The sequence below is a fragment of the Battus philenor genome, unplaced genomic scaffold, assembly GCF_028537555.1.
Source record: "Battus philenor isolate CCGP_79_NKW_IND1 unplaced genomic scaffold, ilBatPhil1.0.hap1 SCAF_3, whole genome shotgun sequence".
NCBI lineage: Eukaryota > Metazoa > Arthropoda > Insecta > Lepidoptera > Papilionidae > Battus > Battus philenor.
This window is the reverse complement of record NW_027181693.1, coordinates 2,225,484-2,297,572: the sequence shown is the minus strand read 5'-3', so window position 1 is coordinate 2,297,572 and position 72,089 is coordinate 2,225,484. Positions and strand designations below refer to the sequence as shown.

The window sequence follows — 72,089 nt, the reverse complement described above, 5'->3', positions numbered from 1 at the left end:
AAGTCGAACTAAACGGTTTAACAGCTCGTTTTTGGTGTGAGATGTGTGTGTAGAAATTGGAAAAACCTGTCTGGGTCTATTTTTCCTGATGAGTTGAACTCTGAGGCCTTTAAGAGTAGAGTGAACAGGTTTCTTTTGGATGGGCGTGTACCACCTTCGTCTTCATCTACACTTTCCATCAGGTAAGATGGAAGACAAACGTCTATTCCTTTATATAATGTTAAAAAATTTTCTTTAAATAAATCATTGAAAAAAACTTCTTTTTCGTAATTTTAGAACTACCTACGTTAATCACCATAAATATTACTAGGGCATGTTTTAATAATAGAATTGTAAAATAATCTCATACACCTACGATGATGTATCTATAGTCTAGACCTTTGATTATAATAAGCTCAAACTTCGTTGACCTCTTAATTGATGATAAGAATAGATAGAGGAACTGTTGACGCTTACGTCATGACGCCATTTTCTTGTTATTACAAAATACGACCGCATATAATATATACAGGCTGATTAGTTGCATAAATAAAAACTTTAAAAGATTTAATGTATAGCCCATTTGCTGATAATTAATTTATGGTACATTCTATATAAATATCAATGATTCCAGAAATAATAGATAAGGTTATGATGATTTGGTACGAAAAAGTGTTTTTAAAATTCAGATTATAATTAGTTATAGTTTAATATCCATCTCTGCTCTTTTTACAGGATGATCAGAAGTATTTATATAAGCTGTAAAGCTTTTTACTGTCAGATAAATAGCATTCACATCTTCATAGTTTTTACACCTATAATCAATTTCCTGTATGTATGTTGGAACGCTGTAAATTCAGACAGCGCGCATAGATGGCGCTAGTAGTCGACTGACTAGCTCTATAGTTTGACAGGTAGTATTATAAGGCACCGCTCGGTTGAGTCGGAAATTAATTATCTTTAAGTGTTTTTTATTTCACCCTCGATAGATATAGAACATAGAAATATATAAAACCTCAACAATATCTCTTAGTATACTGATATTTAAAAAAAAGAAACACAGAGCTAAAATTTAATCTGTGACAAAACAAAGTAATCATAGTTAAACGAGAAAGTTTTATTGAACGGCGCCGCTGGAGTTTCGTTCGAAATTATCTTAACAAGAACAGTTAATCATAAAGTAATTGAAAATGTTTGCTAAGAATATTCCTCTTACCAGAAGCTATCTCTATAAACTGTTTAACTTTGAAAACAATGTCGTGACAGTGATTTAAATTTAGCGCGCGACTAATGAACTCGCGCGTAGTCATATAAACAACTGTCAATTCGGAATTCAAATTAATTGGGATTTATTGATTGTTATAATAAAGTAGGTTTCATTATCGTATGCTACAATAATATACAAAAAATACATATTACCACGGTCTTTCACTTTGGGTCTCATTGACCAGCTAAAAGACGCGTATGCTCGGTATTTTTATATGAAATCGAATTAGGAATGAGAAGTTACGTAGTCGAACGGAAGTTACTGGAATAGCCCGGCCGATTGGTAAATTAAAGTGGCAGTTGGCAAGCCGCCAAAGCCACAAGTTTCGATAAAGACCATAGACTGGAAATCACAGCGTTATACCTTCACTAATAAGGCAGTCACACGAAGTCGAAAGTTGCTGGGTACAAATCACTTCCTACCAGTCCATTTGTAAATGTTCGATAAAAGTCTATGACCACTGTACACACTAATCATTTGATTTTAATCTCAAAATGTTTATTTAGTTCGTACAGAGCAAAGTAAATATGCATTTAAAACAAATTAATATCCGCTTCTCTGTACGTTAGAAAATGTAGTTTAAAATAAACAAACGTTGAAAACATAATTGAAATAGATGCACAGTGGTATCAGAGAAATGAGGTTATATATAAAATAGATTATAATATCAAGTTTTATTAGAGAACGATATATGAATATTATCAGTTCAATGTATTGTCATAAAAGACCACAGATCTATAAAAAAATGAATGAATGTAGTCTTCCAATACCGCTGGTCTCCGTGGAAGAGGACGTCCATAACCCGCGACAGCGATAAAAAATAAAAAATAATTAAAAAAGGAGTCTGCAGTCCTGCACGAATTATCAGTAACGATACAATAACAAATAACAATCTAAATTATAATAATATACATAAATATAAAACGATTAAATATAATAAAGTTAAATAAAGAGAATTTATTAACAAAAATAAAACTTGAGACAACTTCACAGCATTTCCTTTTTTCATTGCTTCCGTCTAATTGATCTAATAGCTTTGCGGTCCCTTGATCTGATGTGTTGTGTATCATTTAGTGACCCAAAAAAGGCCCCCCAGGGAGTCATCCAGCTTAGCTACCTAAACAGAAATTTACGGCTCAGCGACTTCTGCGCTCTGCCTCCTTGAGCTCGCAGAACCTGCAAATGCCACTTGTGCATCACTGTAAGCAGGGTCAAAAAGCCGGAAGCCTATGCAGATCCAGAAAAACGAACATATAACAAACATAGAAGGAATAAGTCATTAAGTAAAAGCTGAGATAATAGTAAGCGTTGAAATATAGAATCACTTAGTAAATAAGATGTAAACCTTATTGGACAAATAAAGGCTTTGTTATCTCCCTCGTAAATTATTGTACACATTCGATAATCAAAAGTATTTCGCGTATATTGTGATCAGTTTTTAAATAATATACAATAATGAGACTGGTCCGTTGACACATTGGTAATATTCGCATTACATGGAACCAAGTCGAACTCGTAAACGAATGCAGATACATGGCTTCCTTTAGAACTCTAACGAAACCCACATCGTACCCTAAAAAGTAGAATCAAACATTTGTTCAATTTTGTAACACCACGTGACCACCAGCTTATTATATTATATTTATTTATTTATTATATTGTATTCCACATCTTTCTTTATTTATTAAATAGGTAGATAACGCATCAAGCGAATATGCATTTTTGAATCGGCAATTATTTTAACATTATAAGTAGTAAGGTTCCACCGGGTCGGAATGCAGATCTGCTATTTTATTATGAAATTTAATAATGATCTATATGTAATTTTATTTAAACACTTTTTGGAGGAACACAACATTTATTACGTTGTTAATTATAAGTTTTAAAATTGTCTCAAACTCGCTGTCGCCATCTTATAAGCGCCGCCTTGCAATAGAGCATCCAAATCTATCCCTCCTATTTGTCTATGCTGCGTTCATACACATACACTACACTATGTATATACATTATGACATCAACTTTCCTAATGAATCAACAGACAAAATTCCATACATTTCAGTCAAGTGAAAACTCTTGAATACTGTAATATGATATATTTAATAATATACTTTTTAGTTTTAGATTTAAAAAATAATAAAAGAAATGGCTTAGAACCATGAAATGAATTTTATGCGACACGAGGTAATTTTTATTTTTTTTATTTATCATGTGTCTGCCCCAATTTTTGATATAAATATTTAAATATGGCGAATAAATATAATACATTATTATAAATATATTGCAAGAATAGTTCATTATAAATGATAATTCATTGTAATACACAGCTACGAAGTCATTATATAAAGCAAGTATTAATTTAAAAATTTTAATTTACCCTGTGATTGCACCGCTCTCTTTGCGTAAACAGTTCGTTGGTTGGAATTCTCTAAGAAATTAATTTTTATCATTGTAGCAAACGAGAGAAAGATTTATTTAAAAAAAAATCTTAAAAACAATTTGTATTTGGAATGTTGAAAATTTTATTGATACCATATTTATTCTCGTTTCCTCCTTCATTTGTTTTCTTATAAGAAAAATAATATTGATTATCATGAAAGATATGGGCTTAATAATATGAATATCCTATAGTAGCCATATCGTAAGTAGTAGCAACTATTTTTATTATTTATGTGTGGGAAACATGCGATATAAAATTGGCCGTGCCGAAGACAAATATTTTTCAAAATTAATGCCGCAAACACTGCATAACTGTTTTGTTATTCATTTATCTCATTTCATTCCACTAATATTTACGAAATCTATAAAGATTGTAAATAAAATCGCTAAAATCGTTGTCAAGTTATGGCGTTATCAAGGAAAATAGGGTTGAATATTATACATATTGTTATAAAGAACGATTTACAGAACGCTCTAAACAATAAACACGAAACCCTATGATCAAAAAGTGCCGCAAACACGCGTGACTTTGAAGTTATTTATAGATTTTTGTGTACGGTTCTCGGAAATTCTAACCGAGAACTATCGCGAACTTACAGGAACCTTCTCCGTGGTATAAACAGGTGTACTCCCCATGTCGTCAGTTCAGTGTTGTTTTTTGAGTTATAAGATTAAGATCTACGATCAGTGATATAAATTGATGATTTGGTAAGTTTTTAGACAATGATTTCTTGAGCGATTTAGTTTGGTAGTTTGGACTAAGCGAAAGTATAATTTGTGTTAAACTAGAGTGATCGTCTGATTTGTGAATAAAGGACTCCATGTGAACCAGAAGTATTTCATTTCGAGTCGGAACCCACAGTACGTAACAATATATATACATGTATAGATTTTCAAGTTTCATCAAAAGTTTTATATTTTTACGTTAACAATGACAGCCCTCATTTACTAAAAAAAACATAATTCATCTATACCTCGCTTCAATATACATCGTTCAAATAGCCGTCTGGATAACAGGGTGACTTTTGGCTTGCCTGATTATTTGTACATTTTATGACAACAGTTAAAGAAATCGACATTTTTAATGTTAAAATATCTCAAATTAAGAAACTAAGTATTATTACTTCTATATATAATATTTTATTATTAATCACAGTGTAACTTAGTCTTGATTTGACTCATTATACATGTAGTGTTCACTTCCAAAAAGTCATACAAATAGTAAACGACTAATTAAAAATAAACAAATATTTCTTACGCAGCTAGTTTATTCGTAAGGGATCAAAGGTAGGTTTTCATTTAATTTAATCTGAAAATGTGTTACCTCCAGACGTTTCGCCTTAAGGCAATTTAACGTTTCATGAGATTAGATAATATATATATGTTACTACAGTAATATTATTTTTTATATTCATTCATTTCAGGCAGATGGCTTTACCATTATATATGTAGAGACATTTGTCGTGTAGTTCAGCCATTGCGCTACATTCGCCTATAAAATCACACTCCAACAGCATCAATGCGATTCCTGTCTGGCCTCTTTAAAGGTCCGCGTGTTAGCATCAAGAAAAATTAAAAAAAACTGGTGCATTTTTCTGTTTTTCCATCTCATAACTATTTTGTTGCTAGAAATTTCTATTTAACAAATTGATCATAGAGCCAGCTGATAGATACGCACTGCAAGTAATATATCTCTACTAACTTTCCGTGACCGTCGTCGGCTCACCTAATGCAGGCCAACTCACATTGCATATACCTGTACGAATTAAAGCAGTTTAAATTAAGTCACTTAAGGTAAAATTGAACCATTCACTAACCGTTAATTAAAATAATTAAAGCGTGTGATGTTGAAAAACGTTTATTGAATAATTAACATAATTTGTGCCTAGAAAATGAATAATGCGCCTACGAGAGGTTGCGCATCGTTCCCTAGTTCAAATCCGACTCCCCGAGAACTGTAACGGCCGCTGGCGCACGTGTTGCGCCTTGGCAGGTAGCCAAGGCGCAAGCAAGAGTGCGTATAGTGCACGCCGTGCGAGTGAGCGAGACGAGTGGACGAGACGAGCAAACGGTTGAGCGTTGTGACGACGTCCGCGGGAACTTTCAAATATGGCGACTTTTTATGTAGCAATATTACATACAAGCGGGAATTTAATTAAAAAATATCATAAGAAAAAAAATTTTTAAACATAAAGCATTGAAAAACTCGACTTAATTAAATTGCGAACCGGTAAATATTCTCCTAAATATAATTTGACTTTCTTTTTTTACTTTAAACTCAACCTAATTGGCAAATTAATTAAGCAAAGAGGACCGTATCGTGACGAGGATAATTTAATTATAAAGAGAGAAACATTTTTACGTGTGTCGACTAGACTGCCTTTTGTACGTTCATCTCACTTCAAGTTATAAAATAACGAGGAAAAGTTTGCAAACGTATTTAGAAAACCGCATTGTACAAAACAATACCGAAATGAGAATTACGTTTATAATTATCTAACAAAAATTCATCACCAACATTATCATCATTATTTAAGCAGTCAGCTCCTGGATATTTCCGACAGTAGACGTCTTCACTAAAATATTTCCAGTAGGATCGGTATGTAACAGCCTGCATTCTACTGCTGCTCCGAGGTCCCAACTCTTTAACCTTAAGGCCCTGTGGCAATTTATTTCCTATGCGGCCTCCTTACTACCAGCTCAATCAGACAATCTACCGAGCTATCTGATCCACCTAATCCGTTCGGTACACAACTTACAAGTTTTATAAGATAAGAACAGGTAGAGTAGCATAATGAAATAAAATTATTTAGTGTCTAGGGGATTCAACCCTCCATAATGAGGAAGTTGATATGGGGATATATTCCTTATGATATAATTACCTAGTATTTACTTTATCGGATCAATAAGGTACTTCCAAAATGCTTATGTATTACTATATAATAATGAGAAAAAAATGTATTATAGTTTGAATAGTTTAGTTTATGTGTCTATTACAAGTATGCAAAATTGATATTAATTACCGATGTATAACATATTATCCAACGTTTCATTTCGCATATGTTATGACCGCTAGCGATCTATCGAATACATGACTTGTTGAAGTATAATGTCAAGGAATTTTTTGAAAGAGATTTTAATTATAAAAAAATAATCGGCTCAGCTTACCGCGGTAATAAGTACATATTTCTTATTGCAATTAACATGCTAATAAGACACACTAACTGTCGAGCTCAATTTATCGTTACATGAAAATATTTCATTTTTCAAAATTCTGGTCTGATTAATATTTTTTAAATATTATATGATCACTTAAAAGTCCAGCTGACTTATATGATATCTTGATGGCTTAGATTTGAATGTCTTTTTGCATACTTACATATGCTTTACTACAGTAAAATGCAATTTGCGCATGAATCGAAGCCCGTGAGTGCTAGTTGCCTTGACTTCCAAATGCAAGCGAGCTTTTTTCAACATATTCCGACAACTAGTTTCGGGAAGGAATTTTATAAAAAGAATATAAATACATAAATGAACAGATGTATCTATATACAGGATGTTTAATATTGATATATATTTCATACGTAAGCAAAAATCTATAAAGTTTTTTACACCTACTTCCAATTATCCTGTATAAATACACATAATAAATAAATAAATAAAATAAAAGTTCGAAAAAATAATCATGAATTTCTACAGAATATTTGGTAATAACGCTTTTACGTTTTCAAGTTTTTACACCTATCTCTAGTCGCCCTATGTAGAGGTCATTCTGAAATAAGATTCATTAATTTATTTTTTCTATTGGAATACGACAAGCCAATATCTCATGACAGTACAGTCTGCAGTGTTAGTAAAAAATAATTAATTTTATTTTGAAATAATTTGAATTTCGAAAAAGTTTATTTTTAGTGTGTTACCATTACGTTAATTATTATTTCCGAAACTTTTAAACAGTAAGTATGCTACATTAATTGACAGAAAGTGAACATTACATTCACATCTTTAATTCACACTTTTACAGCAACAATTAAATAGCCTGTGATAACGCATGTCTCGAAAAAGACTACCGATTTCGTTTACCTTTTTTTAAGAGTCGTAATCATTTCTAGAAGGTTCTAAAAATATTTAAAGCTCCCTTTGATATTCGCGCGATGAACTGTTAATGCGCAGCAAATTTATTGCTATTCAATAGCGGCTTACAATCGACGATTTCTTACAACCTTAACAAAGTCATTTATCCATTTTGTGAATGGACGTTGTAGGCTGTACTAGTCAGGTGGCGGTCTTCACCCCACAGACCTAAGACAAAAGCCGCTATCTGTTTTGAATGACATCTAGTCGATTATTTTCGTTTGTCTATCGATCTGTTCATTTCTTATCTTATTTTAGAGAGAAAACCCAAACACAAAATTTAATAACAACTTCTGTCGACAGCTAGAACGACAGTAATTGCTGTCGTTTACCAATTGTTTTAATTATTTTCAATTTATTACATTAATATAACAGTGCGCTATATATGGTCTATACTAACGTCAAATACTTTAGCTTTATTAGCAGTTATATCGCTCTAAAGAGCAATCTCTAACATAACCGTCGCGTTACGAGTGAAACGCAAATTTCAAAATGGCGATATCGTCTAGACTTGTGGCTGTTAAGTTTTAAAAAATGGTCTCCTGTGACCTTTTTTACATTTGAATATGAAAAATTATAAAACTCATAGGATTTTCTCGTTGATATCGAAGCTCTCTATCAAAGTTTTATTATGATAATGTCGTAATAAAATAATTCAGAATGAATTCGTGCAATTACTTTTAATTTTATTTCACATTTCTTCACGAATTTTAAAATTTTTATTTCTTTCTTTTCTTCATGCATTTAATTACTTTAAAAACCATAACATAATCGTAAATAGTTTTTCATTTCATTTTATATATGGCCTCGTTTTATGACAATACGTGTAGTCGTCGTTTGTGATCATAGACGTTCACTGCAAGGCATAATTCTCTCTCAAAGATACCTAAGGAAGCTTACCGTAATCACTTCGCTTGTCGGGTAGGTTTGCGAACATAGTGTGGTCCTCTGAAAACAAGTTTGTGACCATTGGTAATCCTAAATAACTAATGCATGAAGCGTGTATTACATATAAAAATTGAATCCCGAAAATCGTACCTAAGACCTGCCAGCGCAAGACTACTGCTGGCATACCACTGTATACATATACAAATAATATTATTAAAGTTGATAGCATATAACATGTTTAAAGCCTTTAAAAACAAAGTATCTACGATGTGTAAATTGTTATATTGTGTTTACGTGCTGGATGCGTCAGAATTTAATCATAAATTTATTATAAAAAAAAAAAAACAATAGAGTATTTGATATTAATACTGTTGTGTGTACTTCATATATATGAAAATAGGTTTCAATAGTCAAAACACGACGAGACGAGTCAAGAAAAACTTTGCTCTGGTCCATCGACAGTCACAGAGTTCAACTTTTCACTAATCATCGAGCATATATTGAGATAATAATTAAAAAAAATTATTGCAAAAATATGGTTCTGCTCGTATACATGATAAACACTTCCAACCTATGTTTCTCATCACGACACCTCTGCAACTATAAAACTTAGGAACAATTGTTAGGCTTAAATTGTTCTCCTCCATTAGATATAGATATCTATGGGTAGATATTGCATTATTGTCACACTTAGCTGGCGGGTTGATGACCGTAATGTGGTATTATGGTATGGAAGACACTGCTGTCTATTCTCTGGAAATAGAGTAACATTTTTTGTCAGGAGTGGTTATATAATTAATGCATAAAATGTGAAAGAGCGTACGATCGCAATTTTCAGTCCTCTATCACTGAGCTAGTTAAAATTCTACCAAAAAAACAAACATGAATAATAATAGTAAAATAGATGAAACAAAATGTAAGTATATTTATCCTTTGAAATTTATCCTTTTCTAAGAAAAGTAGATTTTCTAACATAAGGAATATTGAAAGATATCTCGTGAGGTGAATACGTAATGAGACAAATCCGTTTAAAGGAAAAATTGGAGTCGTCCGACCGTTTCGGACCAAACAATTGGGATGCGAAAGCGTTCGCGTGGAAAACGCTTATCCCCTTTTAACAAGGTGCTTCCGAAGGGAACCCTTCATCTCCTCGACTTGCGTGCGTAAGTACTACATAAGATCGTTACACACTCTTATGTCGCTAATAGATCTCACTGGAGAATATTTACATAAACAAATTAACTTGACTGTATTTTAAAACAAAACAACATAATCAATTCAGCCGTAAGACGTCCAATAGTGATCAAAGGGGTTTCTTATATTGTTCCAATAGAAGCGGTTGGAACATGCATACACCATCTTCCGATGACCTAAACAATATCCTCGGGCTACCATGTGGATGAACAGCCTACACTCATTAACAAATCCGTGATTTTTACCCCAGAATTTTAAAATCTTTGTGCTTCCCGCATGGCATGCCTACTCACAGAGATAAATCGATTACTGATTCGATATCAAAGAGAAATCCGCTCAGTGGGTTGTTGAGCGACTTTGAGCTTTGGTAATGAGACCTAGATAAGTTAGAGAGAGAGATCACATGGGAAACATATTTATACAATCTTTACAACGTTTATCGATGATTCACGTATATACCATATATATTAAATAATATACAAGCGATGTACACTAAGCAAAATCAATATTTCAACAATCTTATCTATCAAAAATCATTGTTTTTTTCAATACATTACTGACAATATTTATTTATTTAGGCACATATAAATTAAAATTACAATAAACGTTTCAGTATAAATAATGGTTATGTTATGTGTTCCTTTATAGGTGACACAACATTAAAAATTTACTTTATACGATACTGCAGAAATAGCAGACCACATCAAACCAAAAAAAAAACTTGATTGAAAAAAGAATGAAGAGAAAAGCGATCGCGCGTAAAAGGCAACATCTGGCTCACGACTTTAAACACCAAAAGAGATCTTAATTTGAAAATGTTTCCTCTGCACGTAATTCTGCACATTCTTGAAGTAGTAGAGTGTAACCCAACGTTTATCTGATAATGGGGCACACGCAGGAAGGCTTTCATAGGGCGTCAAAATAGCACGGAACCTGCAGCCCAATAAACTGTAAATTTATAACTATCTTCATAGGTTTAATGTGTCGTTTACGAGAATGCTTTACAACGTGTTTATCTATAACTAAAAACTTTGCTACTGTGTTATGGGAGGATAACTGCACATGTAATTGTTGAAATTTCCGATTGTATAATTTACCCGGAAATTAATATTTAACCTTTACCTATTCCGGAAACAGCCGGCGACGAATGTAAAGAAACCGAATCCTAAGAAGCGATTTGTCAATCGGACAAGAACGGATGGATTAATTACTTTAGGAAAGTCGTCAGCAGTCAGACTTGCAAATGAGTCAAAAACAATTTAAAGTTGAAGCTTATTTAAACATTCCTTTGATTTGAATTATAATTTAGCGCAGAGGTATATCGGAAGAGAATATTTTATAGACATTTTATTATTTATTAACACTTTGTTGTATACTATAGACAATAGAAAGGGAAAAAAAACAATTAATATGGTACAAGAGGCGGTCTTATCGCTCGAGGCGATCTCCACCAGACAAACTTTGGATCGAGATGAGAGACATGAAGGAGAGGGCAGTTTAGGGTGTATGTACAAATACATACATATATACAAACATTCCAATACAACTATATATATGTATATATAAACGTACATACAAATATATACATTACTATATATACATACATATATGCAAGAAAACATGTACATAAATATATGATAAATTGTGCTTAAAGACGAATATCGTCTACAACACAAGTGATGACATAGGGTTATAAAACACGGAAACCGCCTCTTTGGCAAGCTATTAGTTGCCCAACAAGCCACCTCGACTATCCTGAAGATATCTGAGGACATTAGTAGAAAATAACCGTCATAGCTCAGCGGACTGGCATATTAAAGTCACTTAAAAACTCGAGCTTAATGTAGCGTAGTATGATGACCCATAAAGTGGGCAGACTGGCCGAAACCTTTCGGTATTGTTGAAAGCTATGTTCAGCAGGATGTCCCATAGTTTAATGATGATACTATCATCATCATACAAAATCTGACCATTATTTACTAGAAAGTGTTCCCTTTATATGTTCGTTCGTTATATATCTTTGAACGTTACATACCACAGATTTTTCATGTTTATATTTTTTGTTCACGTCTGAAAACAGAGCATACATCTGTTTTGTGTTATTTCATATTTACAGCCGCGTCTCACCAACAAGAGCGCGCATTTGTCAAGCAAAATGAGATAACGTGTGCTATAAATCCAGCCAAATTGTGACGTCACCGATCTCATTTAAATATTTTCCTGTTTATTTTTTACGTGACGTCATTCTACGTGAATTGTTTTGAAAATGTCGACATGTGGAATAAAATATATACTTTCATTTAACTTCGAAGGTTTTTTTACTTTTATCCCTATCTTATTTTTGGGACAAGGGCTTTTATTTTCTTTTAATAAGTTTGTCGTATAATACTTTTATTTCCGCACTCTTCTTTCATTCATCTTATGCTCTTTCGTACATTTCCTTTCTTTCTACATTTCTTCTACCTTTCTCTTTTATTCGATCCTTTCATTCCTCACCTCGTTCCTCAATTTTACATTTCTTTATCTTTTATTATATTTTTTACACATTTTGTTCTTTTTATTTTACCTTATTTGCGTTTTATTTTTAAATTTCAACTTTTGTTTCTGTTTATTACTTTTGCCGTGATTTCTCTTCTCTTCGTCATTTATTAAGGAGTCTATAGAATGCTCAGTGCCCCGTGTTCTACTTTTTATTGTTTAATCATCCTTTCCACCCATAGACAAAATAACTGTCTATGGTATGTGATGTAATGTTACCAAAACCGCAGTACCGCGCCTTAGGTATAGCCGAAGTAAAAACGCTCGAGTGTCGCACTCGCGGAACGGAGCGGCTAAAAGGTATAGCAGTTTCGGTAGCACTGATACAGATTAAACAAGAAGTCTAAATAAATAAACCTAAATTTACCACAACAAAACTAACTTGTACAAAAATGGTTTCGAAGTCTCTAAGAGCTTCTATCTGAAAATAATTTTCATTAAAACAGCTTTAAAGAGCTTATAAAAAATAATTAGTAACGTGATAGTTTAAAATTGCTTTTTTTTTCCTATAAAAAGTTAAAAGTTAGTTTGTAGAATAATTTTAAGAAATTGTTTAAAATTCTCAAACTTTCATCATAAATCCAGACGGGTGAAAGATGTATGGAAGAATAAAACGTGACTCAATCTAGTTTTCCTGTCTAGACTTACGAAAACCAGTTGTTGACAAGTAAACTTTGCGACGAGAAAATTGAATACAAAACCTGCGACAATTTATTTTAAAAAATAACAGATATCTTTGCAAATTTTAAATAAATTATAATAATATATTGAAGAGTATCTTTGAAGAATTATTAATGAGTTCGACGTAATCATTATCGGATTATTTTAATATTCTTATTACGTACTTATATGAAACAATATAACTAACCCGTATCGGAGATTTGAAACCAATTACTAACCAAATTTTTGGAATTAAATAATTGAAAATTATTAAAAAAAGATAATATTAGTGTTGTGTTTAAACATTGTATATAAATTGATTTAAGATACTATCTTAGATTATTATTTATATTTTTTTAAGATTGAAATTTCTGTTAAAAGTAAAACGTTTTTGTAGAATATATATTCAATGGCGTCACGCAAAAATTTAATTTTTGAAAAATGGCCAGGATGAATCGTAGTCACGTATGAATAATAATAGGTTGTCAAATATCTTCCTTCCGCCTTTTTGTCTTTTGAATCTCGCGGCTAAGTACAAAGCGCTACAGAGCTCGTATCTGGCAATACTATACATAATTTGAAAGGTCTTGACATAACCTACAAAACTACGCTATGCATGATTAGTTTGGATATTGCGTTCAACAGTTATAGACGTGTAAACATGGAGTTCACTAACGACGAAATTCGCACTATTTTAAAGTTTTCCTTCGTTAAAGGCAAATCCGCTAGAGAAACGTTCCGTGAGATTAATGGTGTTTTGGGGGAAGGTACTCTATCACTTCGAACCGCGGAGGAATGGTTTCGACGATTCAGAGCCGGCGAAAACGACACCATGGATAAGCCAGCCGGCGGAAGACCTGTGACGACAAATACCGATCAAATCATGGACACACAGCAACACTACAAGGCATAAAACTCTTCTAAAAATATCTATAGGCTGGATATAACAATCGCCATGCTTGGTAGGCAGCTCTGTGCACAAAGTGCGAATTATATAAGGTTGTATCCTGGGAATCCAACTCGCAACCAACGTTCGCAAGTCTCAGTCTTCTACCACTGCGTTACCACTCATTTCCATTTTTGAATTTCTCATATAACTACTTAGAATGACAAACAGAATTATTTCGGCGGTAGAAAATTTAATAAAAATAACCTCGTAAATTAATTAACTGTTGAATGTAAATTTTTATTTTAAAATCTAATAAGGTAAAGTATAGTATATTCTCTCTAAATTCTTAACAGGAATGCTCTTTTGATCTCATAATATACTATATAACTAGGTTTGTATCTATAAACTACATGAACTTGTAATTAAATAACTCATACACATGAGTTTAGATAACAGCTTTGATATCTTGTAATAAGATCTACACTATCTAGTTGCGTCAATTACAAAGACAAGTGCGGACTTGTCCCAATCAAGACGTTAATGGGTATACTGATAGTTTAAAACTAATTATTAAACTTGAAGTGCCTCCCCTAGCCGAGTTTCTAGAAGTTTCCACGAATACATTAATAAGATCAATAATATGTTGTAAGAAATATTTAAAACTTTTTGATTCAACTTATATGTATATTTTCAATACTATATAATGGTTGAATGTTCCAAAATTTTATTGTCACTTCACATACAAAATGAAAACTGACAGGTATAAATGAAAATATAGTGTATTAATGCATTTATACAGTTAGGAATGTAGCATTCATCATTTATTTATAATTAAAAAAAAAACTGTTTGATATGTTTGTGATTTTAGCCTATAGATACCTTCTGCAAGGTATATGCCTCCCCCAAAGATATCTACAATAATTTATATTTATAATTTAATTGCAGTGTGATGTTATGGTCAGAAGCCGTCGCTATCCGTCCTGTAGAAACTTGTTAATGAGTAGTGGCATTTCTATAATAATACACAGAGTGTATTATCTAAGATTTTATCACGAGAATTGAACCCGTGATCTACGTTAGTAAGTCAATCCTCAACCTCTGGGCTACTACTGCCGTAACACAATTAGATATTGTATTTTGGAAAACAATATATAATAAGTATTCAATATTAGCATAAATCTGTAAACAAAATCACAATTATTTATAAAAAGACTAGCTGATCCCGCAAACGATTCTTTGCAAAAAAAATAAAGTTTTTAATTAACAAATAAAAAATAAGGCTTTCATCGTAGAGGGGTGAAAATTTAGGGTTGTATGTATATTTGTATGCTGTATCATAAAAAAATAACAACAAAAAATTTTGTATAAAAAATAGGATAAAAAATTTAGGGGTGGACCACCCTTATCACTTAGGGGTATGAAAAATAGATAGTAGCCGATTTTCAGACCTACTGAATACGCATATAAAATTTGGTAAAAATCGGTCAAGCCGTTTCGAAGGAGTTCAAGTTCGAACACCGTGACACGAGAATTTTATATATTAGATTATTTAAAAAAATATATCCAAAGTGTATATGAACAAAGACAAAACAGTCATAGCATTTCTAACAGCACATTGCAAGCGGCAACACAGCTCGCTAATGTCGTCGTCTAGACTGCAGAATGTGGTTAAAATCTGTAAAGTAATACATAAGATGCTTTTATCTACAGTGAAATTTCGTTCGTTTTACGGCGCACGAGAAATCTACATTTAATTCTCTGGAGATGAAATTTTAACTATGTTTTGATTATTCTCATTTTAAATGCTTTATTATATTAGTAATATATTTGATAATGATTTTTAATAACGGTAATTGGTTCGAGGGTTCGATAGATAACATTCGGTACATCCTAACTTAACACGATACTCCGAAATACTTTGTTTCCTGCATTCCAATTAAGCTGCACTAAACCAAAACATACTTTGTAAGATAATACTAATGCCCCTAGAGCTATGTTGAGCATTTGTAGGCCAGTGGTGTGAGAGCTGAAACCTGCGATCTAAGTTCGCGGGACCGATTCCCGGGATACAATCGCTAGCGTTGTCCGTATCTACCGAATGCCCTCGCTACTGCGTCTACCACAGCTCATAAATTTTTCGACACCCATCGGCTGCACGTCCGTTTACCCTGCCAACTATCACTTTAAACGACCAATCCTTTGATGTTTAATGGAATCAGGCGTTACTTCGCGGAAGTCCATCCTAAGTAAGAAAAGGACCAATATTTAGCCACTTCCGCACATGCAGTGGTAGTTGTGCAATGAAATGCACCGCCCTTACTTTATGTTACACCGATTCTGTGTTTGGCACTAATCGGGGTAACATAACTCCTGAAGATGACCCGTGGAGGGGTGAAATACGTGTTGAGTGATTTGGTGGTGGCGGTTGTGTGATTCGAATTGTTTGCCGCATACGCATTTATCAGCGGGCTGGCGGGCGGTGCATTTCATTGCACGACTACCACTGCATGTGCGGAAGTGGCTAAATATTGGTCCTTTTCTTAATCCTTTGATGTATTCGATGTTAAATGTGCAATAAATATATAAATATAATAAATATAATAAAAACATGGCAATAAAAATTTTTTGTTTTTTTTTTTTCTTTTTATTTCATGTTTACTTAGAAATTGGTTATAGATGTAGATGCTTTAAATAGATGTGTATATAATTTTTCTTTTTTCTTTCGTCATGCAACTGGTTTATAACTTCTAGCAGTTCAAAGTCGGCATGTACGTACGTACATAGTAATCAATAATTAATATTAATAACTAGAAATTCGAATTTTAAAAACACTCTTTCTTACTATATTATCATTATTTGTCGTTATTTATTTTTCCTTAAGGCTTTGATTTTTAAGTGGAGTTACAATACTATAATTGACATCAAATGAGCAATAATTTCACTCCTAAAGCTTTTACATATATTACAATTATCATATACGTAAACCCCTAACTCAAATAAAACATTGAAAAATAAAACTATCACTTTGCGATAAAGTGATCAATTGAGGCTGTTTAAAATAGACGTGTAAATCATTTTAAAACGATGTTGCTTGGAAGCGCACTTAATAAGTTCTTATCAGTTAAATTGGCTGTCTTAATTTAAGAGCTCAAGTTAAAACTTGTGCAGTTGCCAAAGTTAGCCGTCTGTCTGGAGCCACGTGCAACGGAAATAGATTAAAGATTGAAAACACACTGTGTCACATTTGCTCTAATTAATCTCTCGATCCATAGATAGGGCTGTGGTCTTGATTTCGCTATGAGATCGATCAGAATAAGAAAATTTGTAGACGAACAAAAACAACCGCACAGCAGGTTGGCCAATTGAAATTGCAATTGTTTTTTATTTATAGTTGCTATACACCCGTACCCTAAAAATGCAGATACCTTGTACCTCATTAAGTTTTTTTATTTACTATATCATTGAACTTTCACCTCTTTAACAACAATCTATTTTTTGACAGATCTAAAATAATTTTAAATCGTCTTGTTCATTGCACGAATCCGCTTTGATTTATATATGTAACAAATTACTGCGATCACAACTTTCAACACTAGCGAATATTACCTGTAGACGTTTTCTACAGGTTCGTTTACAATGCAAGCAGTTGTTAACCGTGCGAGATCTTGCGCGCGACTTGAAATTGTAATAACCAAAGCAAATAGCGCGCAAAACAGAAGGCCGCTGGGACCTTAAGGTTTTGAAGTAGAGACAAGAACTGGCGAGCGTAATGTAGAACATATACCCCCCAAATTTATATCTACGGGGGAGGCAGACGTCTTGCAGCTGAAAATAGAAGAAGTAGAAATGATGATGACATTGACGAACCTCTTTTTGGTAGTATTTTTAGTATTATTTTTGGTAGTATTTTTTGGTAGTAATTTAATTCTAACTTCTACCTTATAATTTAAACGAGTTGAAGGTAAATTTTTATTTATATCCCTTTTGGGAAATTACCTTCTCGCAAATACTAGTTACTACTGACGCTTTGTAAGTCCTTATTGTTACTAATATCGTTGAAACATGGACGATAAAAGAGAAAGAATCAATGCATTTATGCCTTAGAAATATTGTGTTGGAGATGAATATTGAGGGTATCATGGTGTTAGCATCACACAGGTTCTATTCTCCAGAAGCTCAATGTCGAGTAACGTTTCTTGTCAATCGTTCATTCACCAATAATATATATCATATAAATAAACGAAAGAAAGACGACGCTATATAGCCGCAGTGGCCAAAATCTTCGTTAATGTGAATTTATCGAAATTTGTAATTTTTCGCAAGCCTCAATCAAATACGTATTTAAAAGGTAATAATAATACACGAATTCTATTTATTGAAACCTTAGAAGTATAAAATGTGTATTGAATTTTAAAATAAAAAAGTAAACACATAAATCTCTAATTTTTTTTTTTCAATTTGGCATATAATTGATGATAGTATTTCTCCGTAATTCATTCAGAAGCTGTTTAGTTAATACTAATAGGTGTTTCCATGAATGTTTTTTAAAAATATTCGTATTCCATATATAAATCATGGAAAGAGAACCCGGGTATACTTATCAAGGTCCACTAATAACCTCTTAAAAAGCCGTTTGTAGCGAGATAGTTTGACCTCTGTTACAGAGAGAATTTTTGATCAGTAAACGGGACAGGTGAAAGTCCTCAAGGTTTCGCATCGGAACGGATGCGTGTGAAGTGCCAAGGAAAAGAAAAAGCTACTAAGACGAAGCATAAATCACACAACTTTGAGTTTCGAACCCGCTACATGTGTTCATGACCCACATAGTAACTACTGAGCTATCACTCCTCCTTCCTTTTAGACATTATTCCCTATGACGTATTTGTGACAAAGTTATTTTCTTAATTTCCTTGTGTCGAAATCCCCAGGGAGATCGAAGCCGAAACTGACTTTGAGTTTCGACACCGCATTCTAGACAATTACTCTCGTGTAGAAAATGTAATAAACCTTGTTAATTTTAATTACATGATAATAATTATTTAAATGGAGTTTCAATTTAGGGGTTAATTGCTTTACTTTGAAATTTACCGCGAAGTTAATATAAGGCCCGTACAAGTTTCAGAGAGCTTATTAAGAACTTAAATGGGTTACATAGGCAACCATAAGAAAGATTATGTTGAGCGAAGATAACATACACAGTGTTATAGATTTAAAAGTTTTAATAGGTGAATGAATTACTCTTGTTATAAATTAATGTATGGTACACCTAATGCAAAAATCAATGTTTTAAGATGTAATAAATAACCTTATAATAATAAGTAAGATGGGATAACATATAATGACTGAATTTTCTGAAAAAAAAATCCTTTACAGTTTGATTAGTTATTGGTGTAAAAGTTTTAAATCGATTAATGTATAATTCATTTGCAGTCAATTGATATATGTAACACTGTATCAAAATAAATGGTTTCATAAATAAAAAATAACCAAAGTAACAAACTGAATTTTCAAAATTCGGATTTCTACATATTACAGTTTCTTATTGGTTAAATAACAGTTTCTGCTGACTTTCTTCAATATTTATTAGACGCCGTATTAAACAAAAAATATTAACTTACTTCCCTCTGTATATAGTAATTGAAAATTGGTGTAAAGCCTTTTGCATCAGAAAATTTGTAGTTCATTTGTCAAAATGAACAACACATTCACACCCTTAAAAATTTTACACTTATAACTAACTACCCTTAAGATTTAGGTATCATCACCAATATCTTCATCATGGTTATTATCGTCATCATTATCATGATAACTATCATTATCAACATAATTGTAATCATAATTATCATAATAATTTGCATCAGCATTATCAAAATCATTTGCATTATCATTATCATCACTGTCATAATTATAATCAGCATTAGTATCATTATTGGAATTATCATTATCATCATTATCATTATCATCATTATCGTACTTATCATTACGTTTATCGTTATCCTCATCTTTATCTTAATTAAATTTATTTTTGCCCAGAAAGTGGATATAGGAGGAGATTGTCAAAGTCGTCAGAAAATGATGGATGGCTGTGCTTCTTGTTGTCAGATTACTGCCAAATAAGAAAAGGACCAATATTTAGCCACTTTCGCACATGCAGTGGTAGTCGTGCAACAAAGTGCACCGCCCGCCAGCCCGCCGATAAATGCGTATGCGGCAAACAATGCGAATTACACAACTGCCACCGTCAAATCACTCAACACGTGTTTCACCCCTCCACGGGGCATCTTCAGGAGTTATATTACACCGATTAGTGCCAAACACGGAGTGTCTGTGGGGGTGAAGTGGTTAAATGTTGGTCCTTTTCTTACTTAGGATAGACTTCCGCAAGGTAACGCCTGATTCCATTAAATATTTAAGGTTACTTCCAAACAGTCCTATTGGATACCTATGGGGGTGGCCCATGTTCAGTAGTCGACGTATTACAGATGAAATGATGATGGTGAACTAATGACGTAGGAAGGTAAAAGGACAATTAACAGAAGAATCAAATATCCATTACGTTTTCTTTGTAATTCAATTCGTTAATTATTAAATAAACAGAATTAATAGAACCTTCGTGCCGACGGGTCGTGAACTAATAAATAGCCTCGTTTATTACCAATTACAGTATCATTTAATTATTGCAACTTACGCGCCTTTGTTGAAATTATCTGCATAAATAAAGACAAGTATTTGTATTGTTTTCTTTCGTATAATAGAAAACCGTTGTCTAAATTACATTTTCTTAAAGGTTCTGTAGTCAATAATTATCGATTTTTCTTACAGAATTTATGTGAATAAATTAAATAAATGAATTTTCACGACATTAAATTGTTATTTATTAATTATAATATATTTATTAATTAATAAAACAGCAATCGGCTGCACGTGCGATATGTCTCGCTCACTGCCACTTAAGACGGAGCAATTAAGCAATTCTCTTATATGTTATATACAATATTAAATGTGCAATCATATTCACATGACAACTAACTTTTTTTAAATTCTTCTTTTTCTAGATATAATTACTAGGAAATTTGTGGTAGATGTAGATGCTCTAAAGAGGGAGATATATATATATATATATATATATATATATATATATATATATATCTCCCTCATCATCTTTATCATCTTTAAATATATACATATATATATATATATATATAGATATGTATATATATATAGATATATATATATATGTATAAATAGTTTTAAAAGCACTTATCTTAAGTGAACGCCCTTTTCCTTTTCTCACGTTATGGTATAATAAAAAAAAACGGATTTATGTAAAACATTTTACATCAATTCAAAAAAATTATCTATGCTCTATATCTTTTCATACACAGAGACGTAATTACATATCTGCCAATACAATACGGATTAAAGTACGAACTAATTATTTTCATTCAATAACGTACGAAATGCATAACGTCCGACCTTCTGCCATTGTTGTGTCATTGACGAACGGAAAAATCTCATATGCCAATAAATAACTCCTATATGAATACGATGAACCAGAATTTCTATTGTTCCGACACCTCCATTGTTTGAGAATCGTATCCGAAGTGCCGCCACTCATGCACACTCGATATCTCTCTTCGTGATAGCATTTCATCTCGATATTTTTACATACACACAAAATATCACGTATATACTTTGGATCGATCGATGTACAGGGACCATTTTGAACGTCATAACAAAAATACTACAAGAGCCCATTTTGAAACTAGTATCTAGAACAGAGTTCCCCAAACTTTTTTGTGTCGTAGACCCCTTGCCATGCTTTTCCGTGTTGGGTAGACCCCCTACTTACTTAATATTGATTTCCTGTAAGTTTCTAACTGTAATGAAGTTTAGTGTTAAAAACGTAAAGTAAAAACACAAGTTAATTTATACATTTATTAATAGAATTTAAATTAAAACTACTCAAAATAAAATTTTATATCTGTTATGTAAAATATACGTAACGTAAAATAAACATAGAATAAACTTCATAGGAACTTTTATGAATAATGTAAATGTTTTGATATTATAAGATAGTATGATGTAAGTAAATAGGTACTATCAGTGTATGTGTTGAGATCCACTATCGTGGCCCCATTTTCATTTTATGGACCCCAAAGTTTTCGCTGTCGTAGACCCCTTACAAGTTGTCATAGACCCCTAGGGGTCGATATAGACCACTTTGGGAATCACTGATCTAGAACTTTATCTTAAAATAAAACTATGAATCGTTGTCGTTTCAGCCCATAGACGCCCATTGTAAGTCATAGGGCTCTCTCAAAGATATCTATGGGGTGGATATACCATAATCGCCACGCCGGAACTGAAGATTTGCGATCGCAGTGTGGTATTATGTTACGCAATGAACACTGCTGTCCATCTTCTGTAAATTGTTTGTGAGTAATAGCAATCTCATATAGTTAACGCACAAAGTTTGAATTATATAAGATTTTACATAGGAAATCGAATCCGCGATCAACGATCGTAAGTCTGTCCTCTACATTACTTCTATTCTAGAGTATTCAAAAGTACATCTAAATTTATTATATAATGACTCTTAAGGCATTATAGGACATACTGTAAGCAAATGTTTAACGTAAGCTAAAGCTTAATTACAATTTAGTTTCTATGGAATAATAGATAGTTAAAAGATTACCGAATTATTTGAATATGAAGAACTAAATAAGGTTTTTGTAGCGTCCTCACTATGTTCTAAATGTCAGGATTAAATGTCTCATCTCAAAGCGAAGGTATTGAACACTAGGCCAATGTTTTTTTTATGTTTTATTTACAAGTTTTTCTCTAACATAGTCAGAGCCTCTATTTCTGTTAACAATTTCTCGATGGAGGGGGAAATCCTGCATAGGACGCCTGAGAATGAAAGGCCCAGGCTGTGTCAGACTCTTACTGACTAAAACCCCCCACTAGGCCTAGGTATGTTGATGTGGATGTCACGTTTTTTCAGTTATATGTGCTGATTCTTTTTTCAAGTTGCTTTATTGGCTTTTACAAATGCTCTGGGCTAAAAAGAGCATGCACGGAATAAGCAAGGCCTGCGCCTCGTATATGTTACATATCTCGAGAGCTATCTTGGGAATTTTGGCTCATACAAAACATGTAATATTACCGAATTGGAAGGCCGTTGAACTGTCGGATCGCTACACCGGCTATTAACTTTGCGTAAAGACCCCAAAGTGGAACTCCACCAAGATTTGTCACTTAATACGCGTTTATCAATGCTGAAAGACACCCAAGAGGATCATACATAAACTTGGTCGATTGCTATTTTCAGGTAAAGTCAATACCCCATTGATTACCCACAAGGAGGACTTCTCTTCATCTTGTTAAGGTATATATCATACTGGAAATCTATGGAAGAGACCCACCGGTAAACTTGCTACTGCTAAAATAATAATTATGACGACGATGACGAAAATTTAAAAGTACTGATGCGAAAAAATTACTTTCAAAACGTTATAGTTTTAAAACAAATTACTACCGTGAACTTTTACCATTTGCTACCTGAATTTTAAATACAGTTTCCACCATGACAATGGACACTGATTACTACACGTACAGTCACGCCCACATACATTCAAAATTGTAGAGAAGCTCCATTCAAATACTTTTTTTATAATAATTGAAAACGGTTTTTCGCTCCGCTTATTTTTAAAAATAGACAAAATCACAGTTCATTTATTTTAAAATGCAGTAGTTTATAGATCTAAAAGATTCTTATGTTTGCAATAAGGTGATGTCGTAGATAGTATATACAAGTTTCAATCACTTTCGATTGCAGAAGAGAGACAAGATTAATCCGGCAGTGTTCAAACATTCACTGCAATTGTTTTGAAATCTTGGAAAGCATTATCTTAAATAAAAATAGGTTTATACGTACATGCAAATACATACATTACTAAACAACCTACACACATATCTATTTATAATATATATATATATATATATATATATATATAAATATATATATATATATATATATATAAATATATATATATATATAAAAAAAAGTTAGAAAAGTTCTTTACTGCGCTTCGAGATATTGCGTGAGATGTGGTAAAAAAATTATCATAAGCGCTGCCGCAGCAAGCGTTGGCGACAGTTATTGACTCGTTTCGAGTGTTTTTGAGTGTTTTGTGAAACTGAGACATTTTTGGTAATTTTATTTTCAGTTTAGTTTTTGATTTCTATATTATCCCATAATTTTTTATATTTTCTTTTATTCTTACATTTTTTCATTTCTTCTTCGAAGTTTCTATCATTCTTAAGACTTTTTTGAACAAGCATTTCTCACTTCGCCTCAGTTTATTAAATATTACAGTAACATAACTATTTATATACTCTTTTAATTGGCCTAAACTGTGTTACAACGGTTTCGGCAGAACAGTGACACTATAGAAATCATGGCATACGCAATTTCTAACAGATATGTAAACACAAGGTGAAGTTTGGGACTCTATAATTTTCGAATGAAGCCTGACATTTTGTCTCCTTGTAACCGCATCTTTAACTTGTTGATGAAACTGATGAGATAAGTTTAGCATTTCCTGGTATTAATTATCTTTCGTAAAAATAACGGAGTATTTCTAGGAGGCGGAAAATCATGAGTTGGAAACATAATAGACTTTGAATACAAAATACAGTAATAATTCGCCAGTTAGTCACCAATATTTTACTAGATTCCATTTAAATTCGACTTGTTTTTTCTTGTTCGAATTTCAAATCATATTCAATTTAACATGAGAAGTATTTACCACGCTGCTTTCTAAGTAAAATATATGGAATATATGTAAAACGAACTCGTTATAATTATAGCAATCGTATAGTTTTTGATGGGGCGCATTAAATAAGATTATTAATAATATTATACAGAGTGATTGGTTATAAATATAAAAGATTTAAAAAGTTGTATGACATATTATACAAATATATATACACAAGTAAACAATAATATAGTTTTATATTTAGTAATGCGAATTTTAAAAACCTTTTTTTATTATATAATCGTTACGTCATTTATTATTTCTGAAACGATTGATTTTTGGATACGGTGTACCATATATTAAGTGACCAAAATGAACTATACATTCAACCTGTATAAATTTATTACAGTCTCTATAATTTAATAAGTGTTAGAGTTGTAGTGTACATTCACTGAGAATTTTACGACTACAACACTCATTTTTATTGCAAACGTTTTTCTTCGCACCCGCCAAACACGCAATAAAACATTTCACAGGTTATGAGCTATTTGCAAGACCGATTTAAAGGATCATACCGATCGTCGAACTTTAAGCTCCGAGAGTCATTTGCTACTATCGCATCGGATTAAAAATATGATAGCAAAAAGCTATGAAGCATTTACACCTGTTTCCAATAACTAGTAAATCATCAAAATCATTTCAGCCGTACGTTCACTGCTAGAAACAAGAGAGATATCCAAAAGTTACTCGTTTAGAAATGGACGCTTCCGGCATCTTTCGGCATCAAACTTAACAAAGTCTTCAATGAGAACACTCTGCTTGCTAGTCTGTGGTTACATCTTCAAAACGTTAAGGCAGTAGCTTTTAAAATATGTTACATTAATTTATTATTTCAGTTTCATTTTCAAAATTCGAATTACTATTTATAAAATTAAGTATTGTTTATTATCTGTGCCTGTAGATTTTGTACTGACAGATGTTATTGGCCAGTCGCATTCTAATAAAGTTTCAGAGTGATCACTTTATATAGGGTGATAGGAAATAGAAGTAAAAACTTTAAATTTTTATGCTTAGAAGTGAGCAATGATTTTTGAAGCACCTAACAATTTTAAAAAACATTGACCAGCACAATCGCGGTAGATCAGTGCAATATTTTAAATGTTATTTTAACTGAGAGTCATATAAAAAAAAAACTAATTAATCTTTAGGTACTACTCAATTATTATTAATATTAATAAATTGATACAAAGTAATGCAAAAAAACCTCTCCGACAAATAAAGCGATTCTGAACACGTATAAAAAGTTTACAATGTTTACACAAACGTCACATACAAATTAGAGAAAGGTTTCGCTTCTGCGCGACAGCTAATGAGAACGATTAAAATAATTATCCAAATGAGAACATTTTCGCGCGGTCTATCGCTTACTTCCTTTAACTTGGAGTCTTAAAACCAACTTAATTTCCCGCCGTAATTAGGTTAATTATACTAACTTAGCAATTACTTCTTTACAAGGGGACCGTTAAGGAACGCGGTGCTTTTAATATTTATTTCCTTTCATTTAGAATTATTTTAGTAAAAATAAATATTTAAGTACGAAACAGGTACCATGGTAGCCTTTTCGTTTATTTATCCATTAGTTTTATGTACGTGTTGTGTTGATATTTACATTGATGCTTAATAAATATGCTACTGTTTCATTCAGTATGATATAATGTATAAATACATTCATACATTACATCTTTCTAATAATAGAGAAAAATTTACAAAACTGAAAATAGAAACAAAGGACCGTTAAGTACAATTAAAGGCCATTGTTATCATAAAAAAGTGCACTAAATGAATCAAGTAGTGCACTGTTTATGTGCGATTTATTTTTTACATAATAACGTAGATTTACATGCAATTTTGCAACGTATAATTATACGTAGCACCATCGATAAACAAAGAATATTATCAAAGTCATTTTAAAGCTTACGACCTCCTTAAAACCAGTGATTAAAAGACTATTTGTTATCACTTAGACCGCATTTTAAAAACGAAATCGAAGAGTAGTTAAATACCATTATCATTATTACTTTATCATCACCATTTTAACCATAGGATGTTCACTGTTAACCTTTTGCCTCCGCCATAGACTTCCCATAAGAATAGTTGAAAACAGCCTGCATTCGATGCTTCTAACGACTTTGACAAGGTGGTCTATTCACATTATTAAAACGAATATATAAAATTAGAGTGTCTGTTTGTAATATAATAACCGTTTTTTACTTTATGAATATATATACGGTACATAATATTTGATATATTAATTTCATTTTTTAATTTTTTTTTCTGTTTGTCTGTTTATTCCTGCAAATCTCTGAAATGGCTATACCGATTTTGGTATCACGTATACTGGCAGGTAGCCGATTTAATAAGGAGTAACGTAGATCACATTTATTTCAGAAAATTCTCAAACCAAAAAAAAAATCTAATTTTTTTTTAAATTCCACACGGGTGAAGTTACGGGCACAGGTAGCTAGTAGGCAAATATATATATTTTCCGTCGTGTAATTATAGTCTGTACACATTTTTTTTAACAACTTAGTAGTAAAATTTTAAAAGTAATAACTCTCTTTCTTTTAAGACGTCTTTTAGTCTGACTCACCTTGGCTTCCGCCCAGACTAGAAGCCTTTATCATTTAAGCAATATTTTCTTGTTGTCGGACATTCTTTTATAAATTAACAAAGGAAAATATAAACGGTTAAGAAAATTCCTTTATAAATTTTCTTTTATATCATACTAAAGCTTGCAGTAGCTAAATAAATTTAAAATTAATACTGGGCTAATTTATAAATAGTAAGAGAGAGAAATAAAAATATAACGAGCTGAGCTTTTTATAAACTTACGTAAATGTTTTATAATTATTTGAGAGACTTCTGAACATTCTGATGAGAACTTTTACGAATATATTTTGACATAATTTTAGTCGTAATAGGAGAAAAATTATTATCGATATAAAATGCAAACAGTAATGCATTAAATTTAAAAATTATTTTAATTATGAAATCTAACAATTATAGAGTTTGCTTGGATTTGAATGAAATTAAATATTTAATATGGGATACTTTTGTTAAGAATGCCAGATGTTCGCAAAATTGCGCAGATAATCATAGTTATTGTGTCGAAAAAGGTACTTCATGTCGGATGCAATTGTACGAAGAACAGATGTCAAAGTAACAGAATTTCTAATATGTTCCGCGAACATGTACACGTATCAAAACAATTACGTAATAGTGGAAGGTGCCACATATATACACGGTTTTCTGCAAAAAGGTTTTATATGTTAATTCAACTAAGAGAAGACGATTATCAAATTTCGATCTCTGACTATTAAATGTTTTAAAACACCACACGACATTATTCTTGATAGTGACGAATCTTTTTTAAACTACTTGTTAACACACAGTGTTCATTAGTCGGATCCAGTGGGGCGGGTAGTAGTAGTGCCTACCACTCGGATCCAAGCGTCGCTCTTTTTTGTTGTAGCCAAAATAGATCCGATATTTGTGACGAGTGAGCATTGTTTTGCCTGTCTAATCTGATAATATCCTCAACTTATGAAAAACCAAAACAAGATTTATTCTCACAAGCAATAGAGATTTATATCAATCTTTAAATTCATCAGCATCTTAACGTGTTTTACGTGAGTCAGACCGTCCCTCCTATTATTCAACCTAAACTATTTAAAATCGTGTAGTGATGGACCTACAGGAGCTCATATTCGTGATATACCAGCTCTATCTCCAAAGTAACCATTGATATGTTCCTCGGCGTCGAAGCTCGCCAACCAGAATTTGACAGAAAAGTTAGTTTTGGGTTTAAAAACTCACTCGCGGAACAAATATCAACAATACTAGTGAATAAACCATTACCTTCTCTTGCAATTGTGTGTGTCGACCAATCAGATCCGAATATTATAATTTTACTTAAAATTATAATAATTACGGTACTTATTCAAAATTTAATTTTAAAAATTTTGTGTTCGGGTAATTTTTCAATATATATATATTTATAGCACCGTATATGAGTGAAGCGGTTTTGTTTATATATCACAAAAAAGAGAGACGCGCAAACTACGGTGGAAACTAATCATATATAACATGATCATTAGTTAAACCATAATATCTATCGCACTTGAACCTATATATGTTTTTTTTAACTAATTGCTGGCCAGCGAGCCTCTACCAACGATACACCAGGTAATAGAAATTAATCACTGAATGATCGTGTGATTGAACCTTTTCATGATTTTGTCAAACCAACTGTATAAATAGCCATGGAGCAGAGCGATTCTAGGTGGTGGGTTCGATTCCCGGGATACATTCTTATATAATTAACACTTTGTGCACTTATAACATAGAATTATCACTGCTCGCAAATAAGTTTCCAGAGGATGCAGCAGCGTCCTCTGGGTGCCATAATATCACACTGTGATCTCCAACCCGCCTGCCAGGCGTGGTGATTATGTTATATCCCTTTCATATATATCTTTGGGGAAGACATATGCGTTGCAATGGGTGTCTATGGGCTGAAATGACAACGATAAATAGCTATGTAACTTTGTGAATACAAATATTTAGTATTAGTTTAGTTATTGTTCCGTATGGAATAATCATACAGTTTACATCACATAACTATCTTTCATTTCACTTAGAATAGAAAACCTCTCTTCTTCTCCTTAAGTCCTCTAATCATAAAGCACCGATAACTAAATTTGATGTTAAAAAAGACAGTTTAAGTAAGGCCATAATCTATACAATTATCATGACATTAGATTATATTTGGAGGACCGGAAAGTAATGTCATTTATATCGAATTATTTTTTGTCATTTGGTAGCTCATTACCTACTTGGAAGACGTTATATACTAGATCGTAAAAGATTGTTGGTAAGGAAAGTAAATATATTCTTGATTAGAAATAGAACATTGTTAAAAATGTAGTCATGTGAATTTCACTTAAGAAAGCGACATTACTTACTGGTTCTCCTCATATATAAGTAACAGATCAGCACAAGTAAAGGCTCGGTCCTGAGCTTAATGTCACAGTAATATGGCAATTTTCTGAAGACGGTAGTCTCAAGTTTAATAATTACGCTCTTTCTACGACCACGTTCCTTTATTAAGTCGTTAGTTACATACGGTACACGTTGAAATGATTTTTATAAAACTCCAACAAACATAATTTCGCAGTTATTAAATAACATAAAAGACATATTCTATTTAGACTTATTCCAATTAAAAGTATGAACAATTTTATTAATATTTTTATCAAAAATATTAATAAAGTTATTTCTTTCGTTTTATACATATCTCTTGTCTGATACAAAGACGTAATCTAATATTACAGTGGAAGAAAGGAGTCAAAATCTTCTAAGGTCTCAGAACATCTTTCCATGTCTAATGTATTCTTAGACATAAGGCGTTTTGGATCAATCTGATGAAGACCAGAGAAAGATCAGGCCAAAGGATACAATGCTTCAACCTCCCATGGAAATACTCTCATAATTTTTTTTTCCTATGTTCCTCCAGTGTTTGGAGCAAAGGCATTATCTGTTTTTTTTTTCTTCAATATTATAATTTTATTCATCATTTTGCTTTCATTCTTCTCAATTTTCTATATACTTTCCTGCATCGCCTCTTTTCCCTTTTTCTTGTTCCTAGACCACAGAATTACTGTGTCACAATTTATTTAACTCTAATGTAATTTATATTTACATTTTTTTCTGACAATAATTTTCTTTCTTCTCTTTTCATATTTAAATAGTCACCTTATTAATATACCTGTTGTTGCTTGCAGGCATTACTTACTGTCGATCATATCCAGTAATAAATATTTACATTCATAATTAACGCATCTTGGCAAATTCCCTCTCTTTATCTAAGTCCAGTAGGCTCCTAGGAACACCCTAGCTGATCCTCTTTCAGGGATTCAGATTCTCAAGGCCTTTCAGGACTCAGAATACACAAATAACACCACTTGAACTACTCTAGCTACATCACATCGTACTCTACCTCGAGCGTGCTATCAAACTTTAGTGCCACATACACCACAAGCCCTGGCACCACCAGATTTAGATAAAGCAGTAACAGCCGTTAGGCTAAAACCATGGTCGTTGTACTGAAGAATCAAAAATTAAAACCCTACTATCATGTGTAATTTATAACACCACAAAAGAGAAAGAGCGACTTGAAGCTTGTTATGTATAAGAAGAAAATTGAAAATAAAATATGTGATATTATAAATGGTAATTAGTCCTAACTGCAGTGATCGAGGATGGATGAAAGGTTTAAAGAGCGGGAGAGTAAAATAGAATGAATGGAATGACAGAAAGTTTATTGTGAGAAATAGAAGAAGAGAATAAAAATAATAAAAGAAAGTAAAAAAATTAATATAGAAAATAAAATCCCTGTTTGCACATAAATAGGAGTGGAAGGAAAGGTCCACCAAAATCGGTGGCCACAAAAAAGAATAAAAGAGAGACTTGAAGCTGTTGCTGTAATAACACTTGAACTTAAAAACAGACAAGAATTAGTGGATAAATGGCTGTGATTGAACCATCTGATGACACCGATTAGTTAAAAACATACTGATAATAAAATATAATAAGATAGAGTAGCTATATCTATATAATAAATATATAGCTAGTATACTCAATGATTTTCCTTAAAGTTAATTATTATCCATGTTAATTTTAAATCTTTTACAATTTATTCCCAACTTTGTTTAACGACTTAATAATTATCTTTACGGAAACATAAGAAAAAAATATTACTTAGAAACGTAGAAATGCAATTTTGAAAGATCAGTAAACCTCAGGGGGAGTGAAAGGTAATTTGAACTGCTTGATCAAAATTAGCACAACAGAAATGTTGAACTTAAAACCGCATTCGTTAGTAGCTTTGTATCTAGTACGTTCACATCATCGATTCTTTGAGTTGTTGCAGTCTTGTTTCCACAATGAAATTCGTATTTAAAATTACGTAACATTTTAGGTAATAATTGCAAACGGAATGTCAGAACTGAATGAAGCGTGAAAACCAATGAATAACTAATTCCCATGAAATTAATTTTGAATTTAGAATTCCATTTTGTTAATTATTCGTTAATTTGACTTACGCCTGTGTTTCTTGTAAGTTATTCTCAGATAAGAGAGCATTTGAAAAACTCTTCCAAGTAGAAGTGTGTGAAGTTAAAGGGCAGCTTAATTAGCTAGTACATTAGATTATTGGATTCGTTATAATGTCATACACAAGTGAACGTTACCTATAAAATTATTAACAGTATTTCATATTTCCCTGAATCTCTTTCTATCGGTTGACAGCTATTGTTAGCAACTGATTGGGCCGCTTAAAACCTTTTTATATTTTTTTATAATTTTTATATTTGACAGTCTTTGTCGCTAAGCGTCCTACAAGTGCTTCTGTTTCGGCCAGTCTATTGTTACGAGTCAATGTACTCTTTTTTTGTGAAATTTTATTTAAACTACCACCATCATTTGAATTTATCTAATTTGTTTTACAGTCCATACGCTCGTCAACAGCTATTAACTCTACGATCTAATATTTTTGGTATTCAACTTTTAAACACGACAAAGTCTTTTCCAAAAAAAAAAAAGATTCGTCAACAAATTGAGCTGGTGCTAATCATTTTTTAAAGATTATTTGTTTAGTTTTCAATTACGATAATATTATCTCTATCTAACATCAAGACTTAAGTCATGAATCTGTCTTTTTCGCATGCTCCTCGTGAAAGTTATGGTAAAATATATTTTATAGTAACTCAGCTAAAGTTTATTTTATATTGATATATTTTTCTCTAAGCAACTGTATTACAAGTGAAAGTGCTCTGGTTTTAATGGTATAACAACATTTATTTCTTTAACACCGTCACCAGCTCCGATAGCCGTGATCGTCTAGTGGTTAGGACCCTACGTTGTGGCCGTAGTAACCCAGGTTCGAATCCTGGTCACGGCAGCGAATAGCTGTCCCGGCGGAGCATTTTTTTTCCATCCTTCTCTAATATTTACGCCCATTTTAAATGTAATCTATAACGTTACATCTTTTTTTAATTACATACATTTTATGCTGTAATTAATTTTAAATATCGACGAAATTTTAAATATATGTTCATTATACCATTTATTAAATTCAGAAATAAATAAATCTATTTCTGAATAAAATATAAACTCATATCATAAGTATTTTTGTTGGTTGGTTGACTCATTTACATTGTTGATATTATAATATGCAAATCAAAAATTGTTAGTTCATTATTTCATACACCTAGTTTAAGTATGAGTTCTATTACAAAGAAAATATCCGTTAATTTCTAAAAAAAATATTATTTAAAAATTTTATGTGATTATGTAGAATGAAAAAGATATGTTAAAGTACTAAACTAGTAATTCAAATTTTCTACTAACCATGCGTCGATGGATTTACTAACGGTTTCCATTATACACTAGGTCACTGCTGTCTCCAAAGATTTTTACAGAATTGATGTAATATACACATCGATTGATTAGAACTAAAACGTAGTAACTGACAAAGATTTAATTGTTTTCAATAAACGTGAAACTTTTTTATTATTACGAACAATACAACCTTTGTAACCCGCATAGTATGTATTACGAATGTTTTGTATTTAAAAATAGAATCGACATTTAATGATACATTTCACTTATTAAACTTATAATTTTATTATAAATAATAAATCATCGTAGATCTACTTTAATCAACAGTGAAAACATCGCTTAATTTGATGGCGTTTGAAAACCAATCCGATTATGGGCGCCAGTATTCGTTTAATATTATTGCATTATTGTTACCTGCATAAAATAAATAAATTATAATAATCTCTGAAACATGGTTGCACAGACTTATTAAGACTAGGGGCTACTCGGGTAAATCATGAACTGATGGCGGGCCGGCCGCCAGAAGTATAGGTAATTAAAGAGAATAAATAATTGATAATAATTAGAATTCAATATTTTTCGAATGTACGAGACTATTATTTTTGCTGTCGGCGGGCCACCAGTATTCGACCGGCGGGCCGCGGTCTGTGCATCCATGCTCTAAAAGAAGACATAATATAGTAGATATTAACAAATCTTTTTTTAATATCAGAGCTAGCGATAGCGTAAAATTTATTTATTTTCTCACATTTATTATATTTCTACACCGATCAGTATTGTAATGATATTTTAGAAAAAAGATACTATTCCAAATTCATACCTAACAAAAGGATCTCCCCGGCGGGGAATCGAACCCCGGTCTCCCGCGTGACAGGCGGGGATACTTACCACTATACTACCGAGGATATATACATCGCTTGCCAAATTTATAACTACATTCATTTGTCAGTAAATTTGCTATAAACAAATGACGTCATAGAATAAACAAATATTGTCATTATTATTTATTTATTTACAGATAATGAAGAAATTTTTGTTTAAACAAATTTGTTTGTTGACATAGAATAATGGATATAGGTTCATAATATACCGATAGTTGTGTATATTTAAAATTGTTAGGAAAATGGTCAAATATTTACGACACGTGAAATATTACGTCCACCCATAACAGAACCGTGTCAATTATAGTGAGAACTCCATTATTAGCCCAATTTTTTTTACTATAGTGCTTTTAAGTCTGAATAATCTGTCTTGATTCCTTAATAGCTATATATAACTGTCTGCTACGGGGTCCCGCGAGGAACTCACATGTTTTGTATAACATTCGTATGTAGTAATCCTTCGGTGATGATCGTTATATTTTACAAAAATTCAAATTAATGAGTCATAGTCATATATAATAAAGTTACAAATTATAACTTAGACCTTCGTATTCTTAGTCATTAAATCTAAAATTAGCAGTATATTATTAAATCAATGTTATTATATCATTCTAGAATTATTAGTTGATCGAAATGTGTGGAACTTGGTTGATTGTCTCATTAATATGATTGGTAATACAATATAGATATGAAAAATTGTTAAATTTCATTTAATAGAGCAACTGTTCAGTTTCTGGCCAGCTCTACTCAACAGATCAGCGTTCTGAGCCGGTAGTAGCTTTCTACTTATAGTGTTAAAATAAACGACGGTTCAAAAGCGCATGTAAATACCTACTTGAATAAATACATTTAGAAGTTTTTTTTTCATAAGTCGACTGAGTCATAGTCCCGAGTGTCATGTACACTAGCAATAGCGCCTTTTTTTTAATAAGTAATTTGGCGCCCAAACTGCCTCTAAAAAGCCCGTATCCAATTTTTGTTCCAACCTCGGTTCTACGAAAATTATCGTATAAATAGATTTTTAATTTATCCAAGTTCTAGATTGGACATCACGAACCGGCAAGCATAGTATACCACGTCCACCCACAAGATGGAAAAGGACTCACTATCTTTTTAAGGTAGTGATAAGGTTTTGTATTCTGATCGCATTTAACTGGTCCTCTCAAGGAACTATGATGAAAGCTATGCTAGGAACATCTTTACGAGATCGAATGAGGAAAGAGGAGATCGGTACAAAGATAAATGTAACCGACATAGCTTAGCGGATTGTCACGTAAAAATAGCAATGAGCAGTTCACATAACGCAAAGAACAAATGGCTGTTAGAGCCTTAAAGTTCTGGAGTGGAGACTGAATGTCATCAAAGTGAACAGACGACTGACTGGATGCTGGTCATTTCTGAACATAAATCTGTGGGAGATAATTATATCCAGCAGTGGACTTCTGTCTGAAATGATGGTAATGAACAAGTAACGACACTATATTGAACTCCAATTGTACTCTCTTGTTTAAATTTGTGTTTTAAATTTTCCATTCATTCATTCGTTCATTCATTCATTCATCCATCCATTCATCCATCCATTCATCCATCCACCCATTCATTCATTCATTCATTCATTAATCCATCCATCCATCCATCCATCCATCCATCCAACCATTCATTCACTCGTTCATTCTTTCGTTTATTCATTCAATAATTCAATTATTCATTTATTCATTCATTCATTCATTCATTCATTCATGTCAGTTTATAGAAGCCCATTGCGAGGCATTGCCCTCCTCCAAAGATAGTCAAAATGACCGTCCATACGCTGCCCGCAATCAACAACTTCCCAAACATTTTTTCCATATCTGTATTTTATTATCTTTATTCTTGGTATTTTCAATTCCTTAATATCGTTAAATAAGTTTAACTTGTATCTAACTTAAGCTTTACTATCTATTACTTATTTTATTTTATAAGCTTACTTGAAAATTTTAAATATGATGTGGGTATTTCGATAAAAAATATTAACAATACATAAAAAATATTTACAGTACAATAGAAATTAATCCCCGATGCTAGGCTACAATTGAACTATTGTACAAAGCAATCTTACGTAACGGTTTCGGTCGTTTTTTTGTTGGCATTGAGTGTAACGAATTAGAAGTGAAATTGATCTAGATTTGAACGCTTTTACGTTTTTAATGAGTACAAAATATTCATTTAAAGCAACACAAGCTCCGACAGCCGTGATCGTCTAGTGGTTAGGACCCTACGTTGTGGCCGTAGTAACCCAGGTTCGAATCCTGGTCACGGCAGCGGATCAGCTGGCGCGGCGGAGCATTACTTTTTTTATTTTTGAAAACATTTTTGGAGAATTATATATAAAAAGAGTGTAACATTTTTCTTCACTTATTAAGCACTATGAAAAATTTAGAAATCCCTTCAATAAAAATGTAAAAGTGGTTTGAACATCTTCGTAACTTAATTATTGAGAATGGATAAATATTAATAAGTCTTAGATGGTCTTGAATAATGACATCCTTCAGCAAAAAGGATCTATCGCTTGAATTAGCGTTTGAGCCTCTCTGGGTGTTTTTACGCTGTTAGTTAAATATAAGAATATCCTTCCATATTGTGTTGGATTGAAAATGTGTTTTTAACATCGAATTATTTTATGAAAGTTATGCTGATTTCGCATGCAAAACACTACTGAAGATGTTTCCCCTTCATTTTTATTAGAAGACCACTTTGCCCTATGATCCCTCTGAATATATCAATAATATATAATATAGTATCAGTAGAATTCTCCAAAAGGTTCTCCAAGGACAAGGAAGTCACTGGATGCGAGCAGAGCTAGGCCGGTCGATGAAGATCTTTGAGGGAAACCTGTTCCTTGCACTGGGCGTCTTTCAGCTAAAAAGAAGAGAAAATTCTCCGATTACATTTTATACAACGCTTTTAGTTATAAGTATAAAAGTTTAGAGGGGTAAAAGTATAGATCATTTGTTTTAACATAACTGCATATGGTACACCCTATTAAAAATGAACTATTTTAAGGATACTAAATAGCGTATTGATAATATATAAAGAATTTTTTTTTCAGAAAAATTCAGATTACTTCAAATTATAAAAAGTAACTTTTTTACAATCTGCCCCTGCAAATTCACTGCCATAAATTATTGACCTGTCGCATTCCAAAAGAAAAAAATAATTATAACAGCATATCTGAAAGTGCTCACTTCATTAACTTCAATTAGAAATAGGTGAAAAAGGTTTTTTGCTGACAAATAGCTTTACTATTTAATGGAATCAGGCATTACCTTGCGGAAGACCATTCTAAGTAAGAAAAGGACCAATGTTTAGCCCCTTCCGCACATGCAGTGGTAGTCGTGCAACAAAGTGCACTGCCCGCCAGCCCGCTGATAAATGCGTATGCGGCAAAGAATGCGAATTACACAACTGCCACCGTCAAATCACTCAACACGTGTTTCACCCCTTCACGAGGCATCTTCAGGAGTTATGTTACACCGATTAGTGCCAAACACAGAGCTTTACATTCATACCTTTAAAGCTTTTATACCAAGAACTAACCAGCGTGGACACCATGTTATTAACAAAAAAAATCTGAAAAGTTTTTGGTATTTAAATAATAAATTCTGACTTTTACGAATTAATATTTTATTAAATATTCATCATTAATTTAGCTACAGGACATTAACTGCTGGACATGGGCCACCACTAAATGTTTCCTATAGGACTAGTGCGAAGCGACCATCATTCAGCGTCTTCCGATGACGTTAATATGGTTATCTGACCGCCGTGAACATCCAACGCTGCGTTTGCCAGTGTATTATAACAATGTTTTGGATTAGTAACCAAGTATCAGTTTTATAATATTTTATGGTATATGCTCTTTGTGTGTAACACTTGTTTTAGAAGACTTCGCTTCCATATAACGATGGCACATTATTAACAATGTCAATGTGTGCATGCGCATAAATAAATAAAATTTAAACTATATAGAAACAAAACTAAAAGCAATAGCGTGTGTATGTCAATAAACGGGATAGTACAACAAATAAATTACATATTTAATAGGGGGACCGAAAAGTAATGTCGTTTCTGTCGATATATTTTATAGAAAACACCATTGATTTTTACCGCTGCGGCATTGAAAATCTAATCTACATACTAGATGACAAAAGGTTGTCGATAACAAAGGTGAATATATCGTTGATAAGAAATAAGAACTTGTTAAATATGCAGTCGTGTGAATTTAACTTAAGAAAGCAACATTACTTTCCGGCCCCTCTAATATTATTTTGTTAACTTTAAGAAACATATGTATATTTTAACAATCATAGATGTAATGTCAGGTTTCTCTGAACGTAATGTTCAAAATTATACAAGTGATGTCAAATATAAATAGACAAAAAGTTCTCCCCGGCGGGGAATCGAACCCCGGTCTCCCGCGTGACAGGCGGGGATACTTACCACTATACTACCGAGGACATATGCAACTTATCAAAACACCATATTTAGTTAAATTAGAAAAATATTTCTTTTGATGTTACACTTAACTAACTCGGATATTCTCTACTAGATCGAATTAGGAAGAAGATCCGTTGATAAACGAAGGAAACCGAAATAGCCCAGCGGATTTACAAAGTAAAGTAGCAAGAAAAGGACCAATATTTAGCCACTTCCGCACATACAGTGGTAGTCGTGCAATTAAGTGCACCGCCCGCCAGCCCGCTGATAAATGCGTATGCGGCAAACAATGCGAATCACACAACCGCCACCGCCAAATTACTGAACACGTGTTTCACCCCTCCACGGGGCATCTTCAGGAGTTTTGTTACACCGATTAGTGCCAAACACAACTCTGTGTTCTGCGGAAGTGGCTAAATATTGGTCCTTGTCTTACTTAGGATAGACTTCCGCGAGGTAACGCCTGATTCCATTGAATAAGTAAAGTAGCAGTAGATATGCCACATGGAGCGGGAAACAGATGGCTACTGTAGACTTAGTTTTCTGGAGTGGAGACCACGAATTGGCAAACGCTTCGAAGAACGTCCACCCACTAGGTAGACAGACCAACCAGGCCTATTGGAAATTTATGAGGAGGCCTATATCTAACTTTAACCGTATTACGGCTGAAATTATGAAAATGATATCTCTAACAGTGACATGGACATAATCCACTGTAGTTTATTGGCAATCAAGAAAAAACTTTTGATATTTGTCATTGCATCCGAAATAGCCATTTTGATTAATGACATGACCATTAAAACAGTTATCTTAAGTGAATATAAATTTTGAATGAAATTTATTACAATTTGTTCAAATTTTTAGACTAAATTTTAGTTAAATTGATAATTTGTGATCAATAATCTTTAACGAGAGTCGCACAAGTCTATTATAAATGCCAGTCGGAAGCGATATATAATCAATTAATATAATGTGATTATATTGTACACAAATGATGTAAATAAATAAATAATAAGAATTTACTCTAATCAAAAATGAAAATCACCTAAAACTTAACAAAGTCCACTGAAATTTTTTCTAATAAAACACTATTATCTGAGTATAAAAATACTGAAAAGCTATATAGCTTTAGTCAGCCTTAATTTCGATAGTTTGTAAAAACCGAAAGATATGTCCAAACATATATAGTGGCATCATTATCCAACAAATTGAATATTTAAGTCCCAGACATGCGGTTTGAGCTTTACGGAACTTACGCATTGTTCGAATGATATAGCACTCAAACATTTCTTTACCACATAACACCTTTTTATTATTTTTGTTGTAATACAGTGTTCTTCTTGGTCTTTGAAAAGAAAGCCTTCGTCGAGGATTCCACGAGTTACCTCCATAGGTCTCTATCTATTTATATAATATATATATATATATATATATATATCATGTGACCTGCCACCTCTCGCACAGAGTCTTCTTATCGGAATGGTGGTGGCCCTCTTGATCTCTTTATCTCCACTTTTAGCTTTTGATTGCCTTCAAGCTACGTATCCTGAAGTAACCTAGATTTATTTATAGCAGATGGTGAATAATGGTAGTAGATTTATTTATAGCAGATGGTCAATAATAGATGGTGATAGAGAGAAACGTAATAAAGTTTGCTTTGTTGAAAAAAGGTATAACACATTTATCATAATAATCATTTTTATATCAGATGATAGATGTCCATTGCAAGACACAAGAAACCTCTAACGATCGCCTTGATGACCTAGTCTAGAGCTGTCCGTATCCAGCGACTTTCAATGACTTTAACTATATCATTGATCCAACTAAACTGGGGTGTATACCAGTTCGTGGTCGCCACTTGACAACCTTTCGACATTAATTGTGCCACTTCAGATGAGTAATTCATCGAGCTACGTCGGTGACCTTTGCACTTCTGGAGATCTTCTCATTTCTGATTTGATCTCTATCTCTTCTCCCTCCTCATTACTCTCTGGGTGACCTTGAGCCTAGGATAAGGCCCACCGTAAACGACCACGTCTCAAATCTTTACATTACCGGCAGCATACACTGGTCTCTGTGTTTTGCAGGATTTACGGTATGTGGAACGAGAAGATGTTTCGGAGCTTCCCGAACTCTACCTTCAGAGTTGAATTCGGCGAGTGATCACATGTATTTTGAACTTACTAAGCTGGACGGTTTGTTCTAGGTATGTATTAGTGCTTACAATTTTTAACATAATACCGCCGACAGTTATTCAAATAGGCACAACTTAGATAGTCATCAATTTTACTATAATATATAACTATAATTTACATAGTATACTAGCTGATCCCGCAAACGTTGTTTTGCAAAAAAAAATTAAAGTTTTTAATTAACAAATGTAAGATAAGGGTTGATCGTAGAGGGGTGAAACTTTAGGTTTGTATGTATTTTTGTATGCTGTATCATAATAAAATAAAAACCAAAAAAATTTTCTAAAAAATTAAAAATGAAATTTATTGGAAATTTATTGGGGTATGGAAAATAGATAGTAGCCGATTTTCAGACATACTGAATACGCATGTAAAATTTGGTAAAATCGGTCAAGCCGTTTCGGAGGAGTTCAAGTTCAAACACCGTGACACGAGAATTTTATGTATTAGATATATCCTCGGTAGTATAGTGGTAAGTATCCCCGCCTGTCACGCGGGAGACCGGGGTTCGATTCCCCGCCGGGGAGAACTTTTTGGCAGTTTGATAAAGGGACACAATTTTTTTTTCAATTTCAGTATGTCATTTTATAAACCACTTCTATTATTAATAACGGACCGATTTATTTCGACTTCTAACAAAAAAAATCCATCCGATATCTGACTGAAATAAATCGCTCTCTGCTATTTCATCTTTTATTTTTCTTTCCCTGCCTCGTTTTACAAATAAACATTTAAATAGGAAAATAGTTTTCATATCTCAATGTATATTTAATACTAGTTATTAAGTATGAAGTTCCTAAAATATTCGATGCAAATAAAATATCTATTTAATGTGTTATTTATGTCTTTGTTATACGTGAACCGTTGTAAACTGTAATTAACATGAGATAAAACCTGTACGTCGCATTTTTCCTCTATTTTAAAATAACCCGTAGGAGAAGCGGCTTTAAGCATTAACTTCTTGGCTTTTGGTCAGTATAAAAACGTACCTTGTTATTGGCCAGAAAGAAAAGTTTTGACTTTATCCAGAATATCAATATAATTTTAGCCATACGACGTCGACTTCCGTAAATTGGCTTCCGCCCTAAATTTGCAGTCAAACTAGTAAGAAGCCTGCACCCAACGTCTGGTCTATCCACTGCCACTTTGCTGGGCTATATAACATAATAGGCACTTTTGTTTACGAATCGGCACAGCTGTATACTCATTGGCATACTATGCGCTGGCCAATGAAGCTCAGAATAAAATAAATGATATTCATTTGTTATTGTATTATTTAATCAATAATATAACGTAGTATTACATTAAGTTATAAGATAAGAAGTTAAATTTGTGAATATTATGTCTGTTGGTTATTATTTTTGTAAATTGATTATATTTCGGATTTCAATAAAAAGTTCTCCCCGGCGGGGAATCGAACCCCGGTCTCCCGCGTGACAGGCGGGGATACTTACCACTATACTACCGAGGACACTGAAGTATAGATTAAAAATAAAAAACTGACCTTTCATATTATTTATGATTTTTTATTAAAACATAAATACATTTAAAACACAAAAAACTAGACCAAACAAACAAGCTTTGTTTATATTTGGCAATAAAATCCAACTTTTTCATGGCCTTTTTTAAAAAGTAAAAAATTAAATTTAATTCGAAAATGTCTTGATAGATTTAAAACACGTTTTCCATTATCGTAATGAGTAAACATTATAATTTCTTTTGCAAAGGATTTCACTCGTATGGAGTCTTAACAAAAAATATAAAAATCTCCCGATACGATTTCGCATGTCTCTCAAATCCTATCATACAAGCCGCTCAAAGCTTTCATCGGAGTCGTATTTGTGAAAGAGCGTTAGTGGAATGAAATAAAAATTTCCATCAATATCATTTCTTTGCGGGTGGAAAGAAAATACTTTCTTGATATTTTTTAAATATATTATTTTTCATTTTCCGCACGATCTTAATTAATATTTATGAAATAAAATAACTTTTACGTTTTCATTAATTGTCCACTGCAGTTTATTATTTCTCCACCATTTTTGTATGCAAAACAAAATTATCGCCTACCGTAAATTAATAGCAACTTTCCGCTAAAAGATAATTTTGCTTCACATTATTACACAGTAAATTAATTTATTCGTTTATTCCCTTTATTTTAGATTTATTTAAATTTTTATATCAATTATAGTAGCTTATTTGATAATATGATTATTCTTTTAGAAGAATTGCTAATGAAATTCACTAGAGAAAGCAGAGAAGGAATGAAGGTGATCGCCTCGATCGAACTATGCAACAAATGTTTTTGAAATCTATTAAAAACTAAGTGGTACACTAAAAATTGTTTATCAGTTTTGGATAAAGTTTCATAAAAATGTCCAGTAGAGTCAAAAGTAAAAGCAAAAGATAAAGAAGAAGAGTCCTCTTCCGGACAACGAATCAACGCATTCTGCCAAACAAACAATGGAATACTTGTCTACTATGGCAGGTGTGGAATTTATATGTACCCTTTACAGTCACTACCTACCACAATTTGCATTTATTTTCAAGACAGAAAAACATGAAAATCTATGTAGATATGCCAAAACAGCGATGATTCGAAAAGCCATGGAAAAGATGCTCAGTGGACGAAAGTATAAATTGTCAAGGGCACTATTTTTAAAAATAAAACTTATTATAACTTTTGATATTCTAAAAATTTTTGTTGACATCGTCGTGTCTATATAGAAAATTGCTATTGTATGAAAGTAGGCGCTTGATAAATTTCACTCTAAACGAAACCAAATATTTTTTTGTTTTTAGTAATCAAGTTATAACTCGGTGAATATTATGTTTATAGGTAGCTATATTTATTTTAACCTCTTTTTGTACTTTTCATTGTATTGAGCCTGATACTTCTCTCATAGCATATATAAATGTCGCAAATAATATAAGTGTATATCAATGTAATTTAAAAAAAAAAATATGATACGTATTTAAATGATATATGTTAAATTAAAATATCATTCATATATTTAAAACGGATGCTATTATAAACACTTTTAGTAAACTTTGTCAATAACTATTACTTGCCTCGTATAAAGCTAAAAAACCGTTTGTGGGTTATTATTTCTTACTCAATTATTTTTTTAATAACCGTAACGTATTATTGAGTCACTAAATATATAAATAATTAAATCCCTCCAAAATACGTTTCAGATGTATAGTTTCACTATTGGACAGCGATTGGTATCTAATAAAAATCCATAGTAATTTCTTCCAATTCGTCTTACTTACAAATAACTTATGCAATTATTGGCATAGAATAATAGACAAGGGTAGCAGAACCGGCTTAGTCATCTTCAAACCGTTTTCATGTCCAACTAATACGTTCATTATTCGAACGTAGAAGCGAAATTCTCGATCCATTTATTAAAATGTACGAAGTGAAATTAGATAAACCTAATCCGTCGATTTATTATCGAAAATTGATCAAAATGAATCCAACCAATTTCCATTGCCTTCGAGTTTTATTAAAAAATCTTTAATATATATATCCACCTCAATGAAATTATTATTAGATATTAATTAAAATTAATATTGTTTTATTTTATTTTACATTTATTTTATTTTCATAAATGTCTAACAAAATTTACACCATTACATGCAAATACAAAGCAATTGTCAAAATACAAGATTAACTGCAATTTCAATTACTGGCAACTACAACATGCGCTAGGTTATAAAAAATTATTTTGAAATAAAAAAATAAACTAATTTAAAATATATTACTTAATTATTATTCTATGAATAACTATTAATTAATATTTTTCATTAATATATTGTTTTATATGAAGAAATTTATCAGATATAATATTTAATAAGCTCTCAAGTAAAAGGCTGTAATCATGTTTAGGGAAAAGCAGCACTGAGATATATACTGCGTTAAAAAGTTCGTCATCATCATTAATTCTACCTTAGAACGACCACAGGTGGGCCAATGCCCAATAGTCTCCCCTCAGATTTCTTAAAGGACTGACGGGAAGCGATATGGATACAGCGTTTTCCAACGAACTTATCAAAGTCATCTGCCTTCATCTGTCTATCCACTACGATCCGTGAATGGACGTCGTTCGCTGTTCTTGCTGATTTGTAGTCACTACTCCAGAAACTTAAGGTCGAAAAGGCCATGTGTTCTATAGATAAAGATACTTCGCCATCGCCACGTTCATCCGCTGAGATATTACGGTTTCTTTCATTCATCCACGTTACTTCTCATTTATGTTTTGATGACGTAGAAAAATTCCTAGTATTGTCTTATCTATAGCCCGTTGAGTAATTATGATCATACCCATGAGGCTCACCTGCAGCTAGATACCATGTTTCTCTGGTGTGAGTCTTCACTACTTACACCCATTGGTCGTAGACTTTCTTCTTACGTCATTTACCTAGTTTAACTGTTTGATCCTGTTGAAAGTACGATTCAATTACTTCTAAAATGGAGTCTGCAAATGATATTAGTTTAAACACAAATTGGTTGCAAAGATGGGTTATTTCTTGACCTGACTTGCATTGCTGCTCTAGTAGCATTTAGACTTTTAGTTTTCGCCTAATCCATATTGATTAGCAAGGGTGATGCTTGTGATCATAGTTATGATAACAATAAATTCACAACATCCAACAACAATAACTCTCAAAACTTTAAAATTGTACCTGGTATGATCCTCGCTAACTGGAATATTATAGAATCATTACCGTCAGAAAATCTATTATTATACACTCACTAAAAATTAAACAGATTGAAGGAAGCATTTGTGGTCTTTTCGCCAGCTTGCAGCACTGAGTGCAATGAATCGTGACGTTTATTTCGGATGACCGTGTGGTTCATGGACCATGACCAGATACAAGTGAAAGTGTTGCAATCATTGACAATTGTACAGGAATTTCATTTATCTTGCTACCAGCTCCGATAGCCGTGATCGTCTAGTGGTTAGGACCCTACGTTGTGGCCGTAGTAACCCAGGTTCGAATCCTGGTCACGGCAGCGAACAGCTGTCGCGGCGGAGCATATTTTTACAGTTTTTTGATTGTCGCTTAACGCAAACCGATTCGTCGTTTATTACGTTTCACAGTAGTATTAATACATAGTTTTACTACATACAATCATACAGGGAAAAACATTTTTTTATTATACATAACATTTACTATTATAGCGTGCTAGTTTAAAACATGTTTTATATTAATGTTGCATGTGCAAAGTAAGTGGTCTCCATTAGTTGAAATACAGTCTTTTAAACACTGAGACCAGTTATCAACAGCAGCACGCACTCTTTCTGCAGTAAAATTCTTCACTTCCAGATGTATGGATTCTTTTAGGGACTCGAAATTAGCATAGCATTTAAAGAAAATCTCATTCTCTAAAACGGACCATAAATCATAATCCAGTGGATAATGATACCTCGCTGTACTTGCTGCTTCCTCGAAGCCTGTTTTTCCACCTTTTCATGGTGATTACATGGGTTGTGGAGTCTTTTCTCCCATTAAACTGGGCAAAGATTTTCTATTTATTTAGCATACAGATAGCTAATTTATTAAATGCAAGCGGATGCTAGCTGTTATCTCGTATAATGTTATTACTACAGGCCGACAAGTTGTATCACTTTCATTATTTCTGATGCATTTGCGATCGGTGATAGGTATAACAACTAAGAATTATTTACTTATATCTTCTTTTAAGTATTGTGTGTATTTATTACTTTTTTTTTAATGGACTCTTTTTGCTGTCCAAATGGCACTTGCAGATGTTTGAGGTGGCAGAGCGCAGAGTGCGCCTAATCTAAGACCTTTTTTTAGAAGCGAAGCTAGTGGACTCCTGGTGGAGCCTCAGGCATATACTTATTACTATTTCACCGGATTGGGAGACTGCCGAGTTCTTAGTTCAAGGTCTCGCACGAGGGGACCCCAGCTTGGGCTATCACTCGTCGATAATACTCGACACAAGGGCGTCCAAGAGGTCCGAACTTCGGCTTCACCCGTTACTACTGCCTGGCTAATATCACTTCTAACATTTAGGAAAGTGTTAATGTTGGAAGAAGACGTGAAAGAAATAGCGACGATTCTATCTAGTATGATTGGATTTATTACTAGCCTACGTTTTTTAAACTTCGATTAGTTTATTATAATTGTATATACTTGCTCTAATTTTATTTTTAAATTGGTAGTAGCTAGCCTTGTTTGATTTTTGAATATATTAATGTTATTAGTACTACTACACAGATATTGAATTTAATCAACCTAGACCGTAAGCAAGGACGACCTATTACTAATATAGCATCGCGAAATTCCCCATATTGATATAAAAATAGACTATTATTAGATAACCAGTATGCTATTTCACTTGTAATCGATCCGTAGTTTTTATCGTAAGCTTTGATCAGTGCGGTACAGTGTATACGTCACCGTCGGAGGCAAAAATGGTGAAAGTGTTCCAATTTTAAACGCATTTATAACAGCGATTTGATTAAACCGTCGTCAGCTCCGATAGCCGTGATCGTCTAGTGGTTAGGACCCTACGTTGTGGCCGTAGTAACCCAGGTTCGAATCCTGGTCACGGCAGCGAATAAGCTGTCGCGGCGGAGCATTTTTTTTTGCTTTTTATCACATAGTGTATATAAATTTGTCTTCTACGTTAAAATCTCATTTTATTTTGTAAAACATAAAAATAGTTTTAAAGCTACAATAATATAATAAATATATTAATAAAGAGGTAACACGCAATTAGTAGTTGGTAGGTTGTAAGGAAGCATTGGACGCCTTGCAGTGTTTCCTGACAACTTACCAACCTACTAACTTACCAAAATCAGTGTTATAAGAAATTTATGGAGGAATCCATGTTCAATATTTGAAGTCCTATGTCTAAAATGATGATAATGACGACACAAAATAAATGATGTTTTATTATTTTATATTTAAAACTTAGTGTTCTTTTATTTTGGACATAAAGCCGTTGATTTTGATTATAGAAATTAGTAATGACAGTACCGTCGAACTTTGATTGGTCGGTCCAGAGTATTCGCTTCAAAAAGTATCCATTTTCAATATCTTAATGCTGTATTTATTGGTGCAGGAGTATAGTGGAATGGAGGTTTAACATCCCTATGGACTAAAGACCACACTTTAAATATTGACAATTTTAATTGATTCTCATCGTTCAGTTGCTTAACAACTTTAAGCACGCTAGTTGTGGGAACAGTACGGAATGCTTCTAATATCATCTCATGTGCTTCCATTGGAAGTCATTTTAAACTTCAGTGAGAATAAACATAATAAACTCCATTTTAAATATCTGTCTTTTTTTATATCTCTGTAAGTTCTAGATGTATCTTTTTGCTTTTAACGTCATACGAAAGAGAAAAAGACAAACCTATTTTCTAAATAATTTGTATCGTTTTTCAATACCACGTTTTTTTGTAGAGACGAACTTAAGTTGATACAATTTAATAAGTCTCTTTGGGTTAAATCTCTTTGATTCTATTGCGGATTATGTGTTAATTTAAAAAGTGATAAAAATAGTATATATTAATCTTATATGTTATTTATTTAACAAATATCTCAAAAAAAAAGATCAATTTTACAGCGTCCCGATTTTTTCATTATAATTAAAGAACTAAAACATATTACACCATGGTGTCATTACTAAATAATATTTGTATAGACTAACTCCATCCACCTACAAAACATCTACATGCTTCTATATAACACACTGTATAATACAATTCCCTATTATAGTTTTTATTTAATTTATTTATCACACTTCGTAGGAACTTCCTTACTCTATATTAATTTTCGTTGTTCACCACCTTGGTACAAAACCGCAAAAAAAAATGCAGTGGCTCTCTTCATCTTCCAAGGGGGAAGCGATGTTGCCGCAAACGATTCTTCTACCCAATTTTTATTAGCTAACCATTTGTGAATAAAGGTCGTATACTTACTTTGTTAGTGGACGTTCCACACAGAGCTTGCCGGTCAATGTTCTCAAGATATCCATTCCGAATCTTAACAACCAAGTGGTCGTATATTCTGCGCGTTAGATAGTCTACCAACTGGTGTTTCAGCTTCTCAATCCGCTTGGCATTGTCGCTTACTTTCGTTCTTCTCCAAATTTGGTCTCTTACGGAAATCCCGAACGTATTCATGGCACTTTGCAAATAATAATTTTATACTTTCCTTTGGTGTATAAATCAGATGAAAGTAATAAAATTAAAAAAATTCACGTTATAATTAACTAAACTTTATTAGTTCTTAGATTTGTTTTAGTGGTTTCAAATTGCTTTTCCTTATAGCCTTTATCCTCGAGGTAAAGTTTCTAACATTAAAAGAAACGAAATTGGGTCAACAGGAAGGACATAAAAGTTCGATCCACGAACACACGCTCAGCCAAGTGACGATTTGCGGGAATTAGTCAAGTTTTACGACGTGATGTCGCGGGGTCTCGTGCGATGTAAGATTTTACTGCCCAACGATTTTTGTTAACAAACCTGCTCCATGAAAAATTTAATTAAAGACGGCCTTTTGAAAGTCAGCGGTGCGTGCATTAAATTAACACATCACCTACCGGATAGACTCATTTTCACGAGAATTTATATTAAAATTGTTTTAATTTTTCACTACGAAATTTTAACTATTTTTAATTTTATTAAAAATTTTATATACACACTAGCTTTCTGCCGCCCAATTTTCTCGGCCTGCTCTATTCTCTGAAAAGATGCACTGGAATTGAAAATTGGTGGTATTATGGTACGCCGAGGACTCTGATTGTCATCCTCTGGAAACTTGTTTCTAAGCTGTGACAATACCATATAATTAATACACGAAGTGTGAATTATATGAGATTGTATCCCTGGAATCGAACCCGCGACTCACGATCGTAAGTCTCATTCCGCTACCGCCTCAAAAAAACTGTGATCTAGGAATAAAGGAAGATAGGTAGAGGTAGATGAAGAAAGGAAAGAGGTTCAAGAAAGAAGATCTGCAAGTGAAGAATGACAGATCACGTCAAGCGTAAAAGAAATGACTAAAAGATAATTTGAAAGGCGTAAGAGAATGCATTGATAAGCTCAATTTACCCGAATTCGTAACTTCCTCAACAAGAGGCAAGGAGAACGAAAAAATATATAATTTGGAAGAGGTAGTCCTGATAAATTTATTATTACGTAATATAGAAACCAACTACTAAGTACATTTGAACGCAATAAACGATCGACCTTAAAACTAATCGTTTATTTCTAAACTGATTTCTAGCGACGATCGTAAACCGATTTATTTCCTTTTAGCCAGTCTTTCGACACATAAAAGAGTTTTAGTTGCACTGATTTCAGTCGATATATAACCTGAAGAATGTTTATTGGAACGTTTTATATGGGACATGCTCTAAGTAAAAAAAGTTCTTATCCATCTATCTTCCGATAAAAATGGGTTTACCTCGCAACGAAAAGTCGACTGTCTTCACTAACGTTAGTTCTTTACTACTTTAAAAACTTTTAAATTAAACGGTTTTTTGATACCCATATTGTGGTGGTTGTGGAAAAATATTTACCTAGTCTGCCATATTAGAACGGCGTCCATCTAGAATTTTAAATTATGACATAAACATCGTGTTTTACTAATGTAGCCCTTTCATTTGATTCCCATATTGAGGGGGTTAAGGAAAAATATGTAATACGCCATTTTGTATCGGCGGCCATCTTAGATTTATAATGTTATTGATTTTATTATATTGTATTGTCATCTAAATTAAATGTGTGTACCGAATTTCAGATCAATCTGACAACGGGAAGGTGCTTAAATTTCATTTTCTAATTTTGACCCATATAAACAAATTCCGTATGGGTCGAACTAAATAAAACCGTTTAATAACAGCCAATATAGCTCTATTATATTATAAATGATTGCAAATAGGTGTAAAATCCCTAAAGGGTGAAGACATAGCTTATTTGTCATAACCTTTAAAACTTTTACACCTACATATTTCCAATCACCCTGTTTAAAGTGTTCACTCTGAATTATTTTTTAGTTCATTTTTTCAATTGGTATGCGACCAACCATTTACCTCTGATGGTATACGGTCTGCTATACTTTTTAATTTTTAATATGTCATTCGAAATTTGAAAGTATATTTTATTCTATATTATCATTACATTATTAATAGTTCTGAAACCATTAATTTTTGTATTAGGTCTACAATAAATTCAACCTTTTAAAGCCTTTACACCTATAACCTATCATTCGGAATAGTGTTTATAAAATTGTTTAAGAATAACCGCGAAGTAGTTTGGGAAGTGTCCGATGATACTTATTTAGGCAATGATACTTAGTTTTAATATTCATGAAATACGAAAGTAAATTTATATTATAAGTATGTCTTAAATTAAGATATTATTTTTTTACAAAAAGCTAAGAGCATGGGCATATAATTCATTTTCATAAATATTAATGTAATAAAAAGATAAATCTTCACCAATGCCGGACCTGACTCCGGTTGCGAAAGGAAAAGCCTTGGGCCGAAAGGGTCATATCTACTGTAAGATGTAAATACAGAGTCTCAGGGGATAGGAAATACCCAGTAAGGTATAAGGTACCCAGTAAGAACTAAATCTATCCCCGAATAATCTGATCCTGTAGGACGTGGAAGCCTACCCATATCATTTGCCAAGTAATCTTCCTTTACGTAAAAGGATGTCACGACACAACGTATGAATATTTAAAAAAAAAAAGTCATACCTACTGCCATAATAATAATTTATTATAATTTTAAATTATGTATTAATTATTAATTTTAGGATTGACCGACATAGCCCTGCCTATTGAAATGGAAGAAGCCAAATACCATGCAGAACAGGTGAGAGCCGTCGGGGTCTTGAAGTTCTGGGAGACCACGAAATGGGATGAGCAGCGTAGAACATCCACCCAGAAGGTGGACAGGCCGATGTCCAACAGTGAACGTCTTATAGCTTAACTAATGATGATGGTGAATACCCAATTAAATAACTAACACATTTACAAGACTTTATCGGCTTTATTTTTGAAACGGAATGAGATAAATTCAATTATCAAGTAAGATATCCGAGCGTGAATTTTATATAAAAGTTTCAAGGCAAAGGTCAATGACATTTAGCGTACGTGACGCATCCTAGATTTAACTGAATCTGGGTCGTGACAAGAATAAGAAAAACAGATTTTCACGAAAAAGAAAATCATGAGGAAAAGCAAAATTTATTAAATTCTGCCAATGCCGGTAAGTTTATAAACGCTTTTTATTTATTTATTATTAAACATTTTCAATCAAATGTAATTTATTATTAACTTTTAGCTACAGTCTTCTTTATTACAACTTAGAACTATGTTTAAATATTTTAACAGCTAAGTTTATTTTTAGTTTTTTTTTTTATAAGTTCGAAAACTTATAAGAGGTCTCATTATATTAATGTTCTCTTCGTTTCGTTCACTTCAGGGCATAGGCCTTCCACATAAACATCTATGGGGGAACTTACCATAATCGCCGCGCTTGACAGGTGGGTCGTTATCCAGGTGTAGTATTATGGTACGTAGAGAACGCTGCTGTCCATCATTTGGTAATTTTGTTTGTGAGCAGTGGTAATCCTATCCTCAGAAGCTGGAGAGACGCATTGCAGTTACACGATGATGTTCGCACGTAGTAAACCGCTCTACCCGAATAGAGCTGTGTAGAGTTAAAGTTGTGTATGCGGCTAGGAACGGTAGCGTGAACCAACGGCGAGCCAAGGATAGATCTGGATCCAACCTCGGTTCGTCCACTCTGTTTGCGGTTAGGAAACGGTCGGCCGCCCCCTAAGAACGGGTGTTGTGGTGTGGTGTTGTTTGGTTCTCTTTTGAATGATACGATTTCCTGTGCGGAGTGTCACAGGTTGAGTGGTGGCTGTTGCTATATGGTTAGCGCTTGCAGTGGTTCAGTAGGAACCTTGTGATAGGTGTGAGAAGAACGTCTTTAGGACGTCTCTTAGCCTTTGCTGAGGTACGAAGGGAGTTTAGAGAGGCGCTCGCTATGAGAGGGTTTGGGTGAGAAAGGGTCGACTCAAAATAAGTCTCTGAGCAAGCCTTAAAGAATTCTTGGACTATTGGGAGTTTGAAGTCGCTATGGACATCCATATTACGCCGATACCACTCTGCACTGGTGGTTCACATTGGTATTACCTAACATTCGGCACAGTATAATCAACTAATAAGGGATAAAAATAGAGAGAGGTATGTTACCTCTTTAAAAACCTTCAAGAAAATTTAAAATTAACTTTCCTATTTAATTATTGTTTAGAACAAAGGAATCCACTGAAACTAACTCCTTTTGGATTAATGTTTTATTAGATTTCTCGTGGCCGGCACGCGGAGGTTAGAAACATGACTTTAAAAACTTTAATTGAAAAGAAAACTACACTGGCAGTTATTTCCAGTGTTACTTGAAATAATGAAAATTTCACCCGTTCCTTTTCTTCTTTATTATATGTTGTGGTACTTGAAAATTTTTCGAGCATCAAGTTAATTGAGATATTAAATTAAATATGCATACAATAAAATAATCAAGTTCGTTTTACTATTAAGGAAGTAATATATACAGGGTGATAGGTTTGCATAAGTTGGCATAAGTTTTAAAGCTATGAATGTTAAGCTCGTTTGCTGTCAATTAATATGCGGAACAGCCTTTCCAAAAATAAATGAATTTAGAAATAATAAATAACTTAATAATAACAAAGTTAGAAAAAGTATATAAAATATATATACATTTTTAACAATTAGTTTTATAGTTAAATTATATGACATACTGATCCATAACTAATATAGCCTTTAAGTAAATTTTGTTACTAACTTACTTAAATTCTATGGATTCACCAGATTCTGAAAAAAATTTAAATATTATTATATAATTACATATTAAAATGAATTACAGCCGAATATCTATCCCTGTAGATTTTATACTACCAGCAGTTGATTCAGAATACCAATAGAACAAGGTAACAATATATTTCAGAGTCACATTTCACGTTTATCGCATTATACAGTGTCACTGAAAGTAGGCGTAAAAGATTAAAGCTTTTTATCGACAAATGTGATATTTTTATCATTTACTCATTTTTAGGAACTTTATCGCCATTTATTAATTTTTCCACTTTCTTTTTCTTTTATTTTCATACTTTTCTTTCATTGTTCGTATGATCTATCTTTCTGTTCTTTTACTCTACAATTTTATCTGTCATTCCCTTCTGTTCTTATTATCATTTATCCATCCTCAATTACTACAGTTAGGTCTAACTATACTGCATACAATGTATCACAGATTGTTTACAGCTTAATTTTACATCCTATATATCATTTACTCATTAAAAGCCATACCTATAAACAATCATGAATCTGTAATGAAAACATATATACGGGATATATGTTTTCATTATAAAAAAGAAGCAAAAATACCCATGACAGGTGTAAAAAACTCCGCCGCGACAGCTGTTCGCTGCCGTGACCAGGATTCGAACCTGGGTTACTACGGCCACAACGTAGGGTCCTAACCACTAGACGATCACGGCTATCGGAGCTAGCACTAAAAGGATCAAAAATCTACGCTGAATTGATGTACATTTTATAAACGGTACGAAGGCAACCAAGCGTGAAGCGTCGTGTTATTTTTTAATTTTAATTTGTCATTAGACACTGCCAGTGTTTATTTTTTTAAAGAAAGAATAGTTATTATATCTTTAACCGTGATTTCTAAGAAGCTGTGTTTACTTATTTATTTATTTAACACCAACAGTACACGTAAAAGTTCATTTAAATTACGGTTCTGTTGTGTGCTCCTTTATAGGTGACACAACATTAAAAATTTACTTTATACGACATTGTAGAACGAAAGATCGGACCACATCAAAATAAAATAAAAGCTTCTTGCTGCTTGGTTTTGGTTGAAGTTGATAATGTTAGCCCGGGGGCTTTTACAGCTTTATCGGAACTGAGTTCATGGAGCGGAAGGGTCCATAAAATAAAAATAAAACAGAATCTGGACTTCCAGTTGTACGATGACGTTCGCACGTAGTAAACCGCTCTACTCGAGTAGAGCTGTGTAGTGTTTATATTGTGTATAAGCGGGTTGGGATGGCAGCGTGGACTAAAGGCGAGCCAAAGATGGATCCGGATCCAACCTCGATTCACCCACGCTATAAGAAAAGAAAAGAAAATCTGGCTTACGGCTTCAGACATCAAAAGTGCTCGTAATTTAAAAATGTTTCCTCCAGTGTACACTCTTCTTCAAGTGCATAAAACTCAATAAAAATTAAAAATCTGTTATGGATACATTAAATTGTTAAGATGGTTAAAGTTAATAAGATTCGCGAAAGATATCGACGACCGGCAATTGTTCAAAAATTCTATTACAAGAACTTTGTTTTGAAGAAGCGTTTGTGAAATAGGAGAGTGTAACCTAAGGTTTGTCCAATAATGGGGCCTATGCAAGATGGCGCCGAGGCAACCTGCAGCTCAATAAACTCTAAAAGTTTCCCACAAGATTTTTGAAATTTCATGCATATTCCATTTTGTCATGTAGCATAATTCAATGACTTTTATTAATAAATATCTAAATAATGTCATAATTAGTATTTTTTTATTTTAATAGGATAGTATAAACAATTAATTTGCAGTGAGTTGAAAAACACAGTGGTAACCATGCGACAGAGAACTGGGATTTGCGCTCGTAGGTCACATGTTCGATTCCCAGGATACAGTTTACATAATTCACACTTTGTGCATTAATTATGTAGGCTTACCACTGCTCATAAACAAGTTTCCAAAGGATGGACAGTAGCGTCCTCTGCGCACCATAATACCACACTCTGTTCGCCAACCTGCCTGCCAAGCTTGGTGATTAAAATATATCACCCCATAGATATCTTTCGGGAGAAACTGTGCTTTGCAGTGGGCTGAAATGACAATTATTTAAAGTAATTTAAAAATTTAATACAGGATGTGGTTTTTTAGAGTTTTTGAGTGTTACCCAAAATCATCATTCGTTGGGTCGAATAAAGGGTGATACTATTATAGGTTTTCTTTTATCGTCCCGATTTTGAGGCCTTTCATTTAACCTTAGCATGGGAGGACAGGGTCCTTGTTTACTTATTTTTTTTCTTTTTATCCGATGTCCTTTGTTTCTTCTAAATACCTTTCATTTTTTCCCTAAATTTTCTAAACAATATCTTCACATTGTGAATCATGAATAAATAAATAATGATATTTAATCCTATATGTGTAAATGAAAACAAAACAAAACAGAAGTTGATATTGAACGGTATATTTCCACGTACTGCGTGCCAGTCACATCAGACAACTTTTAATGAGTTTTTCAAGTAGATTACTAAACTTTCGTCTTAATCACTTTCTGCGTTTAAATAAATAGTAAACATTGCTATTCGCGTATCTATAAACAAGTGATATTATATAAGATTGGTATTTCAGAAGGGTCATTTGGCCTCTTTGGATTACTTAACAATATCGTCTTTCCACCTTGTCGGTGGACTTTTTTCGTTACGCTTTCTATCGGGCATTTGTTCCGCATGCAAGGTTGCCACCTTGTACCCAATATTGCTCCGAATAAGAGAAAAAAGAAGAATGGTAGGCGTTAAATAGAGAAGAAAACCGTTGAAGAAGTAGCGGATATACAGATGAATGTTTCGACCATCAATCTACGAAATCTAATTTACAGGTCGGTAGTGGTTCAGTTGGTTCACCTGAGAGGTACAGAGTGATATTAGACGAAACATTACACAAAGTTTTGTGTTATAAAATCCGGGATAGCACAGAACTTTAACACGGAAGCCAAGGAAGACATTGGTTGTAAGCCGCTTCCAACCGGACACATAGGAAATCCATGAAGTAAGTCTATGTCCTGCGGTGGAGATGCTACGGCTGATATTATTGTTACAGGCAGTCACAACCTCTGACCGTTTGTAATATTTATCAGCATAATGTTTCATTAAAATTAGAACAGGATAAAAACTAAAATAAAAGTCATTATAGTAATATATATACATATGCATATAAATATACATATATACATATATATATATACATAAATATATATATGTGTATATATATGTATAAAAATATATATATGTGTGTGTGTGTGTTATGGTACATTGATTTATAATTATATTATGTAGTAGCCATTATCATATTCATATGTGTTCTAATGTGATTCTTTTCCTTCTCAATTTGATTTGACATTTTTATTCTACTTCTCGTGTTTAATGATATTAATTAGTTTCACCTATCTTATAAATTTATCTCTGCACCGCCCGAACGGTTAACTGGCAGAGAATGCCTTCAGCATGAAGTTCGCCGCTATACGAAAATGTATAACAAGTTTTTAAATAAATACATAATTAAATCATAGATATAGGATATAATACGACAATAGGATATATAACATATAGATATAGGATTAAATACGACAAGTATTATTAGTAATCACATCACCGAATATTTATATATATGTATATATATACATGTATTATCTGTAATTATTTAAAAAAAAATGATTGCTAAATTGCTCTAAAACATTTGAAATTCGAATTTGTTTCATTCTAAATATTCACAGATGATATTGATAGCCATCCTTTTCCCGTTACCATTTTTAGGGCAAAGCTTTATATTAAAATAAGAAAAAAGGTCACATGAATTATTACAACACAGTATGTCTGCCGATTTTCGTTCATATAAATACACTCAATTGCATTTATGTACGGTGTTTTTTTGTGCGGTTTTCCTTAAATTTTATTGACTTAGGACATAATTGACGAAGTTATTAATAAAAAAACAATTTTGAGCTTTTTTATCTACCTCATAACAAAAAATCCATAAACCAATACCAGATAAAATAATAAACGAGAGTGATAAATTTGTTGTATATAGAAATGTAAATCAAATACAATATAAATAGTAGGAAAATAAGATTAAATAAGTCGGTAAAAAATGATAAAAATAGATAAAACGTAAAATTGTAGAACTTTGAAAGGAATGCGAAGAAAGTTAGGCGATGTATGGAAGAAAAGTAAAAAAAGGAATGGAGGATATTGTGAAGCAAATAAAGAAGAAAAGAACGAATGAGATAGAGAAGTACGAAAGAAGAGGATGGAAATAAAAACCAAAAGTATATTATGATATATGACCTTGTCCTCCCATGATAGGAGTAAAACGAGAGACCCAAAAATCGGGGCCATAAAAGAAAACCAATAACATAATCACTGTTTATTCGTGTCAACAAATTATAGTTTTCTCTAAAACTTAAAAACCTTGAAAAACACTATACCCCGTGTCAAATAAATATATTATATAGTGAAGAAAACCACAGACTGCAATTAAATTTTTAAGTATCTTTGTTTCAGCGCATACACGGCTACTGCGATGCATAGGCTTGCCCCAAAGCTACCTATGGAGATATATAAAATAATCACCACGCTTGGCTGACATGTTCAGGATTACAGTGTGGGATTATGGTATACAGCGACCGCTGCCCATCTTTTGAAAACTTGTTTATAAGCGGCGGCAATTCTATATAATGCATGCATAAAGTGTGAATTATATAAGACTGTGTCCCGGAAGTTGAACCTGCGACCTAAGATCGCAAGCCTCAGTCATTATCGCTAGACTACCACTGTTACACTTGATTACGGATTCATTTTTGCCGTACCTGTAAGCTTATCTTTAGTACTTATGACACACGTGTTTGCAATAGAATAGTGCGAATGCACACACGGTCAGAGCTTTAAAAAATTTGCTACGGGAAGCTTTCCAAAACTGATTACTTGATTTGGGGATATCCTGAGGTCACTGATTACCTCCAATGGAAGGTCCATTGGAGGTAATGAGTAATCTTATGGAGCTACCTTAAAGAGAGTTTACAATAACAATTCCCGAACTCTTGTTAATTTAAAAGAAAATATTATGGCGTAGAACACTCAAGACTCAGTTGTGACATTTGGATGATATACTCCTTAAAAAAACCGCATTTCCATTCTATCGTTCAATGATTCTATTAAAACTATCTGACAAAAATACATTGTTTATTTCAGTTCAGTCAATGTTACAAACCAAGAAACTCAGAAACGTTACCTCTCAACATTGCATTAGTAAGGAGAGGGGCCGGGGCTGAGAACTCGCGAAGTAAATAAATTTAAAATTAAATTCAAATTCAAAACATCTTAATTCAAAGAGATAATTAAAAAAATTAAAAGCATAACTTCAATCCAGGACTTTCGTAACAAACGTAAATAGCCGTCATAGATCAGCGGATTAGCGTTAGTGGAAGTGAACAAGTGGACATTTTAGTCCTCAAGGTGTTGGTGTGGAGGCCACGGTTCGTCAAGCGGAGCATAATACGTCTACCAATAACAGAAGACCTTGTCAAAGTTGAAAAAAGCTGGATTGAAGTCACTTCCAACTGGCCATTTTTCGGAATCTATAGGAGAGGCATATATACAGCACTGAAGTAAAACAGTTTATTTATCATAGCCGCAAAAATATACAGGTTACATGAACAGGCAAAAATCCAAAAATGGCTTATTGCGACCATGGATCACAAATCTGAGTGATCACCTACCATCTCCGGCCGCAGAAAGCAGCTATGAAATAATAGTAATGTAGTAACTATAATATACAATAGAGTATATTTATATGTTACTAAATTTACTAGTCTTATATTGTACTAAATAGCTGGCTATTACGGTATTACGTTACAATTAAAAAAAGAAAACGTAACAACAATAAAAACACGATAGCGCTTTGCGGTTATTGTGAAATTGGACTACTTTTTTCATGCCACTTTAAAGTTTCAGCTTAACCGTCACCAGCTCCGATAGCCGTGATCGTCTAGTGGTTAGGACCCTACGTTGTGGCCGTAGTAACCCAGGTTCGAATCCTGGTCACGGCAGCGAACAGCTGTCGCGGCGGAGCATTACTTTTTATATTTTTCTCTTGCATTCACATGCAGATTCGTCACCTATTATTTTCACTATTCAGTATTTCTATTATCGGAATTTTAGTATAATTCTGATAAGTTGGGATAAAAATAATAAATTTTGTTTAAAATATTTATAATTCCGTTTCGTATTACTAGCCACTAAGACAACAATACTTTTTAGAGGAAAATTATTCCTGCGCGTTCGAATCAAAATTCGAGTGCCGATTTGAATTTGGAAGCCAACATATAGATAATCGCTGTCATTATGTTTAAGCTAAAATTATAATTTGTAAAAAATCATCTATAAATATGTAGATACAGCACATCGAACAAACTCGGTTATTATTTTGCTCGCCATAGAAGAAAGTACAAACAGCTGGCAAGCACGGCTGGTTCCCTTCTGTCACCTGCTTTGCGCAAATGTTTACTAATGAACTATATTACAAGCAAGCTATATAATTTTTAATAAGTGTTTCTTTACACGCCGGGAAAAAAACAATGCAATAAATTATATAACTAAAAAATTAAAAAAATATATCCTACAGATTACATATATGTCCATCTCCATATTTAACATTTATTAAAAGAAAAAATAATAAGGAAACAATTTAAATTTGAGTCATCATAGTAGAAATAGCTGAAATTTTAATTCAACTTTGTCAAAATGCAATCCCTGTTGCCAACTAATGCTATGAACACCTGACATTCCTTTATAACAAAAATCACAACGTAGACATTGCCGCAGTAAATTAGCAGGCGCTTGTGATATTGTTAAAAATTGTTTATATTAACAGACATTTTATAATTTAATTATTAATTAACAACGCTTCTATTTTGTATAATGGTAAAGAACAACGCCGATGGTCTTCCCCGCTTATTAACTAAACTAAATATATATTCTTATACGCATTTCTTTTACGTATAGTTACGGAAATAATTATAAATCCAAAAAGAAGGTTTGCTTGTTATTTTGTGCTTGACACGGTGACGGAATTATCAAAAAATTAAAAATTATTGTGGTTTTTGCATATATATATGTGTATTTGTTTTTAGTAATCTTGCACCTATTTTTCTTAATTTTATGGGTAATTTTTATAATATATGTACATGCATATGTTGTTTCCAGTATCACTTACCATATAACTTGTCCAAATAGAGGGATAGGCTTTAAACACATTTGATAAATCTAAAAACCACATTTTATATTCACTTGTTTTATTATGTAATATTTTTTTTACACTCAAACATTTAAGTTTCTGTTATATCTTTTATAAATAATATGTAATAGAAATTTTTACGTTTCATTATTCAAGTATGTAATGTTCAAATTTATGAGACGTCTAGTCAAAGAAGGGACCGAAATAAATCTTAAATTCAATTGAAAAGAAATCCAAGTCGCTTAATGCCGGCTTCTCTAACGTCTTCATTTTAAAAGGTTTTTATACAGAATCTCATATAATTTATTAACAGGTTTAAGAAGCACCTATTTGCTAATATGCGTTTTTTCAATTGATTTTCTTTTAAATTCTATTAATTTTAGTTTTACGTTAAAAAATCTATGGCTTGCTTCGAAAGTTACACAGCATTGCAAGGAGGATTTTTTTATGAATCTAAGTGTGAGTATATGTAATAAAATCTTATAAGATACTTTAAGGCCATACGACATAAAACTTTTCTTAATTTTAAATCTAAAATTAAAATCCTAGTCCAGTTTCCGACCGGCTCTTCTCAGCAGTAAGAACTATTGATGATTCAAAAATACATGTAAATGCCTATTTGAATAAAGATACTTTGAATTTGAATATAACTATAAATTTATTTACTTCGCGAGTTCTAAGCCCCGGCCCCTACCTACTAATGCAATGTTGAGAGGTAACGTTTTGGGTTTTTTGGTTTCTAACGTTGACTGAAATGAAATAAACCATGTATTTTTATAGATAGTTTTTATAAAAGCATTGAATGATAGAATGGAAATGCGGTTTTTATTTTTAAGGGGTATGTCATCTGAATGTCATAACGAAGTCTTATGTTCTACGCCATAATGTTTTCTTTTTAGTTCACAAGAGTTCGAGAATTGCTATTGTAAGCTCTCTTTTAAGGTAGCTCTATAGAAAATACAGTAGAATTATGTTGGGTGATCTCGGTGACCATGGAGTATTCCCTAACCAATTGATCAGTTTTGTGGAGGAAAGCTTTCCGTTGCAATCAGCCATTTTTGGACTTTTGACTCTTCTTGTCACGTGTATGTTTGTTGCAACTATGAGAAATAGTAAACTAAGTATGTTAGTTATGTTTGAAAGACGACGAGAGACGAGGTGCGACTAACGCGAAGAAACCGTAACTTGGAATAAAAAAATCCAACCTAGCCAGATCAAAGCAAAAGTATAATGCAAATACCACCGCGGCTCTCTTTAAGGTAATGCTCGGTCCAAATACTTACCAGCATCGTGGTGGACCTACCTCACCATTGCGAGTTCAGCGCTTGAAGCATTCGAACGTGTCTCCCGACTTTCCCGCTTCTGATGCTGATTTGCAATTAGGTTCGCTGCCGTGCAACCCGATGCAAGGAATTCCTGCGCACAGCGTTTGGAAGAATTGTCTTCGGACTTTCCCACCGCCCTCTCTGCTGTTGCTGCCCGTCAAAACCTGCGAGGATCGCTGCGAGGTCGTCGGCTTTTTTGCCGCACTCCTGTCCACTGATCTCCAAGATGGGCACGCCGCTGACGGCTCGTCTTTGGCTAAGCACCTCGATAACGAGGGACCGGGCGCAGGCCGTGCTAACGTCCTGTTTTTACTGGCGACATCAGCTCCCGTGTTCTGGGCTGAGTGCCGACGCTAATGGCGGCGTTGCTGTCACCGAAGGCTGTACTGCTGCAGGCCAATGCGCAGGCTTCTTCCTGGAGCGCCGAAACCGACGAGATCGCGGAATTTAAAGTTCTTAATTTTCATCAGTAACTAATCGGAATATATTGAAAGGCAAGGCAAGGCATCATACTCTTTTCCCAGATTAAAACGTAGAGCTTTTACTTCTTCTGCCCTGCTCTCCTATCGTGTATTTAAGAGTGGTTTTAGACTTAATGTAGCACTGCAACTCAACGATTTTTTTCCGGTTCACTTTCAATTTGATGCAAGAAATATCCGGACTTTTCTTCTAACACAATAGTTTTAAATGTGATTTGACGTTTAACACATTCCAAGTGCCCTAAGCTCTTTTCGTGGCGTTCCAAAGCTATAGACTAGTGTTGCCAATCTTAATAACCTATTTTACCAGTAAAAGGAGATAAGTCATCGTGAAAAAGTTTACAATAAAAACAAAAAACGGAATCCGTCGATTTGGTATGGACGAGCCAGTCTCTTAAAACGGTTTCTTTTTTAGACATTTTCTTAGTATGATAGACATTTGATAAGGATAATTTTGAACTATTGGAAGGATAAAAACTCTCTTTTATTACCTGTATTGGTCTACGCAGCACTTAAAAAGTCCTCTGTTTGTCGGTAACTCCTTCAGCCATAGCGCGAGATCCTTCAATACATCTTCTCGTATTTTATCTCTTCTTGTATTATTGTATTATCCGGGAAAACTCGCACAAGGAGGTTCCTCGCTTTCTTGAACAACCAAAGGCACTGGCGGCAAGGACGGTGGCAGCAGCGTCGAAGAATCTTGGTTTCGGTGTTCTTCCGAAGATGTCCCTGGTCGAATAATGAACTTTTCGATTGAACTTGTATCCTTTTTTAGACATTGTAAAATTTTATAAAAGGTAGTTTTATTTTTCTTAAATGGCAACACTACGCGAATCCGTCACTCTTAAGTGACAACTTCCAGTGAATGGATTGAGAGTGATGAGGTTGAAACAGCGTTTTAATTATTGAGTCAGGAGCTCAATCAGTCGTTCGGTAATCATCGAGGTGATACGTTTTCTAGTGGAAACTATGCTAGTTGGCCGATAAAAGTGTTAAAAGTGGGATAAAAGTATATACTGTGCTGTGAATTTGAGTTGATAATACCTTCTTCTCCAGCTTTCTTTTTCCATTCTTGGCACCAGAAAGTTTCTATTTTCCGTCGCCGTCAGACATTTAAAAAAATAGAAAGGTTAGTCATACAATAAAATAATTTCTGCCCTAATAATAGATACATATGTTATAAAAAGACCCTAAAAAATACCTACCCAACATATATTGATGAAGTAGCGTTACATCTAGGCCTTAGTCCTAGGTGTAGATATCTTCAATATCACAACTGTTGGGTATTTTCATAATAGTCTAGCTTACACATTTTTATGAGATCTCGACTAGGAGAAAATCGCAACTTTCGTGATAGGTTAAGCTATCGCTAATCGCCCAATCCTTTTATATCAATTGGACCAAAAGAAAAGGAGACTTACAAAATATTATTTTGAAAATATGCCACATGTGTCAAAGGTAATTGAAGTTTTTAACATGACGAGTGACGGCGAGTGACGACGAGAGACGACGAGGGACGACGAGAGGCGACGAGAGACGAGAAAAGATGAGACGAGGTTAGACCTCAATAATCACACAGACTCCTTCAAACCGGTCCTGTTTGAAATCTAGGAGGCATTTGTCCAGCTGTGGAGGTTCTATTACTGATGTAGTAATGATGACTTACATCTTTACCGGTTTTACAAAAGCTAGTAAAGCTCAACTATATCGACAAGTAGAGACGTATCTTTCAGCTTATCACTATATATATGTAGCTATATATTGTATTCTAAATATATATATATATATATATATATATATATGTATATATATATATATGTTGTTATAAGTAATATATACATACATACAATTCCAACATCTTTTGTCACTTGGTGACCGTCTTCCCTAACATATAATGATTTGTTGACTCTCTTATTATGACGGGTAATATTATTAATTGTAAAGCAGTACGCTTTGGACTCGTCTTCTCTTGTATCTCTTAAAAGAAAATTTTATTCGAAATTATTCAATACACAATACAATTTAAACCTCACTGGAATATAACTGCTTGCTGTGACTCGTAATTATTACTGTTCTGCAGAATGCTCTGGATTATTGATCCCTGCTTGGTAATGTTATTGTTTCGTTTTATTATTGTTTGACTTCGACTCATTAAATGTTCTTAGTGAGATAGTTTTAAGGTAATAATTGTAGCTACTTTTATATATCTAAGTTTCTAATTTCTTACTGCCTTTTGTTTCTGTTTATCTCCAATAAAGTAAAATAAATGGAAAAGATGTAATCGCATTTGTGAAAACTAAAAACTAATCGAACGCAGTTATTGAAAATACGGTCTAGTTAGTTGAGATTTGCGTTCAGGTCGAAACAACTCACATCAGCATGATCGACGATAGAGAGTATAGACCAGTACAATAGGTACCTTATATCAGCTTGTCTGGACTCACCTCAACCTCAGGACATTTGACCCTGACTTTGGACCTCAATACGAACATAATATTTGTTTATAATAAACATTACAATTAGTCTAGAATTATAAAAAAAAAATTGGATCATCTAAACATAAATTTAAATGTGATAATTCTGTATTTCACAGTAGACTTTGTATATTTTGCAAGACGATTATTAAGGTATTCGATATAAAAAAATGATTAAATTTCTTAACATCTATTACATTACTATGTCTACACGTAAATAAATGTTTTGTAATTCAAAACGGTTAAAATTAAAGGCTTATTTACTTATGATACTAACCAATATACAAACATGTAGTTAGATTTTTTTTGTGTAATATATATCGCTCGCCCACTGCTGGGGATGAGTGTTTTCTTTGCTACCTTTTACAATGCTCACAATGGTGACCCGGAAATCAAGTTACCTAAAAAGGCACACACTTATTTATGTAATAAATCACTACGTTCAAATAGCAAAAAAAGATATCGTGAGAAAATTGTATTGTATAAGAAATTAAAAAAGAAATTCAAACTGGATCTATGTGGTGGATTATGGTCTTTACCGTTTTGTCTAAATCGCCACTTAATTATAACACAGTATATTAAAAAGACGCCTCTGCAGTACCTAAACGGTTTACTTCAACTGACATGAGGGTTTGAAATGGCGTGTTGAAAAGTATTTCTCAATTTTTTTAAACCTGCACCAAGCCCGCATAGAACCCATCCCTCCAATGGTAGAGTATCGCTTGTAAGATTTCCCCACGGGACTACAAAAATAGTGACCTCTTATAGAAAACAGATTTTGTAATTATTGACAAACCACTCTCGATACCTACAGTACCCGAAGCAGTAGATATTGCCGTAAACTGGCATAGATGTCTTGCGCATGCGCAACAAATTTTCCAGAAGAGGTCCCTAGTAATGGAGGATACAATGCAAGAAAAAGTATACATCGAAATCATGTTTAATGTAAGGAACACCCTTTCCGAAAATCAATACTTATAGAAATGTTATTTAACAATAATACCGAAAAGACATTATTAGTACCACAATTACTACTTATTAAAATTAATTATTAATAACTATCTGACTTTGTACTAGCAGTTGTTGACCTTGCGTATTCCAATAGAAAAATAAAAATTATTGTAACATATTTTCAGAGTAACCTTTAAAGCGTTTAGCTGACAAATGAGCTATTCGCCTTTTTAAAGCCTTTACACCGATCACCAATCGGCTTGTATATTTTTATTGGTTTAACACTGTTTATTTATTTTACTGCTATAAAATATGTAAACTATTGCCAAGATTAAGAAAAAAAATAATAATCCAGAGTTCTGAATGTAAACGAAAGGGTGTCGATATACATTGGGATGGTAAAAAAAAAGTTTGCTCCGCCGCGACAGCTGTTCGCTGCCGTGACCAGGATTCGAACCTGGGTTACTACGGCCACAACGTAGGGTCCTAACCACTAGACGATCACGGCTGTCGGAGCTTGTTACAGTGTTAGTCGACCGCAGATACAGTAGCGGCGCATATTGTAACACTTTCACGAAACTGTGACGTCACAGCGCAGTTACAACAGCCACTTGTACATTACAGTACTTGCAAGTTCAGTAAACGCAGACTTAGAAACTTTACTGTGAACTACGCACCAAAGAATCCATTCTACGAACCCAAAATCAAGACTAGGTTTCTTGCTTCTCAGCGTGCAAAAGTACTAGAATTTTTTGTTCACATATCCAAAATGGACGGTAAAAACTTTGACAACTGACGGTGACTGGAAAAGTCGAGGGTGAACAAGATGTTTTAATGACATACTATAGTTTAAACCATATGCGTTAACCCTTTAGATACTGCAGTACAATAGTATGTCAGGACTAAAATTGAAATTATATTTAATTCTTACTTCAGGCATGTGAATGTACTTATTTGTGCCAATTGGCAATAAACATATAATTTTAACTAAGATTTAAGGAGTGTAAAGACTAAATTGGGTCCATTCAAACCAAACTGCTTATAAATTTGACGTAGCAGTCTCTCATCACAATTCAGTGGGACGTTATGTCCCAACAGTCCATATGTTTGATGGGACATATATACCTACAGTATCGTAAGGGTTAAATAATTGACAAGCACAGTATAGTAAAGACAAAGGCCACTTCGTGTCTAGAGAATCACTGCCGTCACCAAACAGCACAACGATACGAGGAAGTCAAAATATCCCTACCAGATCAGATGATAGCAATGAAAACTTTTAAACACTTTAGTTGTTAGCTGTACAATGTTACAGCTACTGTGACACAAGCCTCTTTTTAGAGGGCACATGATCTATCGCGCAGACCCAGGAGGATCTGTAGGAGTATTCTGCAACCTTTAATGTGCCACGCCCCTTACCTCAGCCTTTCTAAAAATGTGTTGCTCCCCGATGTAACATATATATTTTTAAGTTAAAGCAAAAGGGTTAAACTCTTGTCGAGTCCACTTTTGAATTGCCTGTCTATGGGGCGTGTACCTCTCGTTAAGAAACACTGGACTGGATATCTCTTTCCGATTTGATTCAGGAACTTGCTGCTTTCATCACGATGTTTTTCTTCACCGTTTATGAGTCTCGGTAAAAAGTGTGCGACTGCTTTAAATATACAAAACGATTGGTATAAATTGATCACTCTGAAAAATGTTATATTAATTTATTTTTTCTAATGGATTGCAACAGACCAACTTAAATTTCCGAAACTATAGATTTTTGATAAGGTGTACCATATTTTAATTTACAGGGAATGAGCTATACATTCGTACCTATTAAGCAGCTATAACCATCTAACTTAAATACATCAAAACTATCATATTTTAAACATGAATAACGTTGAACACAATCAATTCATTTGTTAATAGTATTAGGGGCACCGGAAAGTAATGTAGTTTCTGTAGAGATATTTCACAGAAAAATGGATTGATTTTTACAGTTCAAGTATTGAAAATTTGTATACTAGATGGCAAAAGGTTGTTGATAACGAAGATGAATATATCGTTGATTAGTAATAAAAACTTGTTAAAAATGTAGTAGTGTGAATTTAACTTAAGAAAGCGACATTACTTTTCGGTCCCCCTAATATTATCTATTTAAGGATATTTGCAGTGATTTCTCATAAGAGTAGAATTCTAGAAAGGAGTAATTTATTTAAATTTAGAATTAAATTGAAGTCTCCCATAATAGCATCTTACAAAACAAAAGTGTCTAAAACGCGCGCTGATTTTAAAAGAACCAACAACAAACTCATACAGGTTTTTCTATGATCACACAATATTCTAAATACAATATCTTCTGAAGTTTTTTGAAGATCTTTTGAAGTTTTTTTTTAAAAAAAAATATTATAGCATTAAATGCTCGACCTTGGATAGGTTAGAAGCGTCTTACGACATCTTAGACTGGGTCTTCTATTCGCTTTTTGTGTGTTTGTATCTTATTGTTTTTGTATTATTTCTATTATAAAATTAGTTTATAATACGTAACATAGATGTGCTACAAAGTATATAATTACGTCTTGAGTTCTCCGGTAACCCGCGAAAGTTTCATAATTATCGGAGAAAATTCTCCGCGGTGTTTATAAACGGGAGCCGCCTTTTCTCTGTGCGGTAGAGACGATGTGTAATTTGCTTAATGCAAATAAAGCCTTTTTGTTGTAGCGGTGAAATTAAGCAACGGATTACCATCTTGTACAGCTCGGCAAAGTATAAACTGATGAACTGTTGGAATACTTGATATCTTACGTTACGTTACGAACTCTACCGGCTATTTAGATAGATCAATCGCTGGAGCAAAGGTAAGAATGATATTTACAGTTAGAAATAAAGAAATATAAACATTTGCTGATATCAAAATATTTGAAAAAGGATTGAATAATATTTAAGAGCTAATAGGGAGGTTTCTAATCATACAAATTATAAGTATTATTTATGTATTAAAAAATTACAATTAAAATGTCGTTTGAGCCTATAGATTACTACTAAAAGACAGGCCTTTCTCAAAGATACTTGGCTATAGGATTGGTGATCGCAGTGTGGTATTATGGAACGCATAATACTTTGCTAGCCATCCTGTGGAAACTTGTTCGTAAACTGTGGCAATCTCATATAATTAATGCACTAAGTGTGAATTCTATAAGTTTGTAGCTCGTGGATTGAACCTGTGACCTGCGATCGCAAGTCTCAGTCCTCTACGCCTGGACTACCACTGTTCCAATAATCAAATACTTATTACACTAAAATGTAAATGAAATAAAATAATGCACAAAAAAACACATTTAATGAGACGTCGTGACTTATTATCATCACACATATTTCCTAAAAGAACAATATAGAAAATTCGAATTTTACCATTTTGATTGATTATTTATTAATTTTATTAAAAAAAAGTTTAAATAAGATTAAGAAATAATTAACTAAAATATTTACAGATGCCTTTGCTCGATTAAATCAAATGAATTCGCACATGACTATAGATATTGTATTTATGATTTTTAATTTAGCTGTTAAAACTTTTATTGTATTCTTAATAATATTTACAATAAAAAGTTATTGTGTTCTAGTGAGATATCGATATGCATTATGTGTGGATGAAGAAAAAAAAATCAAAAATATGCTCCGCCGCGACAGCTGTTCGCTGCCGTGACCAGGATTCGAACCTGGGTTACTACGGCCACAACGTAGGGTCCTAACCACTAGACGATCACGGCTGTCGGAACTTGTAACAGTGTACTCGAATAGCTGCTACAAATGCGCTTAAAACTGGAGCACTTTCACCGTTTTTGCTTACGATATAACTCACCGCACTGAAACCGATGCAATAAGAACCATAAAACGGTTCTAAATGTGACAAGAAGATTGTAAATATTTTTCTTATAAAACGACTATCTCGTAACATTGTGAGGCCGTATTAAATTTTACAATATCATACCAGTATATATGTCTACCCCGATATAATCGTCTAAATGAGAATCATCGGTGCCTTGAGCAGTTTTAGCTCAGCGGTAGAGAACCGAGACTTACAGATGTATGTCACGTGTTCGATTCCCAGGATACAATATTACATAAATCACACTATGTGTATTAATTATATATGATTACCACTGCTCATAAACAAGTGTCTATAGGACAGACAGCGGCTTCCTTTGCGTACATAAATACCACACTGCGATCACCAACTCGCCTGCCATGCGTGGCGATTTCGATATATCCTTCCATAGACATCTTTGAGAGAGACCTAAGCTTTGTAGTGGATCTCTATGGGCTGAAATATATCTATCACCGCTAGACATAAATCTTCCTTATAGACTTCCAATAGGACCAGCAGGAAGTAGAAATTACGAAGACCAAAACAGATGACTAACGAAAATGTAGCTCAAATTGAAATTCAAAATATCTTTATTAATATGCACTTATGATTCGACTACTTATATAGCTATCTGTTTAAAAAATCTAATATTCAGAAGTGACTGCTGATCTACAGAGAAAGCCTGCCAAAAACATAACGGATCTATTTAAATTAAATTTAAAGTTGCTAAATATTGCGCTAGGTCGATTATATGTTACAAATTACTTGAACTCTCTTGCAGAACAAAACTGCATATAAGAGAACAAGTTTCTTGAAGTTATCTAAGCCTTGATAGTGTACGTGCATTGGTTGAAATATTTATGGTCTATTCTCCTAAATCTTTAAATGTTTCGTTTCGACACCGACGGTATTCGACGTATTACATTTTTAATTTAATTTAACTATTATTTTTTTTTTTTTTGAGTAGATACTTTTACCTATGATTATTAAGAAACGAACAAGAAACTATTCTAATTAAAAACATCATAAGAAATCAGGTCTTATGGTAAAAAGAGAACCTGAGTATGTATGGTATCCACTACTCTGCATTAGGTCGACATTTGATTACGGTTGCTTTAAGAAGATTATACACCTATGAAGAATCAATTCCGGTCATAAGTAGAGATCTCTATCTGCCTGGGCTGTCAATTACTAAGAGACAAGTTTATCACAACAAGAAAAATAAAAAGACAGAGTAATATTTATGAATAGGTAATAGAACTTCTTTTTTATTGATTTGGAGAAGAAAAATAATCGAGAGCTCAGCGAACCATCGCCACAAAGAACTCGAAACGAATGACCGCTTTTGCGCTTAAAGTTCTGGAATGGGGAACACGACTAGCGCAACGTGACCTATGTTGCACTTATTATAATAGTTCCAACCACAAGGTGAACAAATGACTTTATTAAAGTTGTCTGAAGACGTTGAATTTGCTCTGCTTATGGAAATTTCAGTGATAGTCCAGCGGTGGACTTCTTACATCTGTATTGGTGATGACGATTGATTTAGAGCTCATAAATGTGGGCCAAAAAATGATGTATTAATTATATTCACATATAAAATCATAATCATCACAAATAAAATACGTAGTTGAAAAAATCATAATCGTTCACCAGAATTGAAAAGTAATGTGCCATAATTTTATATTTAAAACTTACTTACTCCTCTGGCTCAGTGACCTAAAGTGGGTCTTGGCCTCTATCTTGCGCCATTGTCTGCCATTGGTTGACATTCAATTCTCGCAAGTCTGCCTCAACGCGATCGATCCAGCGATACCTGGATCTACCCAATGGTCTTCGACCCCTCGGTTTTTCCAGGTACGCTACCTTCACGCTCCGATCCGATCCCATTCGCTCCAAGTGACCAAGCCAGCGGATTCGTTGAGCTTTATATTCGCCAATGATATTTGGCTGTACTACTAAAGTCTCAATTTCGGCATTCTTTCGGAGCCTCCAAGATCCGTCTTGTATTCTCGCTGGTCCCAAGATCATCCGCATGATTTTGCGTTCCGTCACTAGCAGTTTTTGTTCTTCTTTCAAAGTTAGCG

General features: G+C 33.2%; 12 non-coding genes across 12 annotated transcripts; 6 read left to right on the top strand and 6 right to left on the bottom strand.

Annotated features, from left to right (window-relative positions):
- The first annotated feature begins 32,696 nt into the window (after positions 1–32,696).
- On the top strand, positions 32,697–32,768 carry TRNAH-GUG (transfer RNA histidin (anticodon GUG)). The gene has a single exon. It is a non-coding gene; the product is annotated as a tRNA-His (tRNA).
- Positions 32,769–34,041: 1,273 nt separating this feature from the next.
- On the bottom strand, positions 34,042–34,113 carry TRNAD-GUC (transfer RNA aspartic acid (anticodon GUC)). Its single transcript has one exon. It is a non-coding gene; the product is annotated as a tRNA-Asp (tRNA).
- Positions 34,114–36,317: 2,204 nt separating this feature from the next.
- Positions 36,318–36,389, top strand: TRNAH-GUG (transfer RNA histidin (anticodon GUG)). Its single transcript has one exon. It is a non-coding gene; the product is annotated as a tRNA-His (tRNA).
- A 2,124-nt stretch (positions 36,390–38,513) lies between these two features.
- TRNAD-GUC (transfer RNA aspartic acid (anticodon GUC)) lies at positions 38,514–38,585 on the bottom strand. Its single transcript has one exon. It is a non-coding gene; the product is annotated as a tRNA-Asp (tRNA).
- Positions 38,586–41,212: 2,627 nt separating this feature from the next.
- On the top strand, positions 41,213–41,284 carry TRNAD-GUC (transfer RNA aspartic acid (anticodon GUC)). Its single transcript has one exon. It is a non-coding gene; the product is annotated as a tRNA-Asp (tRNA).
- An 872-nt stretch (positions 41,285–42,156) lies between these two features.
- TRNAD-GUC (transfer RNA aspartic acid (anticodon GUC)) lies at positions 42,157–42,228 on the bottom strand. Its single transcript has one exon. It is a non-coding gene; the product is annotated as a tRNA-Asp (tRNA).
- A 3,477-nt stretch (positions 42,229–45,705) lies between these two features.
- On the top strand, positions 45,706–45,777 carry TRNAH-GUG (transfer RNA histidin (anticodon GUG)). The gene has a single exon. It is a non-coding gene; the product is annotated as a tRNA-His (tRNA).
- A 1,499-nt stretch (positions 45,778–47,276) lies between these two features.
- On the top strand, positions 47,277–47,348 carry TRNAH-GUG (transfer RNA histidin (anticodon GUG)). The gene has a single exon. It is a non-coding gene; the product is annotated as a tRNA-His (tRNA).
- Positions 47,349–54,271: 6,923 nt separating this feature from the next.
- On the bottom strand, positions 54,272–54,343 carry TRNAH-GUG (transfer RNA histidin (anticodon GUG)). Its single transcript has one exon. It is a non-coding gene; the product is annotated as a tRNA-His (tRNA).
- Positions 54,344–59,658: 5,315 nt separating this feature from the next.
- TRNAH-GUG (transfer RNA histidin (anticodon GUG)) lies at positions 59,659–59,730 on the top strand. Its single transcript has one exon. It is a non-coding gene; the product is annotated as a tRNA-His (tRNA).
- Positions 59,731–66,582: 6,852 nt separating this feature from the next.
- Positions 66,583–66,654, bottom strand: TRNAH-GUG (transfer RNA histidin (anticodon GUG)). Its single transcript has one exon. It is a non-coding gene; the product is annotated as a tRNA-His (tRNA).
- Positions 66,655–69,832: 3,178 nt separating this feature from the next.
- On the bottom strand, positions 69,833–69,904 carry TRNAH-GUG (transfer RNA histidin (anticodon GUG)). Its single transcript has one exon. It is a non-coding gene; the product is annotated as a tRNA-His (tRNA).
- Positions 69,905–72,089: the final 2,185 nt, after the last annotated feature.